The sequence below is a fragment of the Ochotona curzoniae genome, unplaced genomic scaffold (assembly GCF_017591425.1).
Source record: "Ochotona curzoniae isolate NIBS_2020 unplaced genomic scaffold, NIBS_Ocur_1.0 contig_2457, whole genome shotgun sequence".
In the NCBI taxonomy this organism is placed as follows: domain Eukaryota; kingdom Metazoa; phylum Chordata; class Mammalia; order Lagomorpha; family Ochotonidae; genus Ochotona; species Ochotona curzoniae.
This window is the reverse complement of record NW_024465464.1, coordinates 828,833-899,205: the sequence shown is the minus strand read 5'-3', so window position 1 is coordinate 899,205 and position 70,373 is coordinate 828,833. Positions and strand designations below refer to the sequence as shown.

General features: G+C 50.8%; 2 protein-coding genes across 3 annotated transcripts; one reads left to right on the top strand and one right to left on the bottom strand.

The window, feature by feature from the left end:
• Positions 1-11,454: 11,454 nt before the first annotated feature.
• IL17RA (interleukin 17 receptor A) lies at positions 11,455-31,468 on the top strand. Of its 2 annotated transcripts, XM_040974563.1 has the most exons (13): positions 11,456-11,699; positions 17,322-17,346; positions 17,914-18,060; positions 19,033-19,145; positions 20,746-20,872; positions 22,258-22,305; positions 22,410-22,573; positions 24,395-24,478; positions 24,784-24,868; positions 25,636-25,647; positions 25,891-25,992; positions 28,703-28,744; positions 29,257-31,468. In XM_040974563.1, the coding sequence occupies exons 1-13, from the start codon at positions 11,562-11,564 to the stop codon at positions 30,789-30,791; spliced, it is 2,622 nt and encodes an 873-aa protein (XP_040830497.1). In that variant the 5' UTR covers positions 11,456-11,561; the 3' UTR covers positions 30,792-31,468. The 2 variants fall into 2 exon arrangements, with proteins under 2 accessions (XP_040830498.1, XP_040830497.1); XM_040974564.1 differs by lacking the exon at positions 25,636-25,647 and having other exon boundaries at positions 11,455-11,699; positions 24,784-24,880.
• Positions 31,469-41,072: 9,604 nt separating this feature from the next.
• TMEM121B (transmembrane protein 121B) lies at positions 41,073-42,839 on the bottom strand. The gene has a single exon (XM_040974566.1). It carries the CDS (start codon positions 42,837-42,839, stop codon positions 41,073-41,075), a length of 1,767 nt encoding a protein of 588 aa, XP_040830500.1.
• Between the last annotated feature and the right edge of the window lie 27,534 nt (positions 42,840-70,373).

Below are 70,373 nucleotides of genomic sequence, written 5' to 3'. Positions count from 1 at the left end.
GTGCTCATGGAGGGCCCCCCTTTTTTTTAAGATTTTATTCTTCTTATTATTTTCTTTTATTGGAAAGGCGGATATACTGAGAGGAGAGACAGAGAGGAAGATCTTCCATCCGATGATTCACTCCCCAAGTGAGCGCAACGGCCGATGCTATGCCAATCCGAAGCCAGGAGCCTCTTCCAGGTCTCCCACGCGGGTGCAGGGCCGTCCTCGACTGCTTTCCCGGGCCACAGGCAGGAGCTGGATGGGAAGTGGAGCTGCCGGGATAGAACCGGCGCCCATATGGGATCCTGGGCGTGAAAGGCAAGGACCTTAACCACTGCGCCACCGTGCCTGGCCCCTTTTTGAATTTGCTAATTCCTCCACTTGGCCATGGCTGTGGAAACACATCTTTAGGCCAATTTTGGGGTACCATGGCAGACTTGCCTCTACCTCTCTGTCTAGCCATGCCTGCCCCAGCCCTGGTTCTCATGTTCACCATCGGAGCAGCATCCCAAAGAGGGAGATACCCACTATTTTCCTACTGGGCCCACTCCCCTCCTGGATCATGCACTCTCCAGGTGGTTCTGCATCTAACTTGACAGAATTTGCCCCCGTGCCAGCATCTGCCAGCTGATGCTACAGCAAAGCCCAACCAACCCACACCCACTCTGGCTTATGCATGCACCGCAGGAGCAGTCAACCCAGCCTGTTTTCCCCTAATTCAGCTCACATGAGGTCAACAGTTGTTGTAGCCCTCTCCGGCCTGGTCTGCCCCCATTCCATGCTCACCAGTAGGAGTGGTGGTCCAGCAGGGAGTCCCATGCAGCCCTCTTACTGGGTTTACACCCTCCCTCCCTGGTTCTCATGTGTACTGGTTGGGTGTTGTGACCCAGTTTGACATGGCCTGCCTCACCTTGGCATTTGTCAGTGGGTGCTGTAGCCTGATCAGGCCCACTCACGCTTTTGGATTCCAGCTCATGCTGGTAGGGGCTACAGCCTAGTCTAGCTCAGCCAGCCCCCAGTACTGGCTCTCATGTGAAATGCCTTGTGATGTGGCCCAACCCAGTCCAAGCTACTCCATTCTGGAACTCAGATTCGCCAGTGGGTGATATGAACTGGCCCAGCCTGGGTCACACCTGGCCTGCTCCAAATGTATGCGGAAGGAACCATTCCCTGGCCTAGTCTGGGCTGCTCCCTATCATGGTTCTTGCACTTACCTTCAGGGACTGTGTCCTAACAGAGGAGTTCCCTAAGCATGTCCAATCAAATCTCTCCCAACGCCAGATCTTGTATCCACTGGTGGGTCCAGCAGCCAGCCCTGCTTAGTCCACCTCCTGTCCTAGCAGTAACAGTGGCCTTTCCTGACAAGCCTTTACCCATTCCGATTTTATTGTTGGGTGTTACAACCCAGCCAAGTCTGATCCACACCCAGACACAGCTCACATATGGCACAGAAGGGGAAGAGACCTAGAACAGCCCATCCTACATCTCCCCTGATAGGTGTTGGAGTCTAGCCCAGTCTGGCGCACCCCAGACCCAGTCCACATTTGTGCCAAAGGACACTGTGGCCATATCCAGACCAGAATGCAGCCCCCACTCTGGCCCCCACACACTCACTAGTGGAAACCTCAACCCAGCCAGGCTGTCCTCTTAGCTCCCCAGACAGACCTATTCCCAGCCACAGATCTTGTGCATGCCAGTAGTTGCTCTGATTCAGCTTAGCATAGTCCCTCCCCTCTCTTGATGTTTGCCATAAGATGCTACAGCCTAGCTCCCAGTCTCAACTCTCGCTGGTAGGTGCTGCAACATGGCCCTGCTCAGTCTGCTCCCATCCCTGACTCATGCAAAGCAGTAGGTGTGACCGCCTAGGCCAAATGACCTGCGCTCCAGCCTAGTTTCTACACTTGCTGGTGAACTAAGGTGACGACAAGGGTCAGCATAATTAGGTTTTGCATGTCCACAGGTGGGTCCAGAATGCCAAAGAGATGCAATATATGGGGTCACAAGGAAAGTGAGGTCCATTCAGTGGCTGGACTCTAAATCCTTGCCCTTCACTGGCCAGCTGGGGTGGTCATGGAGGGAGGTCTCAGATTGGGGGAGCTTGCAACCAATGGAACTTGCAGGAGTCTGGGCGCTGCTCTGAGGAGGAGCAGGACAAGGGCAGACTCTACCCCTGGACTGGCCCTGTTCAGGAAAGGCTTCAGTTCAGGCAGCAGCCACACTTGCAAGGCCCTTCTCTTGGGGCAACTTTTGGCCCCACTGCCCCATTGGGTGCTGGCCCAGGAAGGAAGACCAGGCAGCACGACAGAGCTGCAGACAGAGGGAGGGACCTCAGTCACCCCCAGCCCACATCCCAGGGACAGTAGGATAGACCCTGGGACTTCCTGCTTCCCTCCGTCATATCCAGGCCTAGGTGAAAGCACCCCAGGAGACATCAAGACACACCCCTCCCACAGGCACACATCACTGCATCTCTGTGGTCTGTATCAACAGCTAGCTCTGGCCCTTCCACTGGGACTGTGGCTTCCTCTCACTTAGACAAGTGGCAAGGGTGGTGCCTGTGCTCCGGTGCCTGGACGGGGCTGGGCCAGTACAGTGCCTTGTGTAGATGAGTCCCACATTGGTGCTAAGCCGGGATGATGCAGGAGCAGTTAATTTATGTGGCGGGCCCCAGGAGCAAACTGTGTGCAATGGTAGAAAAAGGGATATGATCAAGCAGGGCTTGATAGCAGCAGACCTCATGCCAGCCACAGCCAGCTGGCAGGGCTACAACAGAACCCACCAGTGAGTGTAAGCATAGGGAATGGGTAACATTAGGCTGGGCTATGACACTAATAAGCACGTGAGAGAAGCAGGTCTGGGGGCAGATTTTGTGGGGCATATGTGGGCTCACCCCTGTGGAAATACCCACTAGTATTCAAGAGATGGGGTAGTGATAGGTTAACGTAGGCATGACCATGGAATCCCCACACTCATGGGTGCTGGGGCAGGGAACAGGCCAGTCTGGTCCAGGATGCATCACTTATAGGCACACCCAAGAATAGGAAGTGGGGTGAGCAGGGTTGTAATATCCACCAGTACACACAAAGGCCAAGATAGAAGGAGCAGACTGTGTTGGGTAAGGGTCTAGCATCCATTGTCACACATGAGATCTGGGTCTGGGGATGGGCCTGGTGGGGAAATAGAGGAAACTCCCCTGGTGGGTGATAGCTTCCGCTGGTGAGCAGGCCCGAGTGTTGATCAGGCCAGGCAAGGCAACTCCATTTGTTGGCAAGTGTGTGGGTTGGTACTGGAGAGGGCAGACCAAGAGGGCTAGGCCAAACTATAGCACCCTGGCATGCACAGGAGCCAGGATGGGGGTGTGGGGCAGGCTGGACTAGGCTAGCATGCTTACCAGTTTGCATAAAAGCCTGGGATAGAGGCAAGCTTGGAAAGGCTAGGCTGTAGCACCCACCAGCGACAGTTGGGACTGGGGGCCAGACTAGAGCATTTGATGGCAAAGGCAAAGATGAGTGATATGCTGGGCTGGGCTGGGCTGGGTCAGAGCAACCACTGTCCAAAGTGCAAGATCTGTGGTTGGAACAAGCCTGGCCAGGAGCTAAGGGGACAACCAGGCTGAGTTGTGGTTCCCACTGATGAGCTCAAGAGTCAGAACTGGGGAGGCAAACTGGGCTCAGCACGGCTGCAGCATAGGTGTGCACTGGGTCTGTGGTATGCCAGACTGGGCTACGCTCCAGCATCCACTGGTGCTTGTGATATTCAGGGTGGGTGTAAGGCAGGCTGGGCTATGTCTCTGCCCCTGCTGAACCAAGTTAGAGCTGCGTCTGAGAGTGGACCAGGCAGGGCTGGACTGTAGCACCCAACATTAAGAGTCAGAATGGGTGTGGGCCACTTGGTCAAGGACACTGTTCCTGCCACGACAGGAGGTAGGCCAAGTCAGTCTGGGCCAAGGATCCACCAGCGTGCACAAGATCTGCCATTGGGAGGTGATCTGATAGAGGAGCTGGGGGAACTCCTCTGTCAGGATGCAGTCCCTGCAAATGAGCTCAAGAACCAAGACTGGGAGCAGCCCAAACCAGGCCACATTACAGTACCCACTATTATATGTGGATCTGATCTGAGGGCAGGCCGGAACTGGGGGCTGGTTGGGCTAGGCTAGGTTTAGCACCCACCAGCATAAGCCGGACTGGAGGCAGGCTGGGCCACTGGTTCTTTAAGAAAATCAACAAAATAGATTCCCCCACTAGCTCAACGAATGAATAATGGAGTGAGAAGATATGAATCAATTTTACCAGAGATGAAAAAGAAAACATAACAAACAGATACCTCAAACATACATAAATTAATTAGAAACGATTACAGGAAAACTAGATGCCTGCAAATCAGAACACCTAAAAGAAATGGATAGATTTTTAGACACATAGTATCTATGTACAACCATGACTGAGATTGAACCAGTCATTAAAGCCCTCCCAACCAAGAAAAGTCCTGTACCAGATGCCTCCACTGCAGAATTCTACCAAATGTTTCCAGAAGAACTTACCCCGATCCTCCACAAGCTATTCCAAACAATAAAAAGGGAGATAATTCTTCCAAACTCTTTTTACAAAACCAACATCAGGGCCTAGCGGCTAAAGTCCTCGCCTTGAACGCACCAGGATCCCATATGGGCGCCGGTTCTAATCCCGGCACCTCCACTTCCCAGCCAGCTTCCTGGGATGGCCTGGGAAAGCAGTCGAGGACGGCCCAAAGCTTTGGGACCCTGCACCAGCATGGGAGACCCGGAAGAAGTTCCAGAATCCTGGCTTCGGATCGGCTCAGGACTGGCCATTGCACTCACTTGGGGAGCGAATCATCGGACGGAAGATCTTCCTCTCTGTCTCTCCTCCTCTCTGTATATCTGACTTTCCAATAAATAAATAAATCTTAAAAAAAAAAAAGCAACATCATGTTAATACCAAAACAAGAAAGACAACAAAAAACAGAACTACAGACCAATATCCCTGATGAACATAGATGCAAAGAACCTCAACAAAATACCAGCCAACAGGATCCAACAATACGTCGGACCGATCATTCACCCAATTCAGGAAGGTGTTATCCCTGGCATGCAGGGATGGTTTAACATATAGAAGGCAAAAAGTATGATAAGCCACGTTAACAAATTGAAGCATAAAAACCATATGGTCATTCAATGCGAGAGAAGGCATTTGATAAAGTTTAACACCACTTCATGCTAAAAACCCTAAATAAGATAGGCACATAAGGAATATTCTATGAAACAATCAATGCAATATACAAAAAAAAACCCAATGCAGGGCCTGGCAGCGTGGCCTAGCAGCTAAAGTCCTCACCTTGAATGCCCCAGGATCCCATATGGGCACCAGCTGTAATCCCAGCAGCTCCATTTCCCATCTAGCTCCCTGCTTATGGCCTGGGAAAGCAGTTGAGGACGGCCCAAAGCTTTGGGACCCTGTACCCACGTGGGAGACCCGGAAGAGGTTCCTGGTTCCCGGCTTCGGATCGGCGCAGCACTGTCCGTTGTGCTCACCTGGGGAGTGAATCATCAGACGGAAGATCTTCCTCTCTATCTCTCCCACACATGTATGGCCAACTACTCTATGATGAGAAAGCTGAAAATAACCCAGGAAAAATTCTGGTCTCTTCAACAAATGCTGCTGGGACAGCTGGATAGCAGCCTGCAGAGGTAAAAAGCGAGATTCCCACCTGTCACCTTATTCAAACTCAGCTCTAAATGGCTCGCGGACCTAAATCTGCACCCAGAAACCATCAAAGTATTACAGGAAAACATAGGAAGCACTCTCCAATGTATATATAGGAATGGGAAAAGACTCCTTGAAAAAGACACCAAAAGCACAGGTAATCAAAGCCAAAAAAAGCTAATTGGATTACATCAAGCGAAAGGCTTCTGCACAGCAAAGGAAATGATCAACAAAGTGAAGAAGCAACTAACAGAATGGGAGAAAATCTTTGCACACTACGCAACTGACAGGGGACTAATATCCAGGACTTACAAAGAGCTTCACACAAACCCACGGACAGCAGAACAAACAACCCCACCCCGAACCCTCTGAAGAAACGAGCAAGGAAATTGAACAGAAAAAAATGAAAAAATGAAAAAAATGTTCAGGCTCCCTAGCTGTCAGGGAAACACAAATGAAAACCACAATGGGGTGGGTCTCAGGACGGGGCGTCTCATGCCTGGATCCCGGACGGCCGCCATGGGCACATGGTGAGCCGTTCTCCCCGGGCCTGCTGGGTTTCGGGGGCCGCTTCCTTCGGGGTGAGTAGACCGAGGGGGGGAGGCCTCCGGGACTGGGTAGGTCCGGGGCCCACCCGCCGCCTTCATGGGGCGGTGAATGGGATTTGGGAGGGGCGCGACCTTGGGCCTGGGTTATTTAAACCTCCAGCAGCCTCCTGGCAGCTGGTGGGTCTCAGGACGGGGCGTCTCATGCCTGGATCCCGGACGGCCGCCATGGGCACATGGTGAGCCGTTCTCCCCGGGCCTGCTGGGTTTCGGGGGCCGCTTCCTTCGGGGTGAGTAGACCGAGGGGGGGAGGCCTCCAGGACTGGGCAGGTCCGGGGCCCACCCGCCGCCTTCATGGGGCGGTGAATGGGATTTGGGAGGGGCGCGACCTTGGGCCTGGGTTATTTAAACCTCCAGCAGCCTCCTGGCAGCTGGTGGGTCTCAGGACGGGGCGTCTCATGCCTGGATCCCGGACGGCCGCCATGGGCACATGGTGAGCCGTTCTCCCCAGGCGGCCAGTGCGCCATTGGTGCCAGGCTCTGCCTGCTGGCCGCCCGGCCCGGGAGCTCTGGGGATTTGGTTCTTTGAGTTGCTGCTTAATTAGCTCCAGGTTGAACCCATTGTTCTTCTTGGACCTGAAACAGGCAGTAACTCTTCCTTAGCAAAACTTGTAATCACTAATAATGCTGAGCACCAAATACCAGTCATGCAGAAGCTATGGCTTGGGGCTTGTCCTGCACAAGTAGCTCCAACAGCTGGCCAAAGTGTCAACTGGTAATGGAACAGAGTAGATTAGGCACGACTGAGCAAACCTTAGCCCACAAGTAAAACTAGAAACCAGGAGGGAGCAGAGGTCATGCCGAGCTAGGCTCTTGTACCTGCTGGTCTGTGGGAGCCTGGGACGCTAAGCCACAGTGTCTAAGGCAGAGTTCGGGACAGGGGAGGGGCTGTGCCAAGCTGAGTCAGAGCATCCATTGGCAGGCATGTGATCTATGGCTGGGAACAGACCCGGTTGGGGAGCAAAGGGGACAACCCTAGCTGGGCTGAGGTTCCCACCAAGAGGCGCGTGGCCTGGAAGGGGGCTGCGTTCTGATCTGGAAACAGTTGTAGTCTCCCTTGGCACAAGTGTGGACTGGGATTGAATGCACCGAACTGGGCCGGACCCCGACTCCCTCTGGTGTTCTGGAGGACCAGGGCAGATGTGGGATGGACTAGGCAGGGTCTCAAACCCCTACTGAGCCATGTGTGAGCCATACGTGGGTATGGGCAAACCATGTCTGGGCTGGAACATCCAACAGCAAGAACCAGATTGGGTTGAAGGCCAGTCAGGAAAAGCCACAGTTCCTGCTATGACAGGAGGTGGACTGAGTAGGGTTGGCTCATGGACCCACTGGTAAGCGTGAAACCTGGCATTGGGAGAGGTTCTGATGGAGGAGCCTGGGCAACTCCTCTGGCAGGGCACAGACCCAGCAGGTAAACGCAAGAAACATGATAGGAAACAGCCCAGAAAAAGCCATGGAAAACTACCCACTGGCATACAATTGGCAGACGTGGGGGCAAGACCAGGCTGAATCTGTCCACGTCATCCACTGGCAAATCCAGGCACCAGTGTGGGTCGACCCAGGTTCGGTCGCAACAAAGACTAGTGCACATTATGGAATGCCGAGGTGAGGTTGCCTGTACCGGAAGGGACTGCAGCGCCCAACCAGCCTGAGAACAAGAAAGGAAGTGGGCAGAGCTGGCAGGGGAATAAGGGAGGGTTCCTTTGCTGGACAGCTACTTCCACAGGAGAGCATGGGCTGGGATGGGGGCAGACCAGACTAGGCAGAGCTACCACACCTGTGCGCCTCATGTGGACTAGATCAGGGAAAGGCCAGGCTGGGCGGATTATTCCTACTGGTGCAAACAAAATTAAAGTGGGCGAGGGTTGTTTGGGCAGCATCAACTGGAATCTGGGAGTGGGAGAGGCCTGGGAGGGAAATAGTGGGCTCATCCCTCTTGGGTTACCACTTCCATGGGAGGACATAAAACTAAGACAGCGGCTGGGGTGGAATGGGATGTGGGACAGACTGGATTACTGCTACACTTACTGGCAAACCAGGGTAGGGGGTGGGCCTGGTTGGGGTTATTGTGGGTCGCTCCAACCTAGGCTACAGCTCCTGCTGGTTTATGTGAGGGCCAAGTATGTGCTGGGCAGAACCAGGCTGGACTGCAACACCCATTGGTTCCAGTGGAAGTCGGGAGTGAAAACAGAACCAACCCAGGAATTGCAACCACCAGCTGATTGGAGCGATGGACGGTGCCAGGCCCTGTACTTGTTAGCACATACAAGACGTTTCTTTGGAGATCTTCCTAATCTAAATGCTGGACTCAGAACCCTAACGAAGAAAAGAGAGAAGACAGAACAGGTCAACCAACCATCTCAGCTATGATGGACTATGTCAATCAGTGGATTTTTCAAAGATCTCATAGTGCTTGGAGTGGCAAGATTGACAGTGATTCATAACTGTGGCAATATCAAGACCACTTGAGCAAGAACCTCAGAGCATGCCCTATATCCGGGACCTGGGGAGGGTGGGAAATTGGGTGGGCTTCTCCCTTAAATACCCCCCTTTGAATATGAAGCTAACAATATGGAAAATATACTAGTATTATCCACTTTCCTGTAGCCCTTGAACCTTCTTACCCTAATTAACTATGTAAAGAATGTCAAAATAAAATTTATTAATAAGAAAAAAAAAAAAAAAAAAGAAAACCACAATGAGGTTTCACCTAACTCCAGTGAGGTTAGCCTACATTCAGAACTCAACAGCACCTGCTAACAGGATTTTATTCCAAAGACCTAATTATTGAAGCAGCCAATATGTTTTATACCAACGCCTGAGCCCTACTAATTACTCTTATTGCCACATCCTTAACAGCTGGTTAGAGCACCCTCCTCATTTTCTTTGCACTTTTAAACCAACCCATGATGATGACACAGACATCATCAACAAATCATTTTGCCCTTCACTAATTAATCAAATGGCTCTCTGATCTCAAACATCCAATCCTCAACTATTCTACAACAATGCCATTTTACATAAATTACAGCACTAGCCATCATGAGGGGCAGGTGTCACAACTCATAGAACTAAATCGATTAGCACTAAACCTAACACTAAACTCACCCTCTATTTAGTTTTTCTAGCCTTTTGGGATTTTTCTCCACAACAATTCATTGTCTAAGTCCATACTCCAACAACCCTCGCCTCCTTCCCCCCACCCACCTTTTTTTAAGGACAGAGAAAGATCTGCCATCTGCTGGTTCACTCCCCAAATGACCACAATGGCCAGAACTGAGCTGAGCTGAGCTGAAACCAGGAGCCTCTTCCTCTACCACTTTGTCAGGCCATAAGCAGGGAGCCAAATGGGAAGTGGAGCAGCCAGGACAGGAACTGACACCCAAATGGGATCCTGATGCTTGCAAGGTGAGGATTCAGCCATGGAGCCATCGTGCCTAGCCCATACTTCAACCTCTTCATAAAACTAAATATTTCAACCTTAGTACTAGATACAACATGAATGTAATAAAGCAGATTTTTTAAAATATCGCCAACTTCCAAATAACTCTATCTACCCTAGTTTCCAGTCAAAAGGGTTTAAACTACTCACTGGCATTCCTAACCTCTCGGCACTACGGATGCTACTCACAATTGAACCACCGTCCCACCCCATTTATTTCAATGACAATAAAAATACTAACAAAGATCACCCATCAGGCCTGACCTAGAGGCTGCAGTCCCCACCTTGCATGCACCAGGATCCCATGTGGGATCCCCCAGTATCCTGAGGGTTCCCCTACTCCTGCCTCTCATCCAGCTCCCTGCTTGTGGCCTGGGAAAGCAATTGAGGACTGCTCAAAAGTTTTGGAACCCCGCACCCACGTGGGAGATCCAAGCACTAGCTCCTGGCCTCAGATCAGCTCAGCTTTGGCCTTTGTGGCAACTTGGGGCGTGACTCACTTGGAGGGTCATTCTGTCTCTCCTACTCTCTGTATAGCTGACTTTCCAATAAAAATGAATACATATTTTTGTTTTTACCTATTTATGTACTTTTATTGCAAAGTCAGATATACAGAAAGGAGGAGAGACAGAAAGATCTTCCCTCTAATGAGTCACTCCCCAAGCGGTGGCAGCGACTGGAGCTGAGGAGCCAAGGGTTTCTTCCGGGTCTCCCACGCGGGTGCAGGGTCCCAAGGTTTTGGGCCATCCTCGACTGCTTTCCCAGGCCACAGCAGGGAGCTGGATGGGAAGCGGAGCTGCCAGGATGGGATCCCAGCATGTTCAAGGCGAGGACTTTAGGCTACCATGCCAGGCCCCCAAATAAACAAATCTTTATTTTTAAATCACCCAACCACCACCATCTGCCAGCTCTTAACTAGAAACACAGATTCTTCACCCCAAAATAACCTTCCACTTTCTTCTTCCCAGACCTACTAGGAGACCCTCATAACTACACACCAGCCAACCCTCACCCTGCACACACCCACTCATACTGAACCAGAGCCGTGTTTCCTATTTGTAGATGCTATCCTCTGATCTACCCCTAGCAAATTAGGCGATGGAATGGCCCCTGAACTCTGTCTTAATTCTAGCCATTTCACCAGTGCATACAGATCTAACCACGAAGCATAATATTCTGAATCCTAGTCTCGGACTTACTAACACTAACATGAACTGGCACACAACCAAACATTCATTCAGCATGGCATCAATTCTCTGTTTCCGCATCACCCTCATCCTCATACCACTTTGCAGCCTGATTGAAGACAAGCTCCTTAAATGAAATAGTAAATCATTACCTTGGTCTTGTGAACCAAAATTGTCGAACAGCTCTCTCCAAGACATCAGAGAAGGGAGACGAAGCCCCATCGTCAGCACCGAAAGCTGAAATTCTAACTAAAGTACTCTGCTAATAAGATTCTTCAATCATACTGGAGTCGAGGCTGAACAGGTCCGTGGAGAAGCAATCTGGTCCCGGGCGAGACGCGCGCACCTAAGCCACACACTGCGCTCCGGCGCTGGGGTGGAGCGCGCGCGGCTCTGGCCGGGGAGCGTGCAGCCGCGCGTCCGGAAGGGGCGGGCCTGGGTCCTACGGTGCACCGGCGCCCGGCCCACTGCCCGCCCCGGAGCCGGGCACGCCTCCGGCAGCGGTAGAAAGCCGGAAATAGGCTGGGCAGCAGAGTCGGGCTGCTCTGCCCCAGGGAAAGCCCCTGGGCGTTGCGTCCGGTGCCCCCTTTCCAGTCGGGAGCGCCCCAAGACCTTCCCGGGCCATGGGGGCTCCATGCTTCCGGTTGCCATTGGTCCAGGGACCACCCCTGTGGATGTTGCTCCTTCTCTCAGGCGCGCTGGCCCGGGGACGCGCAGCTCTGAGGCTCCTGGACCACCCGCCACCTGTCTGCTCGCAGCCGGTGAGTCCCACAGACGTGCGTAGATGATGCGGACCTGTGCCCGCCAACGACCCGCGCGGGCAGGGACGCGGGAAACCTGCGCGGCAATGTCCAGGGTGGGGAGCGGGGATCGAGAGTTTGGACACGCGGGGGGGAGGGCCTTCTGAACCTTGTGGATCCCAGAGAAGAGGGAGTTGGAGGGAAAGGGATCGTACAGCCTGGAGCCGGATTGCTTGCTCAGCAGGTGGCCTGGTCTTTGGGGAATAGACCCAGGCACAGAGGTAGGGAACCGGGAGTAGCCGGGATGGTCTGGGCCACACACCTCTTGGTGCTGGGGCGCTCAGAAGTGCCTTCTTGGTCTATTGGCCTGAATTCTGGGTGGGGATTTGGGTGTGGCCGTGCGACGGGAGGCCTCATCCCTGCCCCAGTACCGCCTACTTCCTTACTGAAATCTAGACTGGGGGGTGGGGTGGGAGAGAGGGGATGGAGGTCCCTGAACAGTAAGAAAAGTAAGGCCTGATCTTCAGGGAACAGCCACGTGCGGAGGGCCAGGTCCCATGGGACAGTTGCTTCTCCGTGTACAGCCCTCCACGCTCAGGTCTGGAAACAGGCAAAGTGTGTTGTTGGCCTGTGGGTAGCTGACCCTGCTGGGTGTGCTGGCAGGGACATGCCCTCCTGTCACATGGTAACCTTACTCTGCCGCTACGAGGGTCTTTAAACAAAGCCCTGCGCTTTGCGGGCCTCTCTCCTCTGCCTTCACCGCTCCTGGCAGACTGGAAGGAGCAGGGCTCAAATCTGAGTCCAGCGGTGTTGCTCCTTGTCTAATTTCGTGAGATACTTAGTGAAAGAGGGCGGAGGTGTGAGCGACTGCTTCCTTTGCGTTTCTGGGTGGGGTTGGTTGTTGTGAACCATGCTGGGAACGGCAGGACAGAGGAAGGCCTCCAGCTAACTTGCTGGCTGGCTCCTTCCAGCAGACCCCGTCCGCTGCTTGTAAAATCTAGCTACTGGGCTGCGAATCGAAACTAAACAGGTGTCAGGGCATGACAGCTGGGCTGCAAGAGTGGGGGCTGGAGTTGCACCATGAAACAGGACACAGCTGGTTCGAGACCGGGCTCGTTGGCCACCTCTGCACTTTCCCCACCTCTCCCTCCTCTGTTTCCTTCCCTAACTCTCCATTCTCGACTTCCCCCGCTCTGCTGACTTCCCAGAGACCCTGCTCCTCTTTCCCTCCTTTGTCTGTCTGTCCTGTCACCTCTGGTCACACAGCCCAAGGAAAGCCGCAAAGAGGGTTTCAGCGGACCTGACTTCTTACTGACCCTACTGCTACAGCCTTGGGCAGTTGAGGCTGTGTGGGCCTGGGACCTTTTCCATGATGAAAGCACTTGGGGGAGCCACCCCAAAGCCCTCACAACTGTTCCAAAGGGGCAGGTGCTTTGAAAAGTTAGGGGCCTGTGTTGTAGTGTGTAGGTTAAGCCACTGCTTGCAACGCTGGCATCCCATGTGAATGCTGGTTCACAGGCACATGTTCTGCTTCTCACCCCGATCCCTGTTCATGGTCTGGGAGAGCAGCAGATAACACCCCTGACGCTCATGTGTAAAACCTGGCTGAAGCTGCTAACTTGCCCCTGGCCCAGCCTTGGTCATTGCAGCTTTCTGGGGAGTGAACCAGTGGATAGAGGATCTGTGTGTGCGTGTGTCTGCAGCGCAATACTGACTTCTAAGTGAAAAATGCGTAGATCTTTAAAGAGAAGAGGGGCCAGCATTATGGCACAGAAATTAAATTTCCACATGCGATGCCTGCATTCCATAGCAGACAGAGTACCTGGATCCCAGTGCTAGTCCCTGGCCTCTTTCCCTCTCTGAGCTGATGCCCACCCCAGGAGGGTGTGCTGATGGTTCAAGCCATTGGGTTCCTCCCACCCAACTGGGAGATCTGGGTTAGATTCCTGCCTCCCAGCTTTAATCTGGCGCAGCCCCAGCCATCAGAGCCTTTTTGGGAGTGAACTGGGGGCTATTTTTAAAATATTTTTAAAAGTAAGTGAACTCTGCCTCTCAACTAATTGAAAAGAAAAACAGAAGTTTATTTTGGCACAGAAAATTTTGAAACCCATTTCTGGCATTTTCTTAGTAAACCTTTTCTTTAAGGGAAAAAAAAAATGCTTGAAAGGCAATTACAAAGACAGAGAGGGAGGGCACGACACAGTAGCCTAGTGGCTTAAGTCCTCGCCTTGCATGTGCTGGGATCCCATATGGGCACCAGTCCATATCCCGGCTGTGCCATTTCCCTTCCAGCTTCCTGCTTGTGGCCTGAGAAAGCAGTCAAGGACAGCCCAGCGCCTTGGGACCTGCACCCGCCTGGGAGACCCAGAAGCTCCTGGCTTTGGATTGGCTCAGTTCTCTCTCTCTCCTTCTCTGTATAAATCTGACTTTCCAATAAAAAAAATAAATCTTTTTAAAAGAGAGAGAGGAAGAGACAAAGCGAGAGGTCTTCCATCCAAATGGCCACAACACTTGGAGTTGGGCCGCTCCAAAACCTAGAGCCAAGAACTTCAAGTCTCTCGCATGGATGCAGGGACCCAAAGACTTGAACCATCCTGCACTGCTTTGAGAGGAAGTGGAGCCTGCGCTTCTTGGCAGCTTTTCTCGGAATGTGTCACAGCGGTAGCCCTTGTGCACGTGTGCAGTGAGTTTTCAAAGACTCCACACGTGGAAGTGTCAGGAAGCCCGATGGAGTTTAGGCTTCGGTGAGTCCTGCAACAGAAAGGCAGCTTCCGGTGTACTCTCTGTTAAAGCCCAGTACTGTGTGCCCAAGGTGAGGCCTGGGGATCAAATGAGAGAAGAGAGGAATGAGTGGTCGTCTCTGCTGGAAAGCCTGGAACCTGCCCCTGCTGCCTGGAGCCAGCCCCATCAACCAGCCAGCTCTGATTTCCCCCAGAAAATCCACTTCCCTAGGTGTTCTTTGGTTGACCCTCCCGTGGCCTGGGCTTTCTCGCCAGTTTCCCATGATGGCCAATGCACAGCAAAGCCACCAAGGGAAGAGCCACAGGCTTGGAGTTGGTCATGTGAATGTTAACTTACAACTCCACAAACAGGATGTGTGTTTCGTTACACATTCTGTTTTTCCTGAGGCTTGTGGTTTCAGCTTGACAGGGTGGAAGAACCATTGGGTTTAACGGTTTTAGCTGCTGATTGCAGAGCTGTGTGTAGCCTTCCGTGTTCTCTGTACATTCTGATGCGGTATGGGAATTTGGGCAGACAGGGCTGCTTTTGCTGCCAACAACAGAACCAGTAAGGTTAGCAGACTCCTAGGGCTTGGTCTCCGGCCTGCGGGTAACATCCGCCAGCACCCTGCAGACAGGATGAGGCTCAGACTCAGAGAGCCCTGGGCTACCCAGGCCTGTCCCATCACCTGCTCTGCAGCCCCATGTCACTCAGCCACTGGTAGAAGCCTATGTACCTCTTTAGAAGAGCAGGGCAGTCCTCGCTCACTGCACGGGTCGCAGGGAGAGGGGTAGCCCATAGCTATGTGAAAGCTTCAAGCAGAGCACACTGTGGCCTCGCAAGAACATTTTCCTGAAATTTTGTCCAAGTCAGGCAGACACTCCCCAAGTGTGGGACAAGGACCAAATCCTAGCGCCAAAAACTCAACCCAGATCTTCATGTGGGGCCATGCCAGGTGCCTCTCAGGGTCCTGGAACCATCACAGGAAGGCTGATGTGGGATGCAGGTGTCTGAACCAGCACCTTAGCTGCTTGACACCTGCCCCACCACAGTTTTCCAGTCATTTTATTTGTAGGAGTAGCAAAAAATATATGTGTGATCTTCCTTTTAAAATAAAACCAAGATGTTTAAAATGAAAGACGGTAGATCCCCTTTCCATGCTTAAACCTACCATCCAAAGATGATCATTTATAATCCCTTTTATCATCTCTAACCTCCGTATTTCTGACTATATTTCTTATGCTAACTTTTTAAAGATTTGCATATTTTTATTGGAAAGGCAGATTGACAGAGAGAAGGAGAGACAGAGAGAACAATCTTGCGTCTGCTGGTTCACTCCCCAAATGGCCATAATGGCCAGAGCTGAGCTGGTCTGAAGCCTGGAGCTTGTTCCTGGTCTCCCACGCAGGTACAGGGTCCCAAGGCTTTGGGCCATCCTCAACTGCTTTCCCAGACCATAAGCTGGAAGGAAATTAGAGCAGCTGGGATATGAACCAGCCCTCATATGGGATCCTAGCACTTGCACGGTGGAGGATTAGCTAATTGCTGAAGGTTATGGATTCATTGCCTCTTCTGTAGTTAGTTCATGCTGATTACGGGCAGAAGACTTGCCTGTAGACTTGGGGTTCTCTATCTCGTCTAATGGACCCCTCTGACAAGCCGGAGAATTTCTAATTGGTGCCAGTGGCTGTGTCCCCTGCATCTCATTACTCTGTAATTGGCATCTTTGCAAAGGACTAAGCAGTGTGGGTAGTCTGATCATACATCTGGCACACCTAGACCAGGCCACACACCATGGGTTCTGGTCCCTAAAACCAGAGATCCTGATGTGTCTGAAACCAGCATGAGATGCATCCCAACACCAAGATCCATTGGTGGGCGTCTCCCACAGGGAATGCAGCAGTCTGTCCCACGGACCTCTCATACACTGGCTGTTTAGGCCCCCCGCCTACCCAGCCTCCAGCTCCAGTTCTCATGCCCTCTGGCAGGTGCCTGGTCCAGAGACACCCATGGCTACAGCTCTGCTCACATCCAAAACCCTCAAGGATCCCCCACCCTATACTTCCCCTGAGATCTCCTCTGAGTTAGAAAGTTTATGAGGCCAGTAGGAAGGCTTTACTGGCTAATCCTCCACCTCCAAGCACTGTCATTCCGTGTGGATACCAGTTCATATTCGCAGCTGCTCCTCTTCCCATCCACCTCCCTACCTGTAGCCTAGAAAAACAGCGGAGGATGGCCCAGAGTCTGGGGACCCTGTAACCATGTGGGAGACCCAGGGGAAGCTCCTGGGTCCTGGGTTCGGATTGGGTCAGCTCCAGCTGTTGCAGCCATCTGGAGAGTGAGCCAGAAGATTGAAGATCTTCCCCTTCTGTCTATAAATCTGCCCAAAAAGGAAGGGAGGAAGGTGGGAGGGGGGGCGGAAAAGGAAGGAAAAAAGAAAGCTTATGCATGTTGCCAAAGGAGACACTATATGGTAATATTGGCCCTTCAGTTTGCTCATCCATATAAAGGAGCTAAGCACAATACTTTCACATATACATGCCATGCGAATTAGTAAAATAATGTATTTGGAGTGGGACACGTTGTGGTGCAGCAAGTGAAGCCAGTGCTTACTGCTCTGCTTCTGATCCAGCTGCCTGCTAAAATGCACCTGGGAGCGCAGAGGAAGATGATCCACGTACTTACACACCTGTCACCCATGTGGGAGACCCAGATGGAGTTCTTGACTCCTGGCTTTGGCCTGGCCTGACCCAACTGTTGCAGCCACCTGGGAAGCAAAGCAGCAAATGGAAGCTATTTCTCTCTGTGTTGCTCTGCCTGTCAAATCAACAAATATGTCTTTGGATACAGACTTCAAAATGTTTGTAGCATATGAGTAAAGTTCCTTCTCGACTGTAATTACTGCCTTCACTTTCTTCACAGGAGCTGAACTGCACAGTGAAGAACAGTAAGTCAACCTCCCGCATTGCCCTCCTTGTGACTGTGTGGTACAGTGACTGGCCTGAGTTCTGGCCCAACCCTGGACCAGCTGTGTGTCCTGCAGGAGATGCTCTAGAGCGCTTGGGATATGTGCACCTGCCTTTCCTGCTTGGAAGCCTCATTAGCCAAAAGTCAGGAATTGAGGACTGAATGGCAGGTCTGATTGTAAAAGAACTCCGTGGAGGTGCTGCCCTCGTTCAGCCGTAAGCCAGTTTCACTCAAGCACAGCTTGCCCCTGGAAGGCAGCAGACACCTGCCCTGTGAGTGCAGTTCAGTTGTAATTCAGGAAAAGACATATATTTCAAGTGCCTGTGACTGTCAGGACCCCTGCAATACCCTCCTGGGCCACATGCTTGTTCTCACGCCCAAGCTTTTTCTTGGCTCGTAGAATGCCCTTTACACATCAGAGCTTAGCAGTGGCCCCCGACAAACAAGCAGTAGGAAGGCAGGAGTAAGGTGGTGGTGCTCCCTGGACCTGCAGCCGGGCCACTTGAAGGCCTTCAGTACAGCTCTGAATCCTGCCTCTCCCTGCCAGGTACCTGCCTAGATGACAGCTGGATCCACCCTCGGAACTTGACCCCCTCATCCCCCAAAGATGTCCGGATCCAGCTGCACTTGGCCTACACCCAGTCTGGAGAGCTCGTCCCTGTGGTGCATGTGGAATGGCTGTTACAGACAGATGGTAAGTCACATACAGGCCAGCAAACCCCTGCAGATTCCCAGCCCATGTGCTGACATGGGGATCTAAATGCAATGCAAGAAGGACCCATCGTGGCATGCAGTTAGTACTGTTCTAGCATCTTAGAGGTTAATCCTCAGTCATATGTTTTCTGTACAGGATCTTTCATAAAGGTCTTCCTCTAATCTAATTATGTTTATTACCAGGAGGCAAATGCTTAATGTTAGAATTACATTGCCAAATGTTCATTATTTACCAGTGTGCTTTTCCCCCTAATTTAGGGGCCAGCACTTTTTAAAACATACCCCAGAGCTCTTCAGAGACAGTCTGTGGTACAGGACTGAGAAGAGGGGGCTGTGAGAGCCAGCCGCAATCTGTGAATAGGGTGTGGACAGTCTTCTCTGTAAGCCCCAGCCTGAATGCTCCCTGCCGGCTGCCATTTACAGGCATGATGAGGGTGGCTAGCTTGGGTACTCATGCCATGTTGCCTGCCAGTACCCTGGTCTCAGAATCTGCACAGCCTCATGGCTGGGATGCCCACATTCAAGTTCCAGCCCTGCTTCTGGTTCCAGCTTCCAGCTGATGCAGACCCTGGAAAGCAGCAGTGAGAGCTCAAGCATGTGGGTCTCTGTCAGCCATGGGCCAAAAGCCTGGCTATCACGGGTGAGAGCTTCCTCTTTCTGCCTCTCAAATAAAGCAACAGAAGCATGCTGTATAGTCCAGCAAATGTGGGTTGAGTATTTTGTTTCTGAAATGTGCAAAGCCTTTGCAAGCCCACATGCATCATTGTCCTTGTCCAGTGAACAGTAACTGTCTGTATGCAGGACCTAACCAAGGCCCTTGGGGTGAGCGGAGAAAGGAAGAGGAAGTAGAGCATTGGGTAAGACTGAGAGTGAGCGAGCACAGCAGATGGAGCAGTGGCACAGCCTGTGGTTCTGGGGGCTCAGCTGCCTGTCTCCCCACTCTGACTTTCAGCCAGCATCTTATACCTTGAGGGTGCGGAGGTTTCCATCCTGCAGCTGAACACTAATGAGCGACTGTGTGTCAAGTTCGAGTTTCTCTCCAAACTGAAGCATCACCACCGGCGGGTAAGAAAGGAGCTCCCGCCATCCGCCACAGCCCCCATTTACAGTGAGAGAAACATGAGGGCTCCAGGCTGGCGGCACGGATCCCTGTGGAGTTGCAAAACCTCGCTGACCTCCCCGCTGCCCACTGCACCTCACTTCTCATGCACGTGACCTCCACAGCCCTGCCGTGAACTAGTTCTGTTTATACCTGGAATTAATCTGGTGACTGCCAGCAGGAGGAAAACCCTTGGCCCAGGGCACAGAGCTGCCATGGAAGACACATAAGCCTTGAGTCCTACAGTGGTTTCCATGGCTAAACAGGAGATTTCTGCTTCCTGGTTACTTTGTTTAAAGCTGTGGATCTCTTAAGTGTGTGTACTGGGCTAGCAAGCATCAGCAGCCCTGCAGGTTTGGTATATGAAAATACTTTCAAAAGTTTCAAGGAAAATAAAGTGAACAGTTCAGGGACAGGTGTCTGCTGCCATAGCAGGGTGGTGGCAGTTTGAATCCTGGCTCCTCGGACTCTGATCCAGCTCTGATGACTCATGGGTCCCAAGCCTCTGCCGCACAGGAGACCTGGGTAGACTCCTAGCTTCGAACCGAGGGAAGATCTCGCTCTGTCTGTCTTTTTCTCCCTCCCTCCATCCCTCCTTCTCTTCCTTTCCTCTTGCCTTTCTTTTCATCCCTCCCTCCCTGCCCCCTCCCTCTTTTCCTTCCTTCTCTCTTTCACTTGCTGTCTTCCTTTCTGTCATCCTGCCTTTCGAGTAGATGAAATTAAATAAACATTCAAAGGCACATAGCGGTAGGTGTTTGGTGTTCCCATCGAGGTGCTGCTTGGCACGCCTCCATCCCGTATCAGCGTCCCTGCATTCGAATCCCACCTAGGCTTTTTGGTGCCAGCTTCCTGCTGATGCACATTCTGTCAGGCAGCAGGTAATGGCTTTTATGTCCTCAGGTCCTGCACCCATGTGTGAGGGACCCAGTTCCAAGCTTCATCCTGAGCTGGCCCAGGCTACTGTGTGCATTTGTGGAATGAACCAGAACGTGCAAAGATGCCTCTCTCTCCCTCTCTCTCTCCCTCCCTCTCTTTCCTCCTCACCTCCTGTGTGTCACCCTTCCTCTGTGCATTTCAAATAAACATCTAAAAACAAATAATTTTATTTTGATGCAAAAAATATTTGAAATCCACACATAAGAGGAGTCTTGTAAATTTTCATGGAAAAATGTATATTTTAGGGGAAAAATTATGCTTGGATTTTAGGATTTTTTTTCACCGAGATAAACTTTAATTCTATTTTTCCATGGGCATTTTGAAGTAGGCTTCTATTTTGTATTGTTAGACCTCACTCCAGGCATCCTGAACCACAAAGCAGCACCCTGGGGGTTGCGCCAGCTGTCTTATACCTTTGAAATAAATCAAAAATCAAATCGTTTTTTTCTACAGCTCAGGTAGGTGGGTAGATGTACAGACAGATGCTGAAGCCCCAGGTTTTGACTTCTGCCGTGGTGGTGGTTTCGTGACTGTTGGCTCTCTTGGGGGAGCAGGCAGGTGTGCATTGAGGCCGGGTGCGTGAGTGAGGTGGACGTGTAACCTGTGCAGTTCTCCTTCTCTTCACTTCAGTGGCGTTTTAGCTTCAGTAGCTTCGTGGTAGAACCTGGCCAGGAGTATGAGGTGACTGTTCACCACCTGCCCAAGCCCATCCCTGATGGAGACCCAAACCACCAGTCCAGAAACATCCTCGTGCCTGGTAAGAACACCCCGTGGAGCCCTTCACCCCTGGGATCTGTGGGAGGAAGCCGTTCCCTCCACCCCTGGGATCTGTGGGGGCCGTTCCCTTCACCCCTGGGATCTGTGGGGGCCGTTCCCTTCACCCCTGGGGTCTGTGGGGGCCGTTCCCTTCACCCCTGGGATCTGTGAGAGGAAGCCAACAGCTGGGTGAGCTGAATGTCAGCTTCCAGTAGCCCCAAGGGGTGCCACTCATGGGTGCTGGGTGTTACCCGGTATGTCACTGCAAGCTCCACTTCCCAAGGGCAGGGCCCCTTCTCTGGTGCCACAGCTGTAGATATTGGCCTGCCATCCTAAACGTTCTTTGGGAATCAAGCCCTTGGCTCTGGAGAGAAGCCCACATGCTTCCTGCACAGAAACAGGGTACTCTCAAGAGACCGGGCCCTGGCCTCAGCCTCCACTGTTGTTGACTGTCCCATCCGTATGTCCAACACCCCTCCTGGCATGACACTTCTCCCTACCCTCTCCGTACTGCCTTCTTCATGTGCGTGCCTCTTCTCTGCCCTCCCCATGTCTCAGGTGCTCAGTGTCAGCTCCTGCTGGGACCTCCTGCTGGGATGTCTAGGTCTTCCCTCCACTTGTGGACTCTTCAGAATCTGTCCCATGTAGTAGCTGGTCAGGAAGTGCTTGTTGAGAATGGTGATGAGGCAGGCCAGTAGTGCAGCAGTGCTCATATCCCATGTCAGGGTCCCTAGGTGCGGCCCCTGGCTCCACACTGCATTCCAGCTTCCTGCTAATATGGATCTAAGAGGCAGCAGGTGAGGGCTCAATTAGATGGGTCCCTTCACCCATATAGGAGGCCTCCGTTGAAATCCTGGCTCCTGACATTGACCTGATCAGCCCTGGCTGTGGCAGGCATTTGGAGAATAAACCAGAGGGTGGAGGATTAATGCACGACTCTCTGCCTTCCAAATTTAAAAAATAATAATAAAAAAATAATAAAAGGAAGGTATCAGGAAGCGGTTATCCTCTAGGCGTCATCATGGATGAACATCAACAACCCAGTCACAGCTTCCCAGCCCAGTTAGTCACAGAGCACTGATGACCACATGACAAGGACGACCTGGCAGGGCACCGAAATACCCCTGCCTGGCAGAGGCCACGGCCATCCTGGAGAGACAGCTCTGAGGGTACAGAGAGAAGGCGTGGGCCAAGACACCTTGATTCCCCAAAGGAAGCGGAGGAAGGGTTCCTACAGAAGAAGGCATGGGACAGCCCAGGGAAGCTCTTCCTCCGGCCGTAGGGTCCACTGGCAAGTGCCAGAGCCCGCCGGGAAGGGGCCAACTGGGACTGCTGCCCCGTGTGTCAGGCACGGGCTTAGGATGTCCCGTCTTTCTGCCCTTGTAGATTGTGAAGACTCCAAGATGAAGATGACAACATCGTGTGTGAACTCAGGTAGCTGTGGCAGAGCCGCGAAGCCCTTGGCCTAGGTGCAAGCGCAGGCTGCATGCGTGTGCGTGTACCTTTCACCCTCCTGACCAGCCGTGTGTCCTTGGCAGGCAGCCTGTGGGACCCCAGGATCACGGTAGAGACACTGGAGCCCCAGCAGCTGCGCGTGAGCTTCACCCTGTGGAACGAGTCTGCCCAGTACCTGGTGCTGCTCAGCAGCTTTCCACAGGCCGAGAACCGCAGCTGCTACGAGCTTGTAGAGCAGATACCTGCGGTAAGCCGCCCTTGCTAACCTCTCCATTGTTGCTTGGAGCCCAGACCTCTGCTTGGTCAGCAGCAGTTACAGACTGCTTGGCCCTTTCTCTCCTGGCAAGATAAACAGAGCCAGTGCCAACATTCACGATGGGGTGCACACATCCTGTGCCAGTACCAACATTCACAATGGGACACACACATCTTGTGCTGGTGCCAACATTCACGATGGGACACACACATCCTGTGCTGGTGCCAACATTCACGATGGGGCGCACACATCCTGTGCTGGTGCCAACATTCACGATGGGACGCACACATCCTGTGCTGGTGCCAACATTCACAATGGGGCACACACATCCTGTGCCGGTGCCAACATTCACAATGGGGCGCACACATCCTGTACTGGGGTGCCTGGGTTTGGGTGCCATCTCTTCTGTCCAGTCCAGTTTCCCTGGGAGGCAGCCTGGGATAACTCAGGCCTGTGTGGGAGATCTAGCCTGCTACCATTTGCAGAGTGACCTGGCAGATGGAAGATCTTGGTCTCTCTGTCCCTCTGCCTCTCAAACAAAGCATTATTTGGGAAGTTAATAGAAAATGACCATCAGAAAAAAAAAAATGTATGTTTTTTTTGTTTTGTTTTTTAATGATTTATTTATTTATTGGAAAGTCAGATATACAGAGAGGAGGAGAGACAGAGAAGAAGATCTTCCATCCAGGGCCCGGCGCGGTGGCGCAAGTGGTTAAAGGTCCTCGCCTTGCACGCCCGGGATCCCATATGGGCGCCGGTTCTACTCCCGGCAGCCCCGCTTCCCTTCCAGCTCCCTGCCTGTGGCCTGGGAAAGCAGTCGAGGACGGCCCAAAGCTTTGGGAACCTGCACCCGCGTGGGAGACCCGGAAGAGGCTCCTGGCTTCGGATCGGCATAGTATCGGCCCGTTGCGCTCACTTGGGGAGTGAATCATCGGACGGAAGATCTTCCTCTCTGTCTCTCCTCTCAGTATATCTGCCTTTCCAATGAAAAAATAATAAAAATAAATCTTTAAAAAAAAAAAGATCTTCCATCCAATGATTCACTCCCCAAGTGAGCGCAATGGCCGATGCTGTGCCGATCCAGAGCCAGGATCCAGGAGCCTCTTCTGGGTCTCCCACACAGGTGCAGGGTCCTAAGGCCTTGGGCCATCCTCCACTGCTTTCCCAGGCCACAAGCAGGGAGCTGGATGGGAAGTGGAGCTGCCGGGATTAGAACCGGTACCCATATGGTATCCCGGTGCGTTCAAGGCAAGGACTTTAGCTGCTAGGCCACCATGCCGGGCCCAAAAATGTATGGGTTTTAAAATTGTTCTGCACCAAAACAAGCTGCTATCTCACTCCATCTCTCTGCAAGATGCTCCTGTGGGTGGCCATTGTTACCATCCCCATGGGCTTGCAGCTGACTCTGCATTTGGTAAATAGCAGCTGACTCTGCCCTACCTGGCTCACCAGGCTTCTCTCTCCTCATTCTATTGGTGTTTTGCTGTGTTTGTTACACTTTATCACAGAACAGATTAGAGGACCAAAGAAATGTAGGGATTTACACATGGAGAAAATAAGATGGAGCCAGGTGCATGGCCTGCGACAAGGTGATTCTACGTGGATTTATCCCCTCAGGCCCCTACAGCCAGAAAGGATTGCCAGTCACTAAAAGTGCTTCCAAGTTCATGACAAACCCAGTGTCCTGGGCCTTGCCTGGGGTGCCCCAGACCAACAGCTAAGGGACCCATCTTCGTGGCATCCCAGTCTCACTGCTACAGTGAGTTCTTAGGCAGCTCCTGTTACCTGGCTCTTTCTGTCCCCTCTCTACAGCCCAGACAGGAGGATTTCCACCAACGATGCAACGTCACACTCGCTCTACACGGCTACCAGTGGTGCTGCCGCCATCGAGTGCAGGTGGGTGACTGTATGCACATAGATGTGGGAGAGCCTGCGCCTTCCTGCTCAATGTAAGATGAGGAGGAAGGGGCTTGAGCACAGACACTCAACACTGCTACTGTCCAGGGTCCCTGGGGTCCACCGCCCAACTAAACACCATCTACCTGTTCCCACCCTCCCCTGGGCGGGGGGTCCTTGTCCCCTCCTGCTGACAGGTGCCTCAGCCTAAAGCCACGTGGAGAGTCTGGAATGTCTGACCCTGCTCTGCCAGCGCACAGCCCCGCCATCCCTCATGGCCCCCCTTCCCTGCTCTCATCCTCCAGATCCAACCCTTTTTCAGCAGCTGCCTGAATGACTGCATGAGACATACTGTAACCCTGTATTGCCCGGAAATTCCTGATGCTCCAGGTAGGAGGGCTGGCGGGGCTGGTGGGTGAGAGTCCGCAGCCAGAGCTGGCTCCTCCTCTGGGTCTGGGAGTGAGGGGCAAGGAGACTAAGTAAATTTGAAGCATTTCACACCTGACATGCTAGTCGAGCATTCCCGTGACAGCCTCCTGGACTGTGCTCCTGTCTGCTTTCCGGGTAGCCGTGCAGCCAGGAGGCAAAGTACTGAGCCTTTCACAGCCTTACCTTCCTTGACTAAAAAGTGAGGTTTTACTATTTTATAGTTTCAGGCAATTTTTTTTTCTTTTGAATTTGATCCATGGAGCGGGATCAGAAATGAGCAGCCAGGACTCTAACCAGCGCTCATCTGGGATGAGCGTTTCAATGTGCTGCACCCAATGCTGGCCCCACCACCATTTGCTTTGAATCCTCACCCCAGGTTCATAGATGAGGACACTGAAATACAGAGGCATTAATTAACCAGGGTGTGGCCAAGTCCCAAGCCCCTGAGCCTGAGAGATCCTGCAGCCTCCCCCTGTCCTGCCACCAAGAAGCCCTTGCTCCGTGGCTAACTCACAGCCACAGCCACACTAGTTGGAAACAACACATGTAGCCCTAGCCTGGGAGAGAAGCCTAGCTGTCCTCAGAAGAGGAGCCATCGCTGTTCCCACATGGGATGGTACTGGAGGGAGGGCCTGGTCATCAGTGGCCCTCGGAGGCTTCGGTGATGGCGGCGAGGACCGCTTCTCCCAGGGAAATGCTTTCCCACTTCCGCTTTGTTCTTATTGCAGACTCGATTGCAGGTGAGCTCAGCTCTTCCCACCATGCCACAGAAGCCCCCCGGGGACTTTGTGAGAAGACCCTGTCTACGTCATGTGGAACCAAGCAGACCAGCTCTGCACCAGAGGCCCGGGGGCAGGGGTGGTGAGGTCACCCAAGATGTCAGAGAAACGTCTCGTGGAGGGATCCGAGCGAGCAGGACCCCAAGGTGAGGATGAAGGGCTTGGGGACCCCTGCATGCGGCTCACACTCTTCTCCTCCCACAGACCTCGTGCCCTTGTGGGTATACGTGTTCATCACGGGCGTGTCCATCCTGCTGGTGGCCTCTGTCATCCTGTTGGTGGTCTGCATGACCTGGAGAATCTCTGGTAAGGGGTCTGTGCCCGGGCTTCTCCCTCTGTTCCCCCGCCCCTGCCTTCTGGCTCTGTTCTACCTTCCATAGCCTGTCTGTGACACTGTGCCCAGAGGGTGCCCTTCAGCTCCTTGGTGTAGATTTTCAGTTATAAATATCGCCTCTTTCATGCTACATCTCCAGCTCGGGAACCCAAGAGCTTGGTATCAGCCCAAACAGGGCTCAGGTACCCCCTCTACCACCTCTCACCTGGCCCGAGGAGTACAAAGAAGGGTATACTTGTGCTGGGTACAAGGAAGAAGCAAAGTAATGCCCAGGGATTCTTAGCGTGGAACTTGAGTGCTGCTGTTTGCTCAGCATTTGCTAGCGGCCATCACCTGCATTGCTATTACAAATCATTGTGTTCTAACAGATACATGGGAAGGAGCTAAAGTGGGGTTTTCCTGCATCACAGGAGTGATCAGCTGGGCAGCTGGAATAGTCTGAAGCAAGCCAAGCCTGCAGCCCACAGACCGGTGTGTCAGATCAGGGACCATAGCAGGGTTCTGCACGGGTGCAATAGCAAAGCCTCGTGCCTGGGCCAGATAGTAGGTGATACTTCACTAACTCTGCCATTACAGGCGAGTTACTTCTCTGTAAAATGGAGCAATGCCCAGGCTAAAGGAAGAAATCTACAAGATAGTACACGAGACAGCCAAGGAGTATGCATGCTGCTGGCTACGTCAGCAGCTCCCCCTGTGCTCATGGGGTTCAGGGACTTAGCCCCTACTTGCCCCCTTGTGGCCCCAGACTGTGTACAGAGCCAAGGGGAGGCTGTTGCTGCGTGGACCCAGGCTCACCACGAGGAGGTATTGCACTGGTCGTTACTGTAGGTAACTAGTCAGGAGCCGGTGTTGATATGCCGTGAGGTTCTGAGTGTGGGGGACTGTTTGCTTCCTTCCTGGTCTTGTGTAAGGGGGTTTCGAGGAGTTTGCGCAGAACAGAACCAAGCAACAGGCTTATTTGGGTGCAAAGAATTTGGGAAGATCTTGCATAGAAGTGAGTCTGCAGAAAGTTCATCAAATCTTTGCATTCTGAAAAGACTCTGGGTTTCAAATATTTCTGCACCAAAATATATTTATCTTCTGTTGAGTTTTTTAAAGGAGGATTTTACAGAGAGGAGAAAAGACAAAAAGAAAGCTCCTCCATCTGTTGTTTCATTCCCTGGGTGGCCCCAGAGGTTGGAGCTGTATGTTCCGCGTATAAAGCCGTTGTCCAGACTTTGACTTTTGAATACCCGACACCTCTGACCCTTTCCCAAATAGCCTCACCCCACAGAGGGAGCCTCACTGGTTAGGTCACTGTCCTTTTCTTGAATTTGTCTATGTATTTATTAATTTTAAAGGGAGAGGGACAGACAGAAACAACAGAATCGTCTATTCCTAGTTCACTCCTTAAATGGTCACACCAGCTAAATTTGGACCAAGCTAAAGCCAGATGCCAGAAACCTCCCCTGGGTCTCCCACGTGAGTGGCAGGGGCCCTAGCCCATTGGGCCCTCTTCTGCTGCTTTCTCAAGCACATTAGCAGGAAGCTGAATGGAAAGCAGAGCAGTTGGGTCTCTAACCCTCTTTCCGATACATGTTACCAACCAGTGTCACCAGCAGTGGCTAAACCTGATGTTCCATGACACCAGCCCCATATCATTATCTTCTGACAGTTCTGGGGAAAGGGCCGAAGAGTGAGGGTGGAAATTGGGCTTCTAAACTCCTTACTTGCTCACGCATCCAGTTTGTTCATCCCAGCTGTCAGGGAAAAGTTCCCTCCCACACCACAATTGCACCACCGTCTCTGATGGGAACAGTTACTTAAGTATGTTGGTTTCCCTTGCAAACCTCAAAAATACCAGGAGGAAATGTTGTAAGTGGGCCTGCTGAGGAAGTGTCTTAAGATGCAAGCATTCGACATAGCAGTTAAGGCCCTGCTGGGGACACTGCATGTCTGTATTGGAATGCTTAGGTTTGAGTCCAAGCTGTGCTTCCAGCTCCCTGCTTCTGTACACCCTGGAAGATAGCAAGCAATAACTCAAGTATTTAGGTCCCCACCTCCCAGTTAGGTGGAGTTCCAGGCTCCTGCCTTTGCCTTGCACAGTCTTGGTTAATGGAGCATTTGGAGAGTAAACCAGTTTGTAGGAGATCTCTGTTTCTTTCTGTCTCTCAGGTAAAAATTAAATAAAAAGTTAAATAAATAAATATGTATATATATATATATATGTGTATGTGTACACACACACACACACACACACACACACGCACACACCCTCCTACAAGGACAGTGTTGGGGAAGAAAAGGCTTTCCCTCCAATAGAATCTATTCCTGGTGGCCAAACTGCTGCAGAGCAGGGGACCAGGGTGGAGACCCCCAGCACCATTCTGGGGGTTCCAACAATTATAAAGTAAGTGACAATGATATGCCAGGCCTGGCACGTATGTGAAGTCAGGTATGCACTCCAAAGCCCTGACCCAGCAGACAAAAGCTTCAGAGGAGAGAGTAATGATCCCGGGTCACACAGCCCTCATTGCAGTCCCAGGATCCATGCCTTTGCAACTGTCAGGCCCAGCCTGCTGGCCAAGGCCTGGAGGCCTCTAGTCACCACCAGCTGAAGCTGTCCCCCTTGCCCTTTATCAGGCATAGGGCATACCCATGTCGGACGCCCTGAGAACTGTCCCTGCTTCTCTTTCCTCCTAGGATCTCATCATGACAAACACGGTGATGGCACCAGGCTCGCTGGTCAGTATTCCTGGGGGTTGGCTGGCATGTGTGTGTGTTAAAGACACGGTGGAGGGTTTCTGGGTTGGGGGTGATCACCTTCTGTGGGTTGATTTCCAGTCCCCTTCAAGCAGAGCCCACTTTCTTCAGCCCACACAGGGCCTTCAGGGAACCCCAAGTAGCAAGTGCTGAGCTACTGTGTTTTTGCTCATCCAACCCAGAGTTTCTGGGTTGGTCTCTGTGTCTGGTTTTTTGGGTTGTTTTGTTTTGTTTTTTGTTTTTGTTTTGTTTTGTTTTTCAGTTAAAGTGAATGAAGCCCTGGCTAAAGGCCAGGTAGGAATGAGAGATTTTTTTTTTGTCCCACAAGGCACAGACTATGACATTTTGGTTTCATGTTGCAAGACAGAGGAGCAGCAATGCCCGGGCTCTCTGCCGCAGGCCTTGGTTGCATCTCCCAGACTGGGGATGGATAGGACCCAGGCTCTAACCAGGGGGATTACCAACCTCCATCTGGCCTCCCTTGCATCCCACAGACACCGCACCCGGGGCCAACCTGAGCCCCCCAGCCCTGAAGCCAAGAAAGGTCTGGATCGTCTACTCGGCTGACCACCCCCTGTACGTAGATGTGGTCCTCAAGTTCGCCCAGTTCCTGATCACAGCCTGTGGTACCGAGGTGGCCTTGGACCTGTTACAAGAGCAGGCCATCTCGGAGGTGGGTGTGGTGACCTGGGTGGGTCGGCAGAAGCAAGCGATGGTGGAGAGCAACTCCAAGATCCTGGTCCTGTGTTCCCGGGGCACACGGGCCAAGTGGCAGGCCATCCTGGGCTGCAAGGAGCCTGCCGTCCAGCTGCGGTGTGACCACTGGAAGCCGGCAGGGGATCTGTTCACGGCGGCCATGAACGTGATCCTGCCGGACTTCAAGAAGCCAGCCTGCTTCGGTACCTATGTCGTCTGCTACTTCAGTGGCATCAGCAACGAGAATGATATTCCAGACCTCTTCAACATCACGCCCCGGTACCCACTCATGGACAAGCTGGAAGAGGTTTACTTCCGCATCCAGGACTTGGAGATGTTTGAGCCCGGCCGTATGCACCGTGTCGGGGAGCTCACAGAGGAGAACTACTTCCAGAGCCCCAGTGGCCGGCAGCTTAAGGAGGCTGTGTGGAGATTCCAGGAGTGGCAGGCCCGGTGCCCTGATTGGTTTGAGCGTGAGAACCTTTGCTTGGCAGACGAGCAGGACCTCCCATCCCTGGATGAAGAGGTCTTCGGGGAGCTGTCACTGCCTCCCGGGGCAGGGATTGTCAAGCAGCAGCCCCTGCTGCAGGGGTCTGCCTCCCAGGATTGTCTGGCACTGGAGCCGCTGGTCAGTGATGGGGACTCAAGACCCTCCAAGCTGGAGCCTGAGCCGCAGCCCTACGGGGAGGTGGCAGCCCAACCCCTGCGTACCTTGCTGCTCCCGGGGCAGGAAGGCTGTGTGACACACGTACTGGAGCCCAGGCCCCTGGATGATGACAGGAGCCGTGCAGCCAGCCAGCTACCTGTGGAGGAGGAGGAAGCCTGCCCCCTGCTGGGGAGCCTTGGCCCTCGGCGAAACAGCATCCTCTTCCTGCCCGGGGAGTCAGGAGACTCACCTCTGGGCAGCCCGTCGTGGACTTCTCCAGAGCTCCTACCTGGGGCTGTGAGGGAGCAGCTGGAAGGCCTAATGGTCACGCTCTTGGAGCAAAGCCTGAGCTGCCCAACCCAGGAGGGGTGGAACGGGCCCGCCGTGGCCCTCAAGGACCTGTCTCTGCCCCACGAGGAGGATCAGCAGCGCCAATCGGTGCAGTCTGACCAGGGCTACATCTCCAGGAGCTCCCCGCAGCCCCCCGACGGGCCTGCTGATGACAGCAGGGAGGACGGAGAGGAGCAAGAGCAGCGCCCCGGTGGTGGACACCTCTCTCCTGAGGACCTCCAGAGCCTGCGAAGCCTCCAGCGCCAGCTCCTCTTCCACGAGCTGCAGAAGAACCCTGGCTGGGAGGGCATGGGGTCCGACAGGGCAGCTACCACCGAGGGGCTAGCCCCTTCCTAGAGGCCTCTCTCTCACAGGCGTGGGAGGATGTGTGTGCCTGTGTGTGTGTGTGTGAGAAAGACTGAGTGTGTAGTGCTTGCCTTCACAGTGTACACATCCTGATTGCGTGTAACCATCTTCCACCCAGGGCCATGACCCATCTCCGGGAGCTGGCGGCTGCCTAGCCATTCATTCAGTGTAGGTTCTGTATCTACTGTGTGCCAGGCACATAGGGTACTAGCAAGCAGCTGGTTTCCTGAGTCAGCTCCAAGAAGAGAACGGCATATGAGTGTGGGGAAGGAATGTAATCCAGAATGACAAAAGGAGTCCCTGAAGGAGACGTGGGTCGGGAGAGCCTGGTGGGCAACTCTGGGGACCCCTCTCACTGGATGGGCTGTGCCCAAGCTGTGCAAGCCAGAGGCCAGACATGCCAGGAAGTTGGCTCAAATGGGGCATTTAACAGGAGACAGCATGGAAATGTGTGCTGAAGGAGAGAGGGCAAGGTCAGGGCATGGTTAAGATCACTTGGGGGGGCGGGGCAGGGGTAGGGGACAACACTGGTATAGCAGATAAAGCTGCCACCACCCCACATGGGCTCTAGTTCATGTGCTGGCTGTACCGCTTCCGATTTGTCTCCCGACTCTCAACCTAAGAAAAGCAGTGAAGGATAGCCCAATTGCTTGGGTCCCTGCCACCCACATGAGAGCTGCACGAGTGCCCAGAGCAATGGCTCAGTGGCTAAATCCTCACCTTGCATGTGCCAGGATCATTTGTGGGCATCAGTTCATGTCCCGGCTGCTCCACTCCCCATTCAGCCCCATGCTTGTGGCTTGGGAAAAAACAGAATGACCCAAAGCCTTGGGACTCTGTATCAATGTGGGAGACCAGGAAGAAGCTCCTGGCTCCAGATCAGCTCAGCTGTGGCCATTGCAGCCACTTGAGGAGTGAGCCAGCAGATGGAAGATCTTTGTCTCTCCTCTGTGCAAATGTGCCTTTCCAATAAAAAGAGAGACTTCAGTGGAGCTCTGGGCTTCCACTTGACGCAGACCTGACCATTATGGACATCTGGGGAGTGAAGCAGCAGGTGGAAGATTCTCTGTCTCCTCCTCTCTTTAGCTGTCGACTTTCAAACATCCCGTACCGAGGTGCCTGGATCCCAGTCAGTCTGTACTTCCCGTTCCAGCTTGTATCAAATGAGCACTCCCGGAGGTATCAGGTTCAAGTACTTGGGTCCTGCCACATATGGCGAGCCCAGATGGAGTTTGAGTTCTTGGCTTGACCTTCCCAAGCCCTGGCTGTTAGGAAGTGAACCAGTTCTTGGAAGATTTCTCTGTTACTGTGATCGTTGCCTTTCAAATAAATAAATTTGAAAACATTTTACGTGTGCTGGGAAATCTGACAGAGTTCAAACGAGAGTTGGGAATCCTGAGCCTGCATTTTGGCCATCAGTCAGAGGGAGTAAAGATTATACAGCAGTGACCTGGCTGGACCCTGGAGGCCCCCCAGTGGGCTGAGAGCAGGACAGTGAGGGTCCATCAGTCTCCTAGGGGGCAGGGCAAGTATGCCACTTACTCTTCAAAGTGAAGTTCAGTGCTGGCTCTGCACCTGGGAAAGCAGCAGAGGATGGCCCAAGTGGCTGGGCCCCTGCACCCACATAGAGGCCTGGCAGAAGCCTCTGACTCCTGTTTTAGTCTGGCTCTTATAGCCATTTAGGAAGTAAACCGGTAGGGGAAGGCATCTCTCTGTCATATAACTCTTTCAAATAAATAAATTTTTTAAAGGGAGGCATGGGGAGGGATGCGAAGGCTAAGCATTTGGGGAAGTTGTTCCCAAAGTACCTGATTGGAGTAGACAAGGTTTCTCTCTGTCAGTGTTCCCAAGGCATGCCCCAGCATGCTATGTTCTCCACAGCTCAAAAGTCTTAACTTCTCAGCCTCAGCAAGAGGCTGCTGAAGTATGCTGGGAAAGCAGTGTTACTGCCCCCATGAGCGACCCTATAAATGTCCTGCTGTGGTGAGAACTTCCGGGGGTGGGGGCACCAAGTCGCAGTTGGTCCTGTTCTTTCCAGTAACCAGGTGAGGAAGAGAGGGAATGAAACACCCGCCCAACCACTCAGCTCTCTCCCCCAGTCACCCGGCACCTGAGTGTGGTGAGATCGGATGCCTACTCAGCTGTGACAAGCTGCCAAGAAATACTTCTGAAGTGCCCACAGTGCTGCCTGGCAGGTGGTCTTTTCCCTTGCTGGAGCCTGGGCACTGCCTGGCAGCAGAGACCCCAAAGCACTGCCTGCCGTTCCAGTCTCCCCTCAAAGCCTCGCACTCCGACTATGCCAGCCTGGAGGCTACACCCATAGATGCCCTCTGTCGGCTTTGTCCACTGTACCCTCTGTGTCTCCCGGATAACTGCGTTCTGTCACTCCCTGTGATCAGGAAGTTCAGTAGTCCCCTACCCTGTCCGTTGTAGAACTTGCCTCAGCCCCAGACAACCCCAGCACCTCTGAGCTAGTCCAAGGTGACTCAGGTATCTGCCCATCCTGGGCAGAGTCATGCTAACAGAATTCCAGACTTCTCTGGGGCTTCTTGGCTATTTCTGGAACATTCTTCCTGTCTTCACCACATGGCCCTCAGTCTTATGCTGGTATTTGTCCACCATAAGTACCAGGAGCTCCAACACCCTGTCCCTGGTGTCTGCCACCAAATGCCAAGAGCTGAAGATCCTCTGAGAGTAAGCCGTGCCTTAGCCTTGTGCTGCTGTGAGCCAAGCCAACCCTGCTCCTCCCAGATGGGCCTCTCCAAGGACAGACAGCCTTCAGTTTCCTTTTATTCACTACCTCTCTGACCCCTGGACAGTACAGTAGAGATGGTTTGGGGTGGGCCCAAAATGTGCAGCATCAGCTTGCCACCAGCACCCAGAGCCACTCACACGGTCACCAGGCAAGTTTTCAGCTTCCGTGTTGGCTTCCATGACTCTGAGCTCAGCTTACTAAAAGGAGGAGAGTGAATAATTGGATGATGACCAGGTAATGCTTGACACCTTGCTTGGTTCAAGCCTAGTTTCTCTTTTCGTTTTAAGAAAGTCTTCAAGGTGCTGAAGTTTGAAAGGGGTTCTGTTCAGTTGCTAACCAGCCATTCAGCAGCTTGAGCTGGGACCCTTGAATGTAAGGGAGTAAGGGATTCTATTTCCTTCCTGCATATCTCTAAAAATTGGTCAGGGTGTGAGGTAGAAGAAGCTGTACTGACAACATAAAGGGTGGGTTCATTTAGCAGTATTTGGTGTCTGCAGTTGGAGTTCTCCCCTAAGCAAAGTAGGGAAGTGTCAGGTCCTGTCCTCTAGTGCTACCAGGAAACACCTGCTGGCTAGGGACCCCTAGACCCAAAGTCCCAAGAGTGCCAGGCCGTGTGTCGCTTAGGTCAAGTGTGTTAGTAGAGGTTCTTGACAAACGGGAGGTAGCTGCCTGCAGGCTGCCATCCTAGCCCTGCCAGCCAACTTCAATGAGGTCGCCATCTCTCGGTCTCAGGTTGCTCATGTCTGAAATGGGCACAGCAGGCACAGCAGGTGCACCTACCTCAGCTGAGTCTCATTAGAAGTGATCAAAATCTGTGTGACAAACACACAGGGCAGGCTCAAAGCTCATTTGCCACCTGCAGGTCCCCATCTTGCCTCCTGCTGCTGCCCCTTGCGGGGAGCCCTGAGACTCCCTGGTCTCTATCTCTGAGCCAAGAGGAACACTGCAAGCTGCTCCAGGGCAGAGCAGGCCACAAACCCTGGGCACCGCTTACCCAGTCTCTGTTGTTGCTCTCACCAGTGTCTGCACCAATATGCTTTCCATACTGCAGACAGTGGGAATTCAATGCATGTGTTGACTGAGTAAACATACCCAGTGAGCATGGATTGAAAAAGTGCAACAGCACAGATCCTACAGATTGTGTCAGACAAGAGCAATGCTCCAAACTCACAAGTAGAAGCTGCTAAGCTGCTTGTGCCGCATGGCTTCCTGTGCAAGGTGCCCCACGTAACCTCACTACAGAATGGTCCCGGGGGGATGGGGGGGTTCTTCCTGGATTTGGCCTCTCCCCGGTCTCCCCCAGATCCTGGCACTGGATCCATGCTCTTGTCCTGATCACGTAGGCGGATGAGGGCAGGCCCTATGGAGCCAGCCTTTCCTGGTGAAGCATCGTAGTCCCCATCCTGCGACTTCTTTTTTCCTTAAGAATTTCTTTTCTTTATTTAAAGTGACAGGAGAAAGAACAAAGAGAGAAATTCCATACACTGTGTAATTCCCCAAATGCCTAAACTTCCAGGGCTGGGCCAGGCCAAAGCTAGAAGCCAAGAACTCCACCCTGGTCTTCCAAATGAGTGGCAGGAACCAAAGTCCTTGAGCCATCCTTTGCTGCCTCCCATCCACATTGTAGGAGGCTGGATTGGAAGTGGAGACAGGATTTGGTCACAGGCACTTGGATGTAGGATGTATCACAAATGATGGCTCAACCCACTCTGCCACAGTGTCCACCCTGCTCTTGTTGTCGTGTGTCAGAGAGTCTTTCCCCAGCATGCCTCCCCAGCCCTGCTAACTACACGTCTCTCCTAGGAGAAGCACCCTCCTTGGTTATTAACCCCTTAGTAGAAACTTGTGTACTGGATCCTCCTCCCTTTCTAATGGGAGAGGAAGAAGGTAGTAGAGTCACCCAAGGAGAGGTCCGGAGGGCTGAGCCCCTCCACGCGCATGCTGTGCAGTTGGTGTACCAGAGGGCTGGCGTTGTTCAGCTCCTGTATCGGCTCACACAAAATGTAAAACCCAGCCCTGGCTTTGTAGCTTGATGTGTAGAGCTTTTATGGAGCCAGCCAGGAGCTAAAGTCTGAGGGCTCGCTGAGACTGGTGCAGATCTCGGAGACAGACAGACCTGGGTTCCAACCTACTTCATCCGTGTCATAGTTGTGAGGCGGGATGAGGCTGTTGTAAAGCTAAGATCTCTCATGCTCAAGTGCAGTCTGTACCGTCTCACTCCTCTTGGAGCCAGCCTCCACTCTAAGGATAGGCCCACCTGCAGTCCAGGGCTTGCCACGTAGACCAACACCACTGAGGCTCCGCTGTGCCTCTTGCAGAGTACCACCCATTGTGCTCCAGCTAACCCAAACCTGAGACTGCCAGTGTGCCTAACTCGCAGAGATTCATGATACTTGGTCAGGGGAAGCATCTTATTTTACATGATTTAGGAAGAAATAAAAACATGATCTTTAAAAAAATTTTTTTAAATATTATCAACATAGTTAAGGATTTACACCCATGTGGGCTTCTGATTAAGGTGGGGAGGGTTAGGTTTGGAGGAAGGTGGGTGGGACATATGGTTCATGTTTTTTTTTTTATTCTCTCTTGTGTCTGCAGGAGAGGAGAGGAAGGTAGGAATTCCTTGCTGTCAAGCTATGTTACCAAGGAATAGGGGATGGACATTTGTTGACTTTTAGAGGCCCCACTATGGGGTAGAGTGTTCCAAGGGGAGGATTGCTTGAATAATTTGGACAGTTCTGAGAAATCATTGGTTTTATTGCTCTAAGAATGAGAAAATATTTACAAGGTCAACTGGTTGACCAAGTCCACTTCATGCAGTCACACACCCAGGAACATGCTGCAATGCTTGGCCAAGATAATTGTCCAGTCTGTTCTGCTTTCCATCCTCTGACCAGGCAGTTGACGTCCCCTACTGGCCTAGCTCAGCTAGCTGTCGTGTCCCCCATGTGCATCTGAACATGCTGCTCGTTGTACAGGCAGCAGCAATCCTGGCACATGCACCCCAAGCTTGGACCACACATCCTGTTATTTTCCTGTAGCCAGGGTCTGAGTCCAGTCTAGCCCACCCCCAGCTCTGGTTCTTGCACTCATCAGCATTAGATATAGCCTAGCAGGGAAGTGCAAGACACGATCTTATAATATTCTGGAATTACATTGTATATAAATCCTATACACTATCAGAACGATCAATGTACTCCACCACCGGTGTCTCACGAGCTTTTTAGCCACTAAGCTAAATGCCCGTTTCTTCCATGACCTTTCTGAATTATTTTCATATGACTTTATTTTGGTGTAGACCCAGGGTTTCGTCTTTGACTTACTCAGTTTCCCTCATGTTAGAGAACAAAGAGCAGACATTCGACGCAGGGGTTATAATACTGCTCCAGATGCTCCATCCCACATCAGAGAGCCTGGGTTTGAGTTCTAGCTCTGGCCCTGATTGCAACTTTTGGCTAATGTGCACCTTGGTGGGTCCCAAGCTGTTGCCTCCAGCATGGAAGACCTAGCATAACCCAGCACCACCTATGGGAGTGATTGAAGACTACTCTTCACATAGTTGCCTCCATTCTCTTTACCTTTCAAGTAAATAGTGTTTTTTTTGTTTCAAACCCTAAGGCTGAGGCTGTTATTCATCTCTGGCTGTGGCAGTGACTGGGTTGACATTGGAGGACATGCAGCCAAGTAGAGGCAGAGTTGGATGAAACCACAGCTGGAGGCCAAGGTCGACCAGGGAGCACTGTGGGAAATCCAAGGCCAAGGCAGAGTCGGGAGGTGGGTCTCTAAAGACTTCCACCCCAACCCATGGGAGCGGTCGCTCCTGCTGCATTGGGTGGAGGAGCTCACATATGAAGGCCTGGAGCGGCAGGCAGCACTTCTCAGGATCCCAGAGGAAGAAGTGTCATTTCGGGTCGCTTGCAACTTGCTGTCCGTGGTAAGGAACAATTGTACCCTCATCAAGGCTGGCGTGGCTGCCAGTGGCATGAGACCTTGAATGCACGGATCTCCCACTGACAAGAAGACACAGCAGAAAGCTGCCTGGAAATGTTTGCCTTCCTCCTCCTCACTGTACTATAACGGGGACAGAAGAAACAACGGGACTATGTGCAATTGCTAGAGACAGTTCAATGCAAAAGCATAAAGAATTACCACAGACAGGATCACAGAAATATTCATGCGTTCTCAGACCTGGACATCCGATAAAGTACCTTTTCATGTATGGACTGGCTAGGTTAGGCTGTGTGTTTTAAACAACAATGAAACCAACAAACTGTATTTTTTAAAAATTAAAAGGAAACTGAAGTTTTAAAAAACAAAAGGCCAACATTCTCATTTTTCTCATTTGGAAATAAGAAGCCATGCATCTGGCTGGAGCAAGAGGAGTATCACGGATTCTGAAATTACTCTCCCAGGCCTTTCCTGTTTGAAGAGAAGTTGGGGTGACCAGGTGCCCCCGAGTCAACCACACCTGCAGAAAGCCCTGCTCCAGGCTGCAGCCCTGCGTCCCCCCAAGGAGCTCTGCTGCTGGGGGGAGCAGATAGCCACGGGTTCTCCTCACCTTAGCGTCAGCCCATGAGCTAGTTACGCCACACATCACAGCAGCATTTCTGAGTTCAGCATGGAAACCAGGACAGGAAAGATCTTCAAACCACACAGGAAGCTTGTCACAAGTCTTAAGGCTTTTTTAAAATTACTTTATTTTCAGAACAGAGTCTGGTTTTATTTTTAAAAAGAGAAAGGAAAGCATCGTGACAAATACAAGTGAGGTGCTACTTCCTGCCTCCTTCAGGACTCTCTGTGCCAGCAAGTTCCCTTCCAGAAATGCCCACAGGCTTAGAACCAGGGCCCATAAGAACAGAGCCGTCATTAGAGGTGGTCCCTTCTTTCTTAAGCAGGTAGGGATCTAGAAATTCAGAGGAAGCCCCTTACTTGCTCACGTGACAGGAGCGAGCAGGTCTAGAGTCTGGACCCAGGGCTCCCTCTGCGAGCTGTGCTGCTGGCCCAGCCCTCAGGAGATGGGTGCTGTGGGCTGGCAGGACACTGAGAGCACCTCAGGGTCGACCCTTGCAATCGAGATGCCCCAGGAAGCCAGGAAAATCAGTCCTTTCTTGTGAATGAGGTGAGGAAGACGATTGAAGAGGTTCAAGGAAAGTAAAAGAGTGAACCGACCCTCTGAGTACAAAGCACCTGTGCTAAATGAAGGAGGATGCCCAGGCCTGGCCTCTGTGGTGCCAGCCTCCAAGTCGCTGAACACCACCCACCCCGGGGAGTGGCAGTCAGGCACCCTTCCAGCCAGGCCCGCAGTGCTGAGGGGCATCGGTCACTCAGGAGTGAACAAAGGAGCAGGTTGGGGCTAGCTAGGCCAGCCATGGCTCAGACACAAGGTGCATTCAATCACTAAGTGGGGACACAGGGAGCAGCTTTCGGTCCCCGCCCAGATCCCTGGGTCTAATCAAAGGAAGCAAAAAGCAATCAGGAGGGGAAGGTGGGAAGGCAGAGGGAAGAGCCAATCCACTGCCAACTCCACCCAACCAGGCTGAGACTGAGCAGGTCCAGGGCCCAGGAAGAGCAAGGGCACACGGCCATGCCAGTGCTTTTCCCATTGCTTCGCACTCACTGGCAGGGACCCACGGGAGAACCCCGGCCATGCCACTAGCCCCCTCTGGTGTCTCTGTCCAAGGAGATCTTCAACCCACGGGTCTGAAGTTCTCAGATGATCCTAGCAGAATCTAAACGAAAGGGGGAAAAAAAAAAAAAAATGAGCTGGGTGCTGACTCAGCAGTCAGCGATGGGGGCACTTCCGTCACTCCCCTCCCCTGTAGAAGGCAGATACAGGGCAACAGTAACAGCCCTGTGATTCCAGCCCAGCCCTGCTGCCCCTTCCCCCAGGGCTTCAGACATACCCAAGGCAGAGGCAGAGAGCGCTCTGCACTGGACCCGCTGCTGGTCCCTCTCCTGTCCACCCCCGCAGGGGCCACTGTGACCAAGCCCTTCAAGAGCCAGAAACTCAAGGAATGCTGGAGTTGAAGAGTTTCAAGAGCACTCGTCCAATGCCCAGGTTCTAAATACAACAAAACTGAGTGCAAGAAAGGAAAAAACTGTTGTCACCCAAAGCCAGTGAGTGACAAGGGCAGAACTGGAACCCATGTCTTCTGGCACCTTTGCCAGTTTATTCTACTACAAAAAGCTTCCCAAGCAGAAGAGAGAAGAAAACCAAAAATTCTTAAAAGTGTCACCTCCCACCCATTCTCTCTCTTTTCAAAATGATTCATTTTATTTATTTGAAAGGCAGACTTACAGAGAGAGAGAGATTTTTTTTCCTTCCATTGATTCACCCCTCAGATGGTCACAATGGCTAGGACTGGGCCAGGTGGAAGCCAGGAGCCAGGAGCTTCTTCCAGGTCTCCCACTTGCATGCAGACACCCAAATACTGCTTTCCCAGATGTATTAGCAGGTAGCTGGATAAGAAGTAGACTCAAATCAGCACCCGTATGGGATGTTGGGACCGTCTGGCTTCCTGCATCCTTGGTACCCTCACATCATACATCAGGATTCCAGGAGGGCAGCCCCTGGGTCCTCAACGGGAGGACCATTGTAGGGGAAGGTGGGCTCCAAGCCTGCCAAGGTCTTTCCCGGCCAGCACCATAGCACCATATGGCTAAACGTGCAGGGCTGAGGGGGGAAGCAAAGGAGGGCAAAGCAGTGGCTGTGACACCACAGACCCTGTACCCACGCCGGCGCCCGGCTGCAACGGGACCCAGCAGCTGTGTTGAAGACAACTTCTGAGTCTTTTGTCTTTTTTTTTTTTTTTTTTTGTAAGCAGCATCAATTCATGATGAAACAAAAGTTGAAAACACAGAGGTAGAAATGCCCTTCACCCAAGAATGGGTGCAGTTTGGTCCTCAGAATCCAAGACCCTTCTTCCCCAGAGCTGAGAAGAGAGGAGTCAGAGTGAGCAGGATCCAGGGTGAGCTTCTCCCTTGTCAGAGAGCAACGTGGCAGTCCCAGGACCCCAGCTCTTCCTGGGAAGTCGTGGTCACAAATCCAGGCAAGCAGGAGGCAGCTGGGATGTGTAGGGGGAGGAAGGGCAAGATTTCCCCAGATCCACAAGGGTTGCCTGCTAATTAATGGGGACAGACTGGAACAAGACAGTTGCTGCAAGCAGCCACTCCCTGAACAGACACCTGGGGTGGATTCTGGGTCGTTGCGCCATCTCCACAGCCTAAAATGAGCTGGCACTTCCAAGCACCCTTCCTTGCCTGAGCACCCCTTTCCTCCATTTTTCCCTCACAGTGGAAGGGGGTGAGGGTGGAGCATGTGGGAGCTCAGAATCAGAGGTGATGCAGCACCCTGGAGGTTAGGAGGGCACCCCACTCCAGCACCACCGGTGGCAGCCTTGGGCCCTAAACCCATCTCCTCTTCAAAGAGTGCCAGATTGCGTCTGCGGAGGGGAACGTGTTGCAGGACGAGGTGGGTGGGAGTTTCCCAGCCCTCCCCTGGAGCAAACCTTCTGCCTTCACCCTCTCAGTTCTGGGGGGGCTACAGCCAGGGTGTTTACATAGCCATGGGGACCCCCATCATTCTCCGAGATGCAGTGGCCCAGCTGGGAGCCTCCGGGAGGCAGCGGCAGAGGGGCAGACGGAGGGGCGCTGTAGCCCCCTCTGCCCTGACTCGGGAAGGCCTCGCCCCGGTGGTCCCAGCAACCCTCCAGGGCCTCCAGGCCGCGGCAGCCGAGGAAGAAGAGGTTCTTCAGCATGAAGACGGAGAGCGGCTGCTGGTGGCTCACCACCAGGAGGCAACGCAACGCCAGCAGGGGCACGTCCACCAAGCAGCCCCCCAGCAGGCGCAGGAGGCGGCTGCAGCTGCCCGCCCCAGAAGTTTGAGCCCGCGACGGGACGCCGGCGGCGTTGAGCTCGTACAGCCAGAGCACCGGTGAGGCGAGGGTGAGGAAGTAGACCGCAAGCAGCAGGTAGCGCAGGTGTGCGGGCAGCGGCACGCGACCTTCCAGCGTCAGCTCCACCAGGGTGAAGCTGTCGAGCAAGTCCAGGCAGGTGCCCAGGAAGCAGCCGGCCGCGCGGTGCTGCTGGGGCTGCAGCAGCAGGGGCCCCGCCGAGCCCGCGTGGGCTCCCGCCTCGCTGATGGCCCGCACCAGGCTATAGAGGAGGGGTACCGACAGCGCCATGGTGAGGCGAAAGCCCGTGGTGCCGAAGGGCGCGCGCAGCTCGATGAGGTCCAGGATGGATGTGCCCAGAATGAGCACTACCTTGGGAGTGAAGGCGATGGAGTAGATAAGCCAGGCCAGATAGGCGAAGGCGAACTCGCCCGCCACCGCCGCGGGTCCTGGGCCGCCGGCGGGGCCGCTGACAGCCCCGCGGCCCCCGCGCGTCTTGGCTCCGCTCGCGGCTCCGGCCGAGGCGCCCGATGCGGCGGTGGGCAGGTGCAGGGGCGGCGCGGCGTGGTGGTGCTGGTGCTGGGGGTGGCCATACGCGCCGCCCGCCGCACTGCCCCGACGGCCCCGGCTGTTTTTAGCGAAGAAGATGGCCCAGCCCACCACCACCACCAGGTCCGTGGCGATCCAGGAGCACCAGTACAGGTCGGTGACAGCGATGAGGTACAGGTCCAGCAGCCCGCCCTGCGCCAGCAGCAGCACCACGGACAGCGCTTGGTAGCCCCAGCGGCACCCGGACCCCAAGGCGCACCCGTGGCGCCCTCGTCGGCGGCCGGCAGGGGCCGGGTGGTCGCCGCCGCCGCAGCAGCAGCAGCAGCAGGGGCAGCAGCAGGCGCCGCCGCCGGGCCCCGCGCCCCCCGCGCCCCCGGCCGAGCGCCCCCCAGCCCCTCCGACGGTCCTGACCGCGGCGCCCCCGCCGAAGTCGCCGGCCGTCATGCCGCAGGAGGAGGCGGGCGTGGACGCGGAAGAGCAGGTGGCGACCGACGAAGAGAAGGCGGCGGGCGCGGCGTCCCCTGGCGCCGAGGGTCCCCCGGGCGCGGAGGCCGCCACCAGCGGCTTGCTAAGACTGATGCTCTCGTCGTCTTCCCGCCCCGCGCCGCCGGTGCCACTGCTGCTGCCGCCGCCGCCGCTCCCTAAGTCGCCCCCGCAGCGCCGGCCGCCCCCGCGGCTGGGACTGGGGCTGGGGCTACTGCTGCCGCTGTCGCCCGAAACCCCCAGGCCGCGGGGCGACCCTCCACGGAAGAAGAGGGGCTGCAGCCGGGCGGCGGGCGGCGGCGGCGGGAAGGCGCCCGGAGACGACGAGAGCGGGCGAGGGTGACCGAGCGCCGGGTGCATTGTCCTCCGGGGCGCCCTCCCCGCCGACCCCGGACTGGAGTGGCGGCCGAGGGGAGCCCCGTCAGCCGCCGCCGCCGCCCGGAGGCTGGGCCTCGTACTCCGAGTGGCGGCGAGATCCGGACTGGAGCCCCCGGACTGGGCGATCCAGGCCCGCGCGGCCGAGAGCTGGGCTGGCGAGGCACCGGGTCCACCGCGGCGGCGGGCAGCAGGGATGGGGTGGGGCGGGGCGGGAGGAGGGGGTGCCTGGCGGTGCGGAAACCTGGACTGGATTCGAGAGGAGCAGAGGAGGAACGGAGAGCAGGAAAGGAGAAAGCACAGCTCACAGAAACCCCGCGCAGCAGGAAGGAGGGATGCCACGGGGACCTGGCGTAGGGAGGATCCAGCGCAGAGCGGGGCTCCCTCAGGAGTGGGTCTGGCCAGCGTCCTGGAGGCTGGACGCCCTTCACCTCAGCACGGACCAGGGGCTCAGGCTGCTGCACCTGCTCTACCTTCAATGCAGGGTTCTGCTCATTGGACCTCCCTGTGGCTTCCGAAGGCACTTAGAATGCAAAAAGAAGGACCTGGAGGCATGGCCTAGCGGCAAAAGTCCTCACCTTGAACGCACCGGGATCCCATATGGGCATCGGTTCTAATCCCGGCAGCTCCACTTCCCATCCAGCTCCCTGCCTGTGGCCCGGGAAAGCAGGCTTTGGGACCGTTCCTGGTTCCTGGTTCCTGGCTTCGGATCGGCGCAGCGCCAGCCTTTTCGGTCACTTAGGAAGTGAATCATCTTCCTCTCTCTCCTTCTGTCTGTATATCTGACTTTGTAATAAAAATAAATAAATCTTAAAAAAAAAAAAAGAAAAAAAAGAATGCGAAGAGAAGCGTCCATGTGAGCTTGGTCCAAGGGACAGCAGCGTCAACTAAGTATTACCACCCTACCCTCCAGCACTGGGCTCACAAGTTCCCAGGAGCATGAAGTTCTCTGAATTTTATCAGGTGGACAGAGAATATAAAGGCACTGTACAAGTGATCCCAGCCAAGTAGAATTTGGGGTTTGTAAATATTCTTTTTTTTTTTTTTAAAGATTTATTTTTTTATTATTTTTTCATTGGAAAGGCGGATATACAGAGAGGAGAGACAGAGAGGAAGATCTTCCGTCCGATGATTCACTCCCCAAGTGAGCGCAACGGGCCGATACTATGCCAATCCGAAGCCAGGAGCCTCTTCCGGGTCTCCCACGCGGGTGCAGGGTCCCAAAGCTTTGGGCCGTCCTCTGCTGCTTTCCCAGGCCACAGGCAGGGAGCTGGAAGGGAAGCGGGGCTGCCGGGATTAGAACCGGCGCCCATATGGGATCCCCGGCGTGCAAGGCGAGGACCTTTAACCACTTGCGCCACCGCGCCGGGCCCTGTAAATATTCTTAAAGCCAGAGATTTGCCCAGTAGAGAGGAGAGGAGACCCAAGGGATTTTGAGGTCTGGGTGCTGTTAGGAACAGAGGCTCAAACGGGATGGTAGAGTGGGGGAAAGGGGACAGAGAGCCCACCACCAGCCAGCTCAAGTGCTCAGGGACTCCACTATGGTGGGCTGGGCTTGATGTCCAGGCAGTGATTCCAAAGTCAGAGGGTAAAAGTGATGGATTTAAGGGCTGCAGAAAAGGAGCTGGAGCTCCTGTGTCAAGCAGACAGCATGCTCCCACCCATCACCCCAAGGCTGAGGCCTGCCTGCCCCTGCCTGCTGCACATCCTTCAGGCCGCGAGTTCCCTGCCTGGATTCCATTCCCTTAAACCTGCTGTGGGTCATCTTCCTGGAAGACACTGCACAGCACCAACTCGTGGATGCTTGGGACTCACAGCAGTTGGCTCCCCACGCCTTGCCCCTAAATCCACTGCTTTGAACCATGGCCAGTTTCTGCCAAGCCTGCTTTCTGCAGCCTGTTGGAGCTCAGGCTTTGCAAACAATCCATGGTGGCGCAGAATTCAGGATTCACCACACCGGCCACATGTAGTGGCACAGCACGTTGGCCTGCAGCTTGAAACGTAGACACGCCATATCAGAACACCTGGTTTCAGCCTGGCCCAGTCCTGGCTGTTTCAGGCAAGATATTCTCTCTCTCTCTCTCTCTCTCTCTCTCTCTCTCTCTCTCACACACACACACACACACACACACAGCACACAAGCTGCCTTTCAAGTAAATAAATCTTTAAAACACAAGATTCACGACCTCCACTATTTCCACTTCTGTTGGCACACACAACCTTTGGAAAGCCTATGTGCAGTCATTGTGCAAAGAACAGAATGGAGCCTGCGCTCTGGACCAACAGTCCCAGCTCCAGTATATGCCAGTCTGAGTGAGCTGGGGCTGAACCAACAGTCCCACCTCCAGCACATCCCAGTGTGTGTGAGCTGAGGCTGGACCAACAGTCCCAGCTCTAGCACATGCCATTGTGTGTGAGCTGAGGCTGGACCAACTGTCCCGGCTCCAGCACATCCCGGTGTGTGAGCTGAGGTTGGCTAGTTCTCCTCTCGGAGCCTCAGATGATCTAGACAGGGGCAAGGACCCACCTGAAGAGGTTGTTGCGACTCAGGAGGAAAGGGTGAGGCCAGCGTGTGGTTTAGACATAGCCTCAGTTAAAGGCATCCGGGGTGATCATGGCTCCATTTAGCGCAGTTCTCAGTCTCCCAGGGAACACTGACTCACAGCAGGGGCTGTGGGGGCGGAGTGCTGTTTCTCGGCTGGGTGCCTTCACGCGTCCTCACTCCTCAGTCTGTCAAGCAGCAGAGCTGCTGTCCTTTGGAGAACAGGTACTCGGGGCTGGTCTGGCCAGGCCTTGCCTCGGGAAGCACTCAGCCACACCAGCTGATGCCAAGGCCGCTCGCTGTAGTGGGGCCACGTGGGGAGCAGTTTCACCCTCCCACTCGCATCCTGTGCCTGCGCTCAGGCCACGCAGCCCGCAGCTCTGAGCAGTCTGTGCGAAGGGGACTGGGGAGCTGCCAACCACTAATGGAGTCATCACAGCCCATCTCCCCTTCTTCCCTCAGGGACGATGCCCGCCAACCACTCACGTGTAAGCTGCCGGTCATTCCTGCTGCAGTTGAAGAAGCAGAGGCAGCTGATGGAAGGCCAAGAACTGGATTCTGAGACAACACCTTGTCTCCATCCCTCCCACCAGTCCCCACCCTGGCCTGCCTTACACATCCCACCTACCCGCCCCCCACCCACACACCCACCCGGGCCTGTGAGGGTGAGCCTGCTTGCAAAGGTGACTTCACAAGGATTGCTGTGCTCCCAAGAGAGTTGAATTTTGACTGTCCTTCCAAGTGGTCCTGCCTTTCTAGCAGATGAACTGACAGTTCATCAGATTTGCTTTCTGTGAGAGATTCTTTCCCCCCCTCCTCTTTTTAGACCTGGGAGCCTGAGTCATGGGACCATAGAACAATTAGGGTGAGAATTCTGAGGCTACACCACAGAATATGCTGAAGACTTCATCTTGCTGGGGACTGTTCATCATCCTGGGATGTTTCCAACCTTACACACACACACACACACACACACACAGCCTCTGCTTCAGGCTGGATAGAGGCTTGATAAGGACGCAATATTGAGTAAGGAGAAGAAGGTCAAAAAAGACCTTCACACACACATAGTGAGTACAGGGGAGGATGTTTGTTTTGACAGGTAAGACGCCAGAGTTCCTAGCTTCTGGCTTTTACTTAAGATTTATTTTTTTTTTAAGATTTTTTTATTTTTATTGGAAAGGTGGATATACAGAGAGGAGAGACACAGAGAAAGATCCTCTGTCCGATGATTCACTCCCCAGGCGGCCACAACGGCTGGAGTTGAGCCAATCCGAAGCCAGGAGCTTCTTCTGGGCCTCCGAAGCGGGTGCAGGGTCCCAAAGCCTTGGGCCGTCCTCGACTGCCTTCCCAGGCCACAGGCAGGGAGCCGGATGGGAAGCGGGGCCGCCAGGATTAGAACCGGTGCCCATATAGGATCCCAGGCGCGCAAGGACCCTAACCACTGCGCTATCGCGCCGGGCCCAAGATTTATTTTTGTATTTGTTTGAAAGTCAGGGACAGAGAGATCTTCCAGTCACCAGTTCATTCAACAACTGGATCTGGTCCAAGCTGAAACCAGGATACAATATTTGGCGATAGAATATTCTGGTTCTTCCGGAATAGAAAGGCTCGTGGCTCCCAGACCTTTGAGGAGCGCACGACTAAGCCCTGGGACAGGAGCAGTCATCAGCTTGGCAAGCTTGGTAAGGCAGCAGCGCCAACCTTGCCCGGGACAGAGTGCGGCTTTGCTCTGTTCACGGCAAAAACAAAGGACAGCCGCAAAGGGAACTGTCAGCGAGGCGTGCCGCCTACGTGCAGAGATGAGAAGAGACAGCCAAGACCACTGGCTCTCATCACAGTTGCCACCTGACTCTCGGACACAGGGCAACCGGCAGGGAACCGGGACCAAGGCAGGTGTGTAAGAGCTTCAGCTAAGTAGGAACTTGCAGCCTCGCCCCGTGCTGAGAGCTCTCTGAAGACAGGGACTGCATCTACCTTGATGTGGAGGCTCCTCTAATCCCAGGCCTGACCTTCAGCTACATTTTGGGCTATCAGACTTTCAGTTCTTTCTTAGGAGGGAGACATACAGAAATACGACCTAAGACAAACTCTTGAGTTCTGTGAACCTGATGACCACATTTTCTCTGGGGTCTCCTCCGGAGAGACAGGGGACATGACAGTTGCTGAGAGGACTCGGCAGCGTTGGAGAGCAGATAGAGGAATCCAGAGAGCCAGGCAGGTGCAAGGTGGACGAAGGAGCTGCCTGTGAAGTGCTGGGGCCTCTGCAAAAAATCACGAGTATGTGGCACTGTCTGAATACATGGGACAAGAAACACAAAAGGAGAGAAGGTTGAGGAGGGCCACAGGGCTAGGTGATGGTGGCCTTCCCTGCAAGGCTGAGCTTGGGCTATATTCTGAGGGAACCAGGAACTCTGGAAAGCAGGGCTATAGAACAGACTCCTGTTTTAGGAGAATTACCTTGCAGTGGAGCTAATGAATTGGGGTTGGGAGGGAAAAAAAAAATGGAAGTACAAAGATTACATTCTAGGCCTGGTAACAATATGATCTAAATCATACTCCAAACTCCCCAGGTGGAGCCGGCAAGGTGGCACACCAGACCGATCCTCCACCTGCAATGCCAGCATTGGGTTCAAGTCCCACCTGCTCTACTTCCAATCCAGCTCTTTGCTGATGTACTTGGGAAAGCAGCTGAGGATGGCCCAAGTGCTTGCACCCCTGCACCTATGTGGCAGACTCAGAAGAAGACCCTGGCTCTCGGCTTTGGGCCAGCTCAACTGAAGAAGACCCTGGCTCCCGGCTTTGGGCCAGCTCAACTCTAGCCATGGTAGTTACTTGGGGCAGTGAACAAGAGGAAATAGAAAATCAAAATGTGAGTGTTGTCTCCCAAATCTCAGGTTTTGAAAGCTCCCCTGTGCTCATGGCTACTGTAGGGGATGGCACGGATACAAAGCAGTTGCATCATTGTTCTATTGGATAATAGCCCAGCAGATACAGGAGACATGGTGTCAGACCCAAGGGAGTCATGAAGAGTAAGCTGAGCTTCCTGCATCAAACCACAACCCTCAATGAAACAGTGGGCTATGAAGATAAATCTATCACCCAGAGCAGGAAGTCACACGGAAGTGAGTGGCCTGGGCTTAAAGTACAATTGATGTGTCTGCAGAGAATTCATAACCAGGGACTTACATCATGTAGATTGGCGATGTTAGCAACGTCAAGCTGAGAAACTGGCTTAACTACTAGTCATGGACTCATCATAACCAGGGATTGCCTGTGAAAGCACACACAGGCAGTTCTGAAGGGACACACTCTTAACCCATAGATAAAATGTCCATTTGCCCAGCATTGAGTCTATGTGTGGTGGATCCAGTTTTCCCGGAGTGGTCAGAATTGCAGGTAAGGGTCCAGTCCGGTGTGGCTTGAAGGTAGCAGGCTGATGCTCCTTCATCTTACACCAAATCTCCGGGTTGGAGTTTACAGGACTCGGAGTCAGATGCTGTCCTTGTTTCTGGATGTGCCGCCTTTATTAGGCCTCTGCTGAAGGACCATCTGTAGAGTCTGGGATGACTTAAGGAGGGAATCATTATTTAACTCAGCCAATTTCTCATCCCCCTGCTTGGGGCTAAAGGTGATGGCCTTCTGGACATAATACCGTACAGGGTGAAGCCTTGTAAATAAGGGGTATACCAGTTCACAGGAGGGCAAAGGGAAGCAGGCTCATCCAGCCTTGCCAGTCTCTAACTTTAAAGTTTCCTTTAATGTCATATTTATCCTTTTTGTCCTGAACTCTAAGGTCTAGATGCACAGTGTAACTTCCAATTCATATTTAAGACCTTTGTTAACAGTTGTATGATTTGGACGATGGACGCTGGCAATTGTCGGACCCCACAATCAGAGAAAGATCAAATTGAGGGACAAGGTTTCAGAGACTAAGTTCGTGGCTACTATCTGAGCTGTTTCTGTTTTGATGGTAAATGACTCTTCCCAGCCAGGGAAGGTGTCTGATAGCACAAGGAGGCACTGGTACCCATATTTTCCCAGTAGAATCTCAGTAAAATTCATCTCCCACTATTTTTCTGGAGGGCTTTCTCACAGCCCAGTTCCTGGAACTGACTCACTTCGTGGTCCTGGGTTTATCTGGATGAGATGTGACATCAAGACAAGACCTATTGAGCTTTTCTCTACTTAGTCCAGGGATGTAATGGTGACTCCGCAACAACTCAGTCCCAATATTTCCAGTAATATAACTCTCCCATCAGGGGTGTATCTCCATCCTTGGGAGTCGGTCTCTGCCCTACGAGTTCTTTTGAGACCCATTTCCTTACTCAACTACTGGAGAGTCTGGCAGTGTTCATTCCCTTAGGACTGGGAGCATCTGAAGGGAAACCACTGGTTTTTGTGCGACATGTTAGGCTGCTTGGTAAGTATCTCCTTTCTTGAGAAAGGGTCCCATGGATGTGGGCAGTGGCAAAGGAATATCTGTGGTCTGTGTGGGTGTTTACAGTTTTGTCTTTGCCCCATTCTCAGGGCCTGGGTCAGTGCAACTCATTTAGCCTTCTGGGCAGGTGCCCCATGTTTTAGTGCCTGGGCCCATACAATTTGATCTTGTAAGACGAGCGCTGTTCCCACATACCTGATCCCATCCATGATGTAACTGCTTCCATCCATAAACAGGGTTTTATCCAGGTCAGGCCATGGAATGTCCATCAAGTCAGCCCTCGGGTTTGTCAGAGAATTCAGAATGTTGCGGTAATCATATGTTGGTTCAGATGGCAGAGATTCTATGGGCACTCCAGCATCACAAGGAAGGAATGAGTGATACTTCCTTTTCCAAAATTGGTTATCCTTGCCTTAGTTTAAGGGTAGGTCTTTTGGTTGACCAATTCAGATAACAGCTTTACCTTAAACTCTTTCACCTTTTGTAACTTAAACATCAGGGGCCAACTAGAACACAAATGTTACCTTTGTGGTGCACCTGTTCTCAGGCACCTCAGGATCTGTCAGGGGGTACGAGTGGCGTTCCTCTAGGAGATGCTCAAGAAACACCGAAGAGATCTATAAGGCCTCTGAGCAGTCTTTCTTTCTTTCTTTTTTTTCTTTTTTTTTTTTTATAAAGATTTATTTTTATTATTTTTTCATTGGAAAGGCGGATATACAGAGAGGAGAGACAGAGAGGAAGATCTTCCGTCCGATGATTCACTCCCCAAGTGAGCGCAACGGGCCGATACTATGCCGATCTGAAGCCAGGAGCCTCTTCCGGGTCTCCCACGCGGGTGCAGGTTCCCAAAGCTTTGGGCCATCCTCGACTGCTTTCCCGGGCCACAGGCAGGGAGCTGGAAGGGAAGCGGGGCTGCCGGGATTAGAACCGGTGCCCATATGGGATCCCGGGCGTGCAAGGTGAGGACTTAACCACTTGTGCCACCGCGCCGGGCCCGAGCAGTCTTTCTTATCTTGGAAAGGTTGGTTGGCTTTCTACCACCACTTGGGACCCTCTCAGTAGACTCTGGGAATACTGATCAAGGTCCCCCTTACCTTGATTGGTGTTCATGTCTCAGTTGAGTAAGGCAATGGGGGAGGCAGATTGGAGCCAGGCCAGCTCAGCAGTGGGCTGGCCATCTGGCCTCAGGATTAACTTCCAAGCTTCTCTTTGAATACGATCCTGCTCCTCAGAAGTAAAAAGGATTTTACAAAGCTTCTGTTCCTTTTCAACAAGATAATAATAGTAACTACAGAACCATTACATAGTTTCGGTCTTTAAGTATATTTGCATTACAGAATAATATAGCATAATTTCGCATTTTGATAAAACTTGGCATATACAATCCAAACAGCCAAATTAGTTATTGTCATTACCAGAAGAAAGACGCTGTTTTCTGACCTGTTCTGTTTGGTTTTACACTTTGAGATCTCCAGGGGGCCATCTAAAAATCCCAAAGTCAGAGAAACCAAACCCAGCAAATATGCAAAGGAGCACAAAATAACATTTATCCATTTAAGCAGGTGTCAGGAACCGTGTACTATAGCCACACTGAAGCCATTTTGAATATAGAACTATGGGCCAGTGGAAAATCCCTGGCTGGCTAGATGCTTGAGAAAAAGTTATGAAACTAATCACACGCTTAGCTTCAATTGTTTGTAGCAACTGTTTTAGAATATGATTTATGCTGTACCTGCCGACATCTTGTTACTGATTACCTATGCTATTGTTGATATGTTGGTTACTATTGTGGATATGGTGACTGCTCAAGAACAATCGGTCTGGAGACCATGGCTTGCATCCTAGTTTCTCCTTTCCTCCCTGAGCCTTAGTTACTGAAGAGTATAAAAACCCACAATTAAAATCAATAAACTGACAGCTTGATCAGACATCCTGTCTTGCTGTCCATTCCTCGTGTCTCTTGTCCCCCAATCTCTCCTAGGTGGTTGCGACCCCCGTTGACTGTCCTGCTGGACGGGACAATTTGGCGCCCAACGTGGCTGGTGTGCAGACCACTGACAGGGAGATCGCCACGCAATAGGAGAGGCCTCTCAAAGTGGTGTTGAGTAGAACACCGAGTGAACAGTTTCACGGTTGACCCGCCGGAAGTCGTGCTCGGGAAAATTCGTGGCGCAAATCTTACGGGGTTAAGGTAAGATGGGACAAGCATTATCACAGCAAGAACTATTCTTGCAAGGTTTTATCAGTCTTATAGACTTATTCAAGACACGAGGAATTTGGGTGATTAAAAAAGACCTCAAAACCTTTTTGGATTTTGTTGGTCAGATTTGCCCCTGGCATCCCCAGGAAGGTTTTATATAAGTCATTTAACGTTGATATAAAAAAACAAAAAACAAAAAAAATGTGTTCTTTAACTTGATTTAACAAAAGTAATCTGATATAGAGTGGTCCAAATCCACTGTTAAATTAACCTAAAGCATGAGATGAATTATGTGTGCTTGTTTTACAAAATATCTCCAGGTTAAAGTATTCCAAAGAAGAGGTTGGAAGTTGCAAATGATTTAATAGTTATGTGTCTCTGTTCTGATATGTTTGGTGTTTGTGTTTATGTTTGTTTTGTCAATATTGTTGGTGTTCTATTATTTTTGTCCGGACAAAAACTAAATTTTGTTTTAATACTCTTCCTCCAGTTGTGTCTTTGTCTTAAATTGTTAAGTTGTTGTTCTTGTTCTGAATTGGGTGCGTGTGTGACTGACTGACAGACGAGATGGGACGGACCATGACTAACCTACTTTTTCTCTCCTGATAAATAATTTTAGAGAGGTCTAACAAATTTAACAGGACCTGGCCAGAACAGACTCCCCACCTCCACTGGGGAAATGTTCTTGTGTCATTTTCTTGCTGTTTGGTCTTCAACTTGCAGTGTTGTCCCTGCATTGATTAAGTCTAACATACACTATTTAACATGCTCAGTTAAATGCTAAAGGTACTTTTTGTTTAACTCATTTAGACCTCTAAATTCTTCATAGTCTCATAAATTTGAGGGTTCTAGTAGGATTCCTGGAACTCTCAAAGTTTGAGACAAAATCTGAATAATGTACTTTTCAATTAAAATAATTTGGATTATAATCTCACAATATTATAAAATTATGTTTAATTTGTTGCATCATATATGCTATTAAAGTAAATGAATATTTATGCTTATTGGTTCAAATGTTTCCTATTCATAAAATTGATTCAGATTGTAAATTACTTGTATTCTTATTTACAAGGAAGTATGTGAGATTTTGCCTTGCAGGAGAATAATGAATTCTTTAAAGATGCATAAATATAACTGCTCATAATGTGTATATTTTCTGAAAGTTTGCCTTTAAAACAATGGAATAGAAGTCTGATTCCTTGTGAAAAACAACAGTGTTTTAAATCTCCTGTAAGTTATTTTCATCTTATTAATAACTAAACCTGTTATCTAGCTTCAGTAAATTCCAAGGTAGTCTCTCAAGACAACAGCCAAACTGAAGTTTTTTCAGCTCTTTTAACTTCAATAAAACAGAAGCTAAAGAAAAGCTCCAGGCCCATCAGCCATAAAACAAGGAAGAAACATGCTTGGAGTCTGCGCTTTGAAGAATTTGGGACTTTGACTTTGTCCCCGTTGTGGTAATTCTTATCTGCCTTCATTTAAAAAAAAAAAATTCCAAATCAGCTAAAAGAAGGTTGTTTAAAAAAACTTTTCTTTCCTGGTTTTAAAATAAATTTGTGCTAAAATATGTTTCCATGAATTAGGAGAAATGGTTAAAAATTGTTTAAAGCATTGTATTTAAAAGTTAGTATGCTTTTATTTAGAAAATGTCTTAAGAAAAGTTGAGGAATAAATCTTATAAGCTTTACATATAATTGGCTATAATTTTAAAGATACTATTACAACATTGTTTAAGTTTTTAACATTAATACCTAATACGAGCTGATGTTAGAATTGATACCTGTGTTCAAAAAGTTTTTGAAGTGTGCATACACAGAAATGCTAGTAAATATCTAAAGATAAAAATATCTCCAATTTTGAAAGCTGTTAAAAAAAATTGAAGCACTGAGCCTTAGGTAGTCTCTGTTTAATTGGTGAATTTGTCAATTGTCTATCCAGCTTCAGTAAGCTCTATTCTTATTCCAACTTTTGAATTTGTTAAAGTTCTGAAAAAGTTATGAGATAATTTTATGCACTAATTCCTGTGTTTAAGGTTATATTTGGTGATTGACTAAGGAAATATACATTTTGCCTTTCAGTTAAGTAATCCCTTGGGTTCTGTATATTGTCTTTGTTAAATTCTCATGATTTAAAAAAAAACGGTCAAAGATCTGATGTTTACTTAAAATGTTTGGGTGATCATTTATAAGTGATAAAAAAAATTTTTTTTGATCTATTGCTGTTTGAATCAGTCAGATTAAGTGGGTGGTTATTATAATGAGAAATCTTTGATCAAATACTTTAAGGCCTCTTGGCATAATTAATAGACTTAACTCTTCTGGTTCTGGGATTTCTAATAAATAAATAAATAAAATAAAATAATAAAAATTTGAGGGGGCAGGGAGAATTGCAGAAAAGACATTGGGAAACCTTGTCAGTGGGGAGCCACAACTAGATACAATCCTGCCAGAAAGGCTAGATCTAAAAAGTACAAGAGTGTGTAAAATCCTATAGGTCATATCACAGCACCAAACATAGAGACTTCGTATTCTAGAATTCCAGCAGACCTATTGTATCCATTAAAGCTAAAGTTTAATTGTAAACTATAGGTATGGTTTATTAAGACTACTAAGAGCAATAATAATAATAATAATAATTCTAAAAAATTGGTAATTTTAACACACTTAAGAGAATTCTCAAGTAGCTCTTACAAGCTGTTGTTTCATGTGTGTTACCTAATACGCATGTGCATGTTTATGAATGAGAATTGCTAAGTCCTTTTTTTAAAAAAATCGTATATATGTATAAAATATAATGTAATATGAAAAAGAGCATAATTAGGCTCTTAGAGAGTCATGTCCATTATTGTTTTCCCAGGACCTACAAGATCTGTTCAGCTCAATAGTTTAACATGATTTCAAATGCATTTACTGCTAGGATACAGTTTCAAGACTGGTCATGGGAGCCCAAATCCACATAAGTTAAATGGAAAACATATGGGTATATGTATGTAAGTGTTTAATGATAACTCAGATCTCAGAGAATGTTAAAATGCTAACATGGGAAGCAGCTCTTACAGCAGACTCATAGACTGACAATTTTGAGTAACACTCAGTGGCCTCAGAATCAGCCCAAAAGGCATTCTGGTCTGACAGGAGAGCCAGCAAGAGAACAAGCATATCGGGTGTGGAATCCCAGGACACTGCTGCTAAGAGTGTCCCTCTGTGAAGGACCTCAGTGGTCCACACCCCAGTGCAAAGAAGCAGCCATCAAGGACGGTTGTGCTCTTCTCTCAATGGAGGAGAGAACTTCCACTTTGTGTGTGGTCTTGTCTAATGGGGTTGTTGTGGATTCAAGAGGCTTCCACAGCCTAAACACCATTTGTCTGGAACCTCAGGTGATCACTGACATCACACATAAGAGTGCTAATTTGTTAAATCCACTAGAGTCACTGTGTACACTGTCTTCCAATGCAGGAGCTGTATATTCAGAGTCATAGTAAAATTAATATTATACCTTGCTGTATTTTAGTATAAAGATTTATCATCTCAGTTTTGATTATGTTTGAATATTTAAGTCTTTTGCCCTAAGAAGTCAGCTTGCATTTACCTGTCTTGTGATGGACTTATATCCTGATGCTGTATGCTAATCCTTTCATTCTTACTGTGCCTTCTGATTGATCTAGGTTAGCAGTTTTATGCAGCTCAGAAGTTTCATGTGTTCCATTGAGCTTATTGGGTATGTTCCAAAATTTGAGACTTAAAGAAGTTAATTTAGACAGATATAAATCTAGTCCATAGTCTTAAATTAATGTTCACTCTGACAAAAGTTGAAACCTAACAATTCTTTTACATCTAAGTTCTGATGTTCAAATATTCAAACTGCTAACTGAACTCACAACATGCTAGGCTGGGAAGAGTTATAACTATATTATGTTTTGCTATTTAGACTTCAACACAGAGAAACTTTTCAAGTGCCAGGATGTACATCAAACACCTGATGACTTCTGCCTTCTATCAGGAACCACAAGATGGACCCCCTACAGCTGCTGTTACCCAACGGCGCCCCCTTCTCAGCAGGAAGTAGCTAAGAGCGGATGACAACGCCCCTTCTCCCTAAAAACAATTGTGGTTCATTTCTGTTTGAAAATGTAGGAGTCAGATGCGATAATAGGCAGTTAGGATCTCTGGTTCCTGATAAAACTGTTTTGTATACATGTAACATCTTAGCACTATGTGATTCTGGAATGTTAGTATTCTCAACAATACTTGTACATTGTTAAGTATGTCTTCTTGAATCTCACCAGCCAGCTGCTCCCCAATATATCATCATATATGTATCACCCCAGTATAAGTTCACAATATTTTGGCGAGAGTGATAAAAATCAATCAATACCTCTGGGGATAATGGTCTAACACCTTAGTAAATTTCACCAGTCAATTAGCCACCAGTATAATTAAAGTAAATGAGACCCGAATTCTACCCATGTCGGGGAAAGTTATTCTAAATGGCATTAAGCTGGCAGCTTGCATGTTCAAGAAATGCAGCAAGGTTATGGCCTTAAAAACCTTGACGGTTGCTGCAATGGCTCAGGCTCCCCAAGTGATGACACCCCACATCGTGCCATGCGGCTCCAGTCTTCAAAGAGGCTCATCTAATATAATGAGGCATGGCTTTTCCTGGGTAAGCATTTAGCCAATGACGGGCATCTTTCTGATACCCCGCCAACCTAAGACAGGGAGCCCTGGATGACTGGCAGGGCTGCCCAAAGACGGGTAAGAGTTGAGGGTCCCTCAGAATGAGCCTAAGACAGGCAGTGCTTATCTTGCCTCAAGGAACCTTTTTCTTTTCGCCGCTTTCATTGATATATAGAAAAGAGGGGGAGATGTAAGGAGCCGTGTACTATAGCCACACTGAAGCCATTTTGAATATAGAACTATGGGCCAGTGGAAAATCCCTGGCTGGCTAGATGCTTGAGAAAGAAGTTCTGAAAATAATCACACGCTTAGCTTCAACTGTTTGTAGCAACTGTTTTAGAATATGATTTATGCTGTACCTGCCGACATCTTGTTGCTGATTCCCTATGCTATTGTTGATATGTTGGTTACTATTGTGGATATGGTGGATGCTCAAGAACAATCGGTCTGGAGACCATGGCTTGCATCCTAGTTTCTCCTTTCCTCCCTGAGCCTTAGTTACTGAAGAGTATAAAAACCCTCAACTAAAATCAATAAACTGACAGCTTGATCAGACATCCTGTCTTGCTGTCCATTCTTCGTGTCTCTTGTCCCCCAATCTCTCCTAGGTGGTTGCGACCCCCGTTGACTGTCCTGCTGGATGGGACAAGCAGGGTATAGATTACACTTACAGTTTACAGGTTATAGATCAAAGTTTTATGCTTATAAGACGATCACTCAAATACTTTTAAGTAAGCTTATATTCAGAGGCAAACTTTACTCCTTCAAAACTCAGTTCTTAGGCCCAGCGCAGTGGCCTAGCAGCTAAAGTCCTTGCCTCCAATGCACCAGGATCCCATATGGGCGCCGGTTCTAATCCCAACAGCCCCGCTTCCCATCCAGCTCCCTGCTTGTAGCCTGGGAAAGCAATCGAGGATGGCCCAAAGCCTTGGGACCCTACACTCAGGTGAGAAACCCTGAAGAAGCTCCTGGCTCCTGGCTTAGGATTGGCTCAATTTTGGCCATTGAGACTGCATGGGGAGTGAACCAGCAAATGGAAGATCTTTCCTCTCCGTCTCTCCTTCTCTCTGTAAATCTTCTTTTCCAATTTAAAAAAAATCTTAAAAGAAAAAAAAAAAAGCCCAGTGCTGTATCCCCTGGGTGGCTATTTGCCCCTCAGTCGCCCCACCATGTAGAAGTGGTCCTGAGCCATCTCCTACCAGGGAGCAGTCTGCCAGACTTTCTCCCCAGACAAATTAAACTCTTTGCCTGAACTGAAAGCCTCTTTCTCACTCTTAATCACCTTTGATTCTAACACTGCAAAGGTTATAAAGGGCATGCTTGCCCTTGCTGGGAGTGAGGGGACACTTTGTTCTTTATTGAGGGCTTTTTCACTGTCTTTGCTTGATGAGAGGTTTTTCTTTGGATCCTTTTTACAATTCAACTATTTATTCATTCTCTCCCCAACCTCCTCTGTATCGGGGCTTGATTTCATTTTGGATTGATTCCTTTGCTTTGCTGTAAGTGAACCCTGCTCTCCCATACACCTTTACACCTGCACCTTACAATTCTTTTCGTCACAGAGGGAAGTCCCTGCAGTCTGCCCATCGCAGAGCCCCCCAAGGCCCTTCAGCCCGCAACACCAGAAGTTCATTTCCAAGACTATGGAAGCTTGATGCTAAAGCCTGCTCAGAAGTCAACCCATGATAGCCCCAAAATGTGGAGGTCAGGGGAGCAAAGCACCCACAGGCAGGGCCCAGGGCTCCTGCCCAGGCAAGCCAAGAGATAGGAAGCAAGTCCTTGCCAGGCACCACATGTGCAGACTGTGAGAAAGTGTTGTGGGGTGCAAGATCGTTCACCCAGATAAGTTTAGGATGTACCAAGGAGTCTATTGGCCAAGCTTGGCAATGGCATTGCCCATTACTCTAGGAACCAACTTGCTCGGTTCACACCTTCCTAATTATTAGCTGCAGGTACTAAGCAACCATTCATTTGATAACAGAAATTAGCAAATGAAAAGTCACATTGGCAATCCAGTCTGATTCAAAATCCTGAGAGGAACAAATGGTCATTACTGTGCAATTCATCATTAATCTGAAGACCTATGTTCCAGCTTGTCCAGCAACAGAAGTTATCCTAACGGATTTGCAGAAAACAACCTGAGCACATTTACCAAACTGCAAACATTCACCTTTTTCTCTCTTCTCTGTCCACATGCCACTACTCCTAGATCTCACCTCTCCTGGAACTATTTTTTTTTAAAGATTTATTTTATTTTTATTGGAAAGTCAGATATACAGAGAGGAGGAGAGACAGAGAGGAAGATCTTCCATTCGATGATTCACTCCCCAAGTGAGCGCAACGGGCCGGTGCTGTGCCGATCCGGGGCCAGGATCCAGGAACTTCTTTCCGGGTCTCCCACTCGGGTGCAGGGTCCCAACACTTTGGGCCGTCCTTGACTCCTTTCCAGGCCACAAGCAGGGAGCAGGATGGGAAGTGGAACTGCTGGGATTAGAACCGACGCCCATATGGGATCCCAGGGCATTCAAGGCGAGGACTTTAGCCACTAGACCACACCGCCGGGCCCATTCTCTCCTGGAACTCTTAAAAGTCCAGAAATTAGAAATACAAAACATCTTAGCATTTGCACATTCGATGACCCCGTCCAAGCAGTGAACAGAGGGTGAGGAATAAGACTTCCCAAGTCATGTTCTCTCCTCAGTCTATCTGCGGGAAGCAAGAGAGCATGTGGGTACTCAGGAGGCCAAGAGTCGGAGCAGGACAGCCACAGAAGCATGCAACCAAAGACCGTACCCATCATGGGCCTTTAAGGGGGCTTTAGAGGGGCGTGGCTACCCAACACAATACCAGCCCCTCTCAGGTTCCAGGTGATGATAGGTGAATGGCATTTGACTCACAGGTGAGCAGAAAGGACTACATAGGTGGGGGGAAGTGTGGCTTGCAAACTCATGACCTGAACTAGCTGCCTAAGACCAGGACAAAAATAAGTGTCCATCTTTAGAGGTGTTGTGTGGGAGCAGCCTGGAGAGATGCAGAGACCATTCTCACTTCCAAACATAGACAGTTCCTAACCACACTAGCTGTTGGCAGCCGACAGCACTCAACACAACCAGCTTCATCTTGGGAGTGCAGGAAAGAATAAAAGATGAAACAAATGTGTTCATGTAGTTTACCTCATTTTTTAAGGTCTGTTTTCTTTATTTCAAAGGCACAGAGATAGAGAGCGAGAGATGGAAAGAGAGCTTCCACCCAGCAGTTCACTCCTCAAATGACCAAAACCAAGAGTAAAAACTAACAGCCAGGAATGTCATGCAGTTCTCACATGGGTGTCAAGGACCACGCACTTGGGCCATCACCACTGCTTTCAAGGTACATTAGCAAGAAGTAAGATCAGAAGCAGAGTTGTCGCTCAAGCTGTAGGCAGATTCCTAGGTTGCCTGGTGCCTAGGCAAGTGTTGACACTACTAGGAGGAAAGCAGCCAATAGCTGGCAGGTGTTCTGGGCCTGGTAAATGCCAAATTTATATTAACTACCATTATACTGGTACAGAATAGCTGCTGTTCTAGTTTATTTTTGTAATTATTTTATTTTGATAATCTTTACATCGTTGATTAGGGCACAAAGGGTCAAGGGCTACAGGAAAGTGGGTAAGTTCATTGTTTCCACATTACTATTTATTTATTTTTTTCTGTGTCTGGGGTAAGGGGAGAGATAAAAGGAGAAGCCCCACCCAGCCCCTCATCCATCCCAGGTCCCCAATGTGGGGCATGTTCCAAGGGTCCTGCTCAAGTGGGTTTGACAGTTCAACAGCTCTGAATTGCTACCAATCTCACCATTCCAAGCATGATGAAATCCTTCCATAATCCACTGGCTGACATAGTCCACTTTAGAGTCTCTGTTTGCCCAGATTTTCACTGCCAACACATGGCTGTGGTAGCTGATTGATTTGTTCTGTCCTCCGTCCTCTGTTGTGGTAGCAGGTGTCCTCTGCAGGTACCTATTCTACTTAACGTGTGTGTGCGTGTGTGTGTGTGTGTGTGTGTGCAGGGTCCTACATACAAGTGTGCATGGGACCCTGGAAGAACCAGGCTTGGAGACCTGTGCACTTGTGCTAAGGGGGCTATTGTTTGTTCAGGGAAAGGGTTTTTGGGATATGTGGAAAGGAGGACCACTGAGGGAGAGTGGTATAGGTAAAAAAATGACTTCTAGGCGATTTCACCAACCTAATGCACTTGGCAGGTAAATGAGGGGCTGAGACAGGGTGGTTTGGAAAATGGACCAGAGAACACTTCTGGATCAGACCAACACACTCACCTGGGAACTGGGCTAGTTGGTAGCAACCACTGCCCATAGGTGCACATGAAAGCTAGGATTGGGGGCCTTCTTGGCAAGGCTTAACCATAGTACCAGCCAGTGAGTGTTGGAACTGGGAATGGGTCATGTTAGGCTGGGCCATGACACTAACCATCATGTGAGAGAACTGAATCTGGGGGAAGATTCTGTAAGGGATATGTGGGACCACTCCTGTAGGATTGCAATACCTGTTGGTTTGCTCAAGAGCTAAGGAGGTGACAAGCCAAACTAGGCATGACCATGGACCTCACCAACACCCGTGGGAACTGGGGTTGGAAACAGGCCAGGCTGGTCCAGGCCGCAGCACCCATTAGGCACACTCAAGAATCTAGGTATGGGACAGGACCGGCTGCAACACCCACCAGCAAACACAAAGGTCTGGGGATGGACTATAGCGGGGAAGGGTCTAGCACCCACTGGCATGCATGAGATCTGGGTCTGTGAGTAGGACTTGCTGGTGAGCGTGTGAGTCAGGGCTGGGTGTTAGGCTGGACAAGGCAGCTCCACTTGTTGGCAAGTATGTAGGTTGTCTCAGGGCAGTGAACTGGGCAGGGCTAGGCCAAATTGTAACACACTGGCAAGCTTAGGAGTGAGATTGCAGTGCGAGCCACGCTGGGCTAGGCTATCACACCTAACAGTTTGCATGAAAGCTGGGGACAGGGGAGCAAGCTTGGCAAAGCTGAGCTGCAGCAGCCACTAGTGAGAGTTGGGACTGAGAGCTGGCCATGCCAGGTCAGGCTGCGGAATCGGATGGAAAAGTCCAAGATGGGGGATGGGCTGTGATGAGCTGGGTCTGAGCAGTCACTGGGACAAGAGTGATCTGTGGCTCGTAGCAAACATTGTAGCAGAGCTAAGGCAAGGGGACACTCTTGCTATGCTATGGTTCCCACTAGTGAGCACCAGAGCCAGAATTGTGGCAACTAACTGGGCTAAACATGATTGCAGCATTCTTTGGCATGGGTGTGGACTAGATCTGGGGTGTGCTAGACTGGGCTAGGTTCCAGCACTCTCTGGCATTCACAAGAACCAGTGTGGGGCCCGGCACAGTGGCGCAGTGGTTAAGGTCCTCGTCTTGCATGCCCGGGATCCCATATGGGCGCCGGTTCTATCCCAGAAGTCCCGCTTCCCTTCCAGCCCCGCTTCCCTTCCAGCTCCCTGCCTGTGGCCTGGGAAAGCAGTCGAGGACGGCCCAAAGCTTTGGGACCCTGCACTCACGTGGGAGACCCGGAAGAGGCTCCTGGCTTCGGACCGGTATAGCATCGGCTGTTGCGCTCACTCGGGGAGTGAATCATCGGACGGAAGATCTTCCTCTCTGTCTCTCCTCTCTGTATATCCTCCTTTCCACTAAAAAGATAATAAAAATAAATCTTTAAAAAAAAAAAAAAGAACCAGTGTGGAGGACAGGCTGGGCTAGGTCTTAGCACCTGCTAAATCATGCAAGAGCTGGGTCTATGAGTGAGGCAAGCACCCAATGATAAGAGCTAGAATAGGTATGGGCTGGTTAGGCAAGCATAACTGGTTGCTATACTTGCCAGTAAATGCCAGAACAGGAGGTGGGTCAAGTCAGGCTGGGCTAAGCACATGGGTGCTGTGCACAAGATCTGCCACTGGGAGGTGATCTGATAGAGGAGCTTGGGGAACCCCTCTGTCAGGACACAGTCCCTGCAGGTGAGCACAGGAACCAAAGCTTGGAGCTCCTAGACCAGGTCAGGCCACAGTATCCACTAGTATATGTGTGGTCAGGTCTGGGGGCAGCCTGGACTGGGCCAGTTCACAGCACCCACTGGCATATGTGAGAACCAGAACAGAGTGCAGGACAAGCCAGGCTGGACCACAACTCCAGCAAGTTCACATTAGGATCAGGACTGAGGGCTGGCCAGGCTATGCTGGGCTGCAGAATCCACCAGCGTGAGTTGGAACTAGGGACATGCCAGACAAAGCCAGATTGCAGTACCCAACTTTTAATGTTGAGGTGAAAAGGGCCATACCAAACTGGGCCACAGCACTCACCAGCACATGTAAGATTGACGGCAGAGGGGTGAGCCCAGTAGGGGAGCTCCAAGGGTTCATCTGCTGGACCACTACTCCGTGTGATTAGTACAAGAGCTGGGACTTGGAGTGCACCAGGCTGGGCAGGGATACAAATCTCATTGGGTTACATGTGAGCTGGCTTATGGGTAGAGCCAGGCTGGGCTTAACAATCATATCAACCAGTACATGCATGAACCAGAGTCAGTGAAGGATGGTCAGGCGCTGCCACATCATCAGCTGGCAAGTGCCAGAACTGGGGGCAAGTACTGCCTTGCTAGATCACAGTACCACCTGGAAAGTGCAAGATAAGGACTGGGATTGCACCTAATACGGAAATAGTTGACACCCCTCTAATGGACTGCTGCTCCCACTGGTGAGCCTGAGAACCAGGTCTTAGGGTGGGCCTGGCTGGACAGGCAGTAGCACCTGCACCATAAGGATGGGCTGGGTAGTGGGGTCAGTCAGGCTGCGTTAGGGTGCATCACCCATTGGATGTAAGAGAGCCGAATGGGATATGGGATGTACTGGACTGGTCTGCTGCACATATTGGCATGCGCAAGAACTGTGGCTGCGGGTGGGCCTGGTGGGAGTTATTGAGGGTCACATCAACTAAGCTGCAGTTCCCAGGGTTGAGTGTGTGGTGGGCAGGGTTAGGCTGGGCCATAGTATCCATTGCTTTGCATATGAGATGGGGCTGGACAGAACTGACCAGGTAGCTGCAACCACCAGTAGGTGTGTAGGCTGATATGGGTGATGCACCAAGCCAGATGCCACACTGGCTGATGTCAGGTCTAGGGTCACCTCTGGCAAGCTTTCTTTGTGGATCCCCCAACTGGATCACTGGACTCAAAACTCAAACCACAGGGAAAATCCCAGGATCTGTGCTGATTGTGGAGTGCATGGGTCAGAATGAGCCGCCTCAGTTTCTGATACCTGCGTATGGATGGCCTGCCCAGATGCACATGGAGGGCATGACAGATCATTGAGGCCTGCAGAGGACGTCTAGTACCATGGCAGAGGATAGAGAGCAGAATAAATTCAACAACTCTCCTGGCCAGACTTTGACAGTAAGTATTCGGGCAAATGGAGACTCTTAAGATGGGCTATGTCAACAGACCTTGGAAGGATTTCCTCAGCCTTGAAGCAGTGAAATAAACAGCCATTTCAGAACTATTGAAACCACTTAAGCAGTTCCCTCGAAACACGCTCCATGTCAGGGACCCAGGGCTGACAACAGGTGGCCGTCCCTCATCCCCTGGAATATAAAGCCATCTAGCGAAATTAACACTACAGATGATGTCATCACTTCAGACAGGAAGATCATTCTCTTTTCATTCTGGAACTACATTCGGTTTGAAGAGAACACACGAGGAAGATGACAACTTTGGAAACATGCAAGTGGCAACTACACAGAATGGCTGATGTAAAAGGAACATGGAGAGTGTGTGTGAGGAAGAAACTAGAGAATGATGATGCAGCCTGGTAAAAACAAAAGTAGTTTGGTTCTCTGTCACTTCCAGACAAGGTCCTCTACAGTCTGTATGCAACATTGTCTTAAAGATTTGTTTCATTTTTTTATTGGAAAGTCAGATATACAGAGAGGAGGAGAGACAGAGAGGAAGATCTTCCATCCGATGATTCACTCCCCAAGTGACTGCAATGGTCAGAGCTGAGCCGATCCAAAGCCAGGAGCCAGGAGCTTCATTGGGGTCTCCCACACGGGTGCAGGGTCCTAAGGTTCTGAGCCATCCTCGACTGCTTTCCCAGGCCACAAGCAGGGAGCTGGATGGGAAGCGGGGCTTCCCGGATTCGAACTGGCACCCATACGAAATCCTGGCAGGTTCAAAGAAAGGACTTCAGCCACTAGGCCACCACGCTGGGCCCATACACAACATTTTAAGATGTTAGAAGTCTACAGTACATGACCCTGATGGTCTGACATGGTCAGTTTTATAAAAAACCAAGAATTTTTGACTTGTAAAGAGATATTACTGTAATAATTCTTTTCTTATTTGAAATCTGACTATATGATATAGTTATTATTTTAAACAAAATGCAACTTAGCAAAGATTTGTTTCTAGAACCTGGGTAATTTATAAACAAGAATTTCTTCAAAGTTTGCTAAAAATTCACTTTGTGTTCTATATATTACAGTTTTTTAAATGATTTTTATGGTTCAGTCAACTGTAGGGTGGATAGAGCCTCTTAACATGAACAGAAAGCATGAATCTGCCGCCTTCCTCCTTGGTCACTGTTATTAATAATATTTCAAGCATTTTTCCCAGTCCCTCTGTTGAAGTTTCACTAATGAGAAATTTCCATTCAGTCCCTGGTCTCCGAGAGGCATGATGCAAGGTAACCTATTACAGCTAGTAGCTTTCCTCCCTATATTGCAATAATACAGTAGGAGCTTTTTGAGCCAGCATGAGGGGAGAATGTAAATTAATTAAAGTTGCTGTACTAATTAAAAGTTAATTCTTATTGGAAAAAAAAAAAGAAGCAGCAGCAGAGCTGTCAGGAGTTGAATCAACACACCAGTGTCACTAGACGTCTAACCAACTACACATTGTTGGCCCCTGGTTTACCATATTGACAGAATAAAGGAGATACTCAACTCAATACATATGGCAAGACAAGTAGTACTCAGTATCTATTCATGAATTTAAACAGAAATTTATCAAAACAGAATCTCTTCACCCTTATAAATTGCATTATGGTAGCAGAAATGCCCTAGACCATGTCCCAGACCCATGTCCCTTTCCCAGACACAGAGAGTCTGTCCCATCTGTCTTGCAGGTGCACTGGAACCATGCATCTGTCCCACATATATACACATAAGTGATGGACACCATTAACTGATGTAGCCAAAAACCACTTTCTCTCTCCTACATATACTCTGGAAACAATGTGCTGAAGATGACAGCACCATAGAATGGAAGGCTGGGCCCCAGCATGGTGGCCTAGTGGCCAAAGTCCTCGCCTTGAACATGCCAGGCTCCCATATGGGCACTGGTTCTAATCTCAGCAGCCCCACTTCCCATATGGGCACTGGTTCTAATCTCAGCAGCCCCACTTCCCATCCAGTCCCTACTTGTAGCCTGGGAAAGCAGTAGAGGACAGTCCAAAGCGTTGGGACCCTGTACTCCTGTGGGAGACCCAGAAGAAGCTTCTGGCTCCTGACTTCTAGCTTCGGATCAGCTCTGGCCATTACAACCATGTGTGGAGTTAACTAGTTGATTGAAGATCTTTCTCTGTGCTTGCTTCTCTCCATAAATCTGATCTGCCTTTCTAATTGAAATAAAATAAATCTTAAAAAAAAAATGGAACAGGCACTTATATTGGATGCCAGTAGTTCAGGAAGAGGCTTAACTTGCCAAAATACAGAGTTATAAAAAATAATAAATATTTGATAGCTCAAGGCCAGGGTCAGAATGATGATAAAATCATCCAAGACAAAAACAGTTTCTCCATTCTTCTCTCTGGGTTTAGTAGCTACTCCCCAGCCATTTGCTAAGTGAATAATGAAAACAACCAGAGAAATCCAACAGAAGGAAGGCGCGGACAGAAAGGAAAAACACCCACTTCCCTCTCCCAAAGGAGGGTTCTGAGTACGCATGCGCTGAGGCTGCTTCAAGAGGGCTGGGGAGCCAGAAGCGCAGAGCAGGGTGGGAGGAGGCAGTGACAGTTTCAAGCAAGAATCCTACTCTCTCCCTTCCAATAAAAAAGAAGAAGAAAGAGGAGGGGGAGGAGGTAGAGGGAAGGGAGGAGGAAAGAACAGCAAAGAGCTTTGGCACCAAGAGCCAGAAGAAGCTAGAAGCAAATGCTGAGCCTCCGTGCAACTTGCTGCTGGTTCACACCCCAAGACATCCTCCCAGCTCCAGCCAGGAAGAAGCTGCCAAGAGTTCCGGGCAGAGAGGCTGGAGTCGCAGCACAGCCCAGCTCGGTGGCGAGATGATGCGCTGGGGAAGTGACATAATGATGCTAACACACAAGCCACTATTATAATCGAGATATTTTAAAATTCCGCCCTCAAGGCAGCACCCGTTGCTACAGCAACCCCAGCCCTGCTAGCTGTCCTCATTCTCATCCAGCTCACTGCACCTGCCCCAGAATGGAGTGTCTGTAGGGGATCAGAAAGTGGGTGCCCCGGCAGGGAGCATCACGGAAGTGCTTGATGGTGACGCAATGGTGATGCACCCACGTGGAACCCCTGGAGGAAGCTCCTGGCTCCTGGCTTCAGACTGCCTCAGCTCCAGCTGTTGCGGCCATTTGGGGAGTGAACCATTGGAAGGAAGATCCTCCACTCTGTATATCTTCCTTTCAATAAAAATAAATCTTTTAAAACACAGAATTAAAAAAAAAAAATAGAACAGGCAACTATGCTGGCACACTGGTATAGTTAACACAGGTTTTGCAACAACCAGCCCAGAGTGCCCACCAGCTATTGGCTGCTTCTCTCCCAGCAGTTAACATTTGTCTAAGTACATGACAACCTAGGCAGTTGCTTACAGGTAGGAATAAACATTTTTAGATTTGTTAAAAACACATAAAATAGTGTGGATGTTGTGGGTAAGCTTTCTTATGCCATCGGAGCCCTATGCTGCAGTACCTGGTTCCAGTCCCAGCTGCTCAGTGCTTCCGATCCGGCTTCCTGCTAATGAACCTGGAAGACAGCAGGTAGCAGCCCAGCTTCTTGGGTTCCTGCCCCTCGTGTGGGAGACCTGCATGGATTCCTGCCTTGGATTTCATGTGACCCAGCCCCGACTGCTGTGGGCATCTGAGGAATGAACCAACTGACAGACCACACTAATCTCTCTCCCCCTTGCTTCCTCCTTCCCGCCCTCCCTTTTGTCATTCTTTCAAATACATAAATCTTGATCTAGATGTGATGGCTCAATAGCTAAATCCTCACATTGCAAGGGCCAGGATCCCATGTGGGCACTGGATCATATCCTGGTTGTTCTACTTCCCATGCACTCAGGGCTTATGACCTGGGAAGGCAGTGGAAGATGGCCCAAAGCCTTGGGACCCTGTGCCCACATAAGAGACTCAGAAGAAGCTTCTGGCTTCTGGCTTCAGATCAGCTCAGTTCTAGCCACTACAGCTATGTGGAGAGTGACCCAGTGGATGATTTTTCTCTGTTTCTCCTTCTCCCCATAAATCTGATCTGCCTTTCCAACAAAAATAAATCTTTAAAAAAAGGAAAATCTTTTTAGAAAATTAAAATAAAATGCTTTCAAAAATGTTAACTGCTCTGCAGATGTAAACCAGTGAGAAGGCGACACAAGCCAGCAGTGAGATGAAGACTCTCACACACGGGGCCTCAGCGGGCAGGACCTGACCATTTCCTTGGGACACTTCCTGCATCTATAGGACTGTCACACACGGAGCCTCAGCAGGCTGGACTTCACTGGCTCCTTAGGGTACTTTCTGTGTCTAGGTGACTGTCACGCACGCGGCTTCAGAAGGCTGAATTTGACCGGTTCCTTAAGACAATTCTGTATCTACCACACCTCCTTATGCCCAGATCCCTGTCTGTCCAAGGAACACAGTGCCCTGTCTTTGCCTCCTCATGGTTCGTGTGTGGTCCAGTCGTAGTGGACCAGGCAGCACCCAAGGTCCGCAGTTTCTGGAAGGGAATCAAGTGCTCTTTGCCCTGGATTGGGAACATAACCTCCTACACGGTCAGGGCACAGCAGTCAGACTTCTGCTAGCAGCAGCTGCACATACTTCTAAATGATACAGCAGTATACTTAAAATAGTTCACTTACTTTGCATAGAATCCCATGAAATACATATCGCCAATGCCAACTTCACAGATAAGAAAAAAAAAATCGTTGGAGAAGAAAATGGCCCTAAACCAGAAAAACAGTGAGTGGTAGAGCTGGGATTGGATTCCCAGGCCTATAGGATTTTTTTTGTTTATTTGTTTGGCATTTGTCGTATTCTCCAAAGGAGAAGAAAAAGAAAGGAAATTAAGGGTCAACTGGAGGACTTGAAAGGTCTGTGGGTTACGCTGGCACATTTGCATCTGCTGAATTCTGCCAGAGGCCAGGCATACAGGTTGGGGGAGGCAAAGGCAGCCCAAACGGACGTGGGGTGGTCATTGAGCCTTGTAGTTAAGATACCCATGGCCCTCATCCCAGCACTTGGGTTCAGTGTCTGGCTCTTGGTCTCTGATCCCCACCAATGCCAATATTAGGAGGCCATGAAAACTGTCCCAATTAGGCTCCCACCTTCCACATGAAGAACCCAAGTGGTGTTGCCACTTCCAGGCTGTGGCTCCAGTCCAAATGTTAGGAGCTAGGGAGTGAATCAGCAGATGAGGGCTCCCTCTACCTCTCTCTGTCTCTCTCCCTCCACTAAGCTCATTAATTTTAAGAGAGAAGCAGATGCAGGGGAAGGTGTCGTGACACTGGGAGGTAGGTCACACCGGGGATGTGTCTGGTTTCAGTCCCTGTGACTCCACACTCTTCAGCTTCCTAACACATCTGGGAGACAGAGACGGTGGCCAAAGTACTTGGCCACCTGCCACCCCTATGGAGGACCTGAATGAAGGTCCCAGATCCTGACTCTGACCTGGTGCAGCTGTGGCTGTTGTAGGCATTTGGCAAATGAACCAACAGATGGTAGCTCTTTCCCGTCTCTACCAATGTCATTCTTTCGAACCTCTGAAAAACAGCAGATACAAGTACATCATGGATTGTTGAATACTATGAAAAAATTAAGGTAAGGAAAATAAAGGATGCTATTCCTTTACATTCCTTTTTGGTTTTTATTTGAAAGGCAGAGAGACTGAGAGCTTCCACTCACTGGCTCACTTCCTGTATCCCCAGGGCTTTGCCAAGCTGGAGCCAGGAACTGGAAGCTTAATCTAGATCTCCAATGTGGGTGCCAGGGACTCAAGTACTAACATCTGCTGGTTTCCCAGGGTGCACATTAGCAGGAACCTGGATAGGAAATGGGGCTGAAACTTAAACCTGTCCCAAGGATGCTATGTTGACAGACATCAAGAAAGTTTCTGAGGTAAGAAATCAACCAGACCTTTAAGAAGCAATGGAACGGGAGTGGCTTGTAGTCCAACAGCAGGTTAAATCACCATTTGCAACAACAGTGTCCCATATGGGTTGCTGATCTCTTATGATCCAGTTCTCTGCTAATGTGCTTAGGAAAGCAATGACAGCTGGTCCAAACACTTGGGACCCTGCACTCATGGGGTGGCATTAGATGGAGTTTCTGATTCTTACCTTTGGCCGGATTGGTCCAGCCTCAACTGTTG

Coding starts and splice junctions, on each gene's coding strand:
- IL17RA (XM_040974564.1), top strand. CDS start 11,562: ATGGGGGCTCCATGCTTCCGGTTGCCATTGGTCCAGGGACCACCCCTG. Junction 22,574..24,394: donor TTGTAGAGCAGATACCTGCG/GTAAGCCGCCCT, acceptor CCCTCTCTACAG/CCCAGACAGGAGGATTTCCA. Junction 24,479..24,783: donor GCTGCCGCCATCGAGTGCAG/GTGGGTGACTGT, acceptor CTCATCCTCCAG/ATCCAACCCTTTTTCAGCAG.
- TMEM121B (XM_040974566.1), bottom strand. CDS start 42,839: ATGCACCCGGCGCTCGGTCACCCTCGCCCGCTCTCGTCGTCTCCGGGC.